The sequence below is a fragment of the Tetrao urogallus genome, assembly GCF_951394365.1.
Source record: "Tetrao urogallus genome assembly, chromosome: 4".
NCBI classification, from domain to species: Eukaryota; Metazoa; Chordata; class Aves; order Galliformes; family Phasianidae; genus Tetrao; species Tetrao urogallus.
This window is the reverse complement of record NC_136817.1, coordinates 49,564,423-49,636,511: the sequence shown is the minus strand read 5'-3', so window position 1 is coordinate 49,636,511 and position 72,089 is coordinate 49,564,423. Positions and strand designations below refer to the sequence as shown.

The window sequence follows — 72,089 nt, the reverse complement described above, 5'->3', positions numbered from 1 at the left end:
CAGGCTGAAATCATCTGCAGGTGCACAGCTGGAACGTGAGGAGCCTTCCACATTTGCTTCCTTGTTGGTGGGGTTTCCAGCTCACCTTGGGTACCCATGAGTGGAGAGAGAGGAGATCTGTTCTTAGAGAAAAATGTTCATAGTGGTTGCTATAAAATGCAAACTATTGCTCAAATTGTGTAGCAAATCTTACATATGTGAATATGAAACTGTCAAGTTTATTTAAGGAACATCTGTGCTCTGCAAAGGGCAGAATGGGGATTACCATGGCTAAGGCAATTCTGCACCTTTTATAAAGAAAATCTTCAGGCTCTTTATGTTGCCATGCATCCTCAGGACCTAGGGCTTGACTGATCCATTCAGAACCGAAAAACTTCGAAAACCAATTGGTCCTTTTCTGTCTGACTACTCCGTTACTAGCACTGATGAACATGCAGGAAAGAGATTGCTGTTAATGAGCAACTGGTTTAAAATTGTGCTTTATCATTGGATTTTTATCTTTTATTTTTGGAGTGAGCAATGTCATAGGGAGTCAGACTTAGCTTCACTTGCAAGACTCCAGGTAGTGATGGTGGTTCATCGACATTGAGCTGTCACTGGCAGAGGGCAATGTGGAACTGCTATAGCATCAAATACAAGCATACAGCTATGTGGTATCCTGGGATAAAAACAATTCTCGGCCTGTTCAAGGGCACAGAAAGAGGTGAGATCCTATTGACCCACAAGTGGATTAAGGACGACGGATCCCATGTTTAGCTTAACAAATTGAAATGCCTGGGATTTAGGATGATAAAGCAGCATTTCTTTCCAATACTCTTCTTTTAAGGTTTTCACATTTATTTTTTAATAGAAATCTAAAATACCATAGAGGCGTCCTTTAATTTGCCTATGTACCTTTTTCCTGAAAATATTTATGGTAATGGTGGAGATGGAGACAGCAGAGATGCAATAGAACTTTTAAGTGTGTTTAGCTATGTGCCTTGTGATTTAGGACACCAGAAATTTAAATATTAAATATAAATATTTCAGACTGTTTCAGGTAAATGCTTTGTAGGATTTTCACTTGGTCTGTGGGTGTCTGTGGAATGTCAAAGAAGCCACATGTGCATAGGCTTTCATCTTTCAGCTGAAAACGCGCGTTTACATCTTCTGTGGCTCCTTGACTTGTAGCAAATTTTGGTTTGAGGGCTGTTGTGAAATTTTTTAAACCACACGACTAAATACTTTTAATAAAACAGTAAATTCCATGTATGGCTTAAAGAGAGGCCTGTTTAGATAATGAGACAGACTAATCCTGCAAAGGTGACTACCTTAAAAAGAAAATCACTAGCAGTGCTGCACTGTGCAGTGAGTAACAAATGATACTGCTCCTGCTTCATCCTTTTGTTATAATGTTTTACTGGGTTCTGTGACAATCCCAAAAAGCTCAGCAGGTGTTATGGTGTGGTTTTATTTAAATATAACTGCCATTCTGCAGCAATATTTCTAATGCCACATCTTGTCCAAATGCATTGTTGTCTCTGCTGAGGTTAGCTATGTGTAGAAGAATATAAATCCATTTTACATATCCGAATAGGGCTACACCAGTTTTCATTACATTTTACAGATACTAGCACCTTTTATGCTATTTATGTACTTCAAATGTTAGAGGGTCAAAATAATCTTTTCGCTTAGCATCTCTCACCTGCAAATATAGCAGGGATGTTATATTTACTTCAATACGTGTATAAACTATGCAGATTTTTTTTTTTTTTAAAGAAAATGTAATATATTTTATAAGCTAATAAGACTGAATGGGTAATTAAAGGTTTCTAGCGTGCGTTACTATAACTTGCAAATATGGAAACATTTTGGTAATCTTTCTTACTAAAGATGTGAATGTTTAATGTACTTTTACTGTTTCTACTTTGGTAGCCAATGGGAATTCAGTAATGACATTTTGTCATGTTGAACTGTGAACAGAAATTTGTACTGTACAGTCCTCATACTATATTTAGTACAAAATACATATCTATGATAACTGTTAATAAAGCCATCAGAATATTATTTGCGGTCGTGTCGTCATCTACAATGAGAACACGCATAATGTTCAGTAAAGATGCTAGGGAAAATTGATACTGAATATAAATAACACAAACCTCACCCTTAAAGAAGAAAAAAACAGTACTGTATAAGTCTGTAAAATGTGTTTAAAAACATTAATCCCTAATCCAATGAGCTTGCAATTAGGAAGTTAAGAGTTCAGCACAAGACAGTGTAATAAAGCACCAGTTAAGAGGGGGCTGTAAAAAAGAAGGGAACAGACTCTTTAGTGTGGTCTGCTGTGATAGGACAAGGGGAAATGGTTTTGGTTTCAAAATGGTTTCAAAATAAAGGGAGATGTGGATTGTAGAGGTGTGAAAGAGGTGGGAAGGAAGGAAGGAAGGAAGGAAGGAAGGAAGGAAGGAAGGAAGGAAGGAAGGAAGGAAGGAAGGAAGGAAGGAAGGAAGGAAGGAAGGAAGGGAGGGGGGGAGGGGGGGAGGGGGGGAGGGGGGGGGATGGAGGGGGGGGGGGAGGAGGGGGGGGGGGAGGAGGGGGGGGGGGAGGAGGGGGGGGGGGAGGAGAGGAGGGAGAGTCGCTTCTCAGCAATACCTCAGATCTCTAAAATGTTCCTTGCCATTCACCATGCATTCTGGTGGTGTTGCTGAAACAAACCACTGCAGGGGACAGCTGAGTATGCTAGTCCATATGGAGACCATGTGCCATTTGTTTTACTGGCTGGAGATGAAGAGATTCTGTCATACAACCGGAGAACCTTTGCCCTTGTTGATGCAATGGCAGTATATACAGCTGTACAGACAGGTCAACAACTATGACTCTGAAGTAAGCTAATGAAGGCTTTCTTCTACACAAATTTCATATTTGTTTGGCAAGTTTCTGCTACTTCTGCCTACAGATGCTTTGGGTTTTGTACCAATAAGCTGAGAAAATCCTAAGCACTAAGTACAAAATATGCCAGAGCTTAAAGGATCTGAAGATGTTCACAAAAGAATAAACTAAACCTGTTAACATTAAGCCACATTTCAGGAAAGGTTAAATATCAACCCAGCCTGAGCCACCATGTAGCCAGCCTTCCCTTGGAGGCTATGAGAGGACAGGCCAGACGATGCCATGAGTGGATTCTAACTCTCTGGCAAGTCTGAAGTTATTTTGGCACCGTGTCTTTTTAGAGACTCCAGTGGATGTTAAACGACAGCTAGAAGTTCTGACTCATCCTTGTGATGATCCAACAAGCCATGAGACACCAAGCTCACACCCTCTAGCAAACATTACTGTAAGCGACCAGATCGAGGCTGATGGATGCTAAACAAATTTATAGCTGTAGCTGTCTCTATAGATAAAGATATTTTCCAAGAAACTGGGGATTTTTAAGAGAACTACTCAGCTTTCTCTGAAGTTATGTAGGTTTCTGTCAAATCAGGTACTTGTCCTTCTCTAACTGTTACCATGTCTGTTACCCTTAACATTCTCGTGTCAGTCCTTTCAATTATTTATATTTTACCATAGAAAGATTTACCATAGAAAGATTTAAAAAAAAAAAAAAACAAAAAAAAAAAAAACAAAAAAAACAAGGGGGGGGGGAAGTTGGCAAGGGGGGAGAGAGAACTCATTATCAGAAGGAATGTTTACCCAAAAGTACAGAAAGGATATTTATCATCCCTGTAAACTGCAGCAATTAGGCAATGCAAAATAAGTTCTTGTCAACAGGATCAGATAATCAAGGGGTATGCTGTCACAGAGAAGTGTGGGGAAATGATGATTTGAGAGCTTTGACACCTTGTCTGAGGTTTGGCCAGAGCCAGGGAGAGTTCATGGTCTGCTCTAAACTCCTAAACCTGGTGAGGGAGATCACAAGATCAGTAATGCCCAAAATAGAACTGTAGAAAATAAATCTTTGGACAACGTTCAGTCAAACCGCATACTTCATGAAGAAGTATATTATGCCTATACTTTTATATTTAAAAGCATTTTATTAGAAACAAAGATTCATTGTACACATTTTAACAATTCCTTTCCACTCTTGCTGAAGTTTTTGGGTTTTTTTCCAGGATATTTTTTTTCCAGGATATTGCAAATGCAGTGTTGGTGAAGTACAGAATTGAAAACAGGGATAGCAGAAATGAGGCAAGAAAATAAAACCTTGAAGAAAACAGTCAGCTTGTGTATCTTCATGCTCCCCTTGAAAATAAAGACAGCTCATTGTAAAGCAGCCTAGTGTTCACACTGTAGACTTACAGAATCACAGAATGGATTGGTTTGAAGGGACTTTAGAGACCATCCAGTTCCAAACCCCTGGAGCCTTCTCTTCGCTAGGTTGACCATTGACAATCTTTCAGCCTTTCTTTGCAGGAGAGGAGCCCCAACCCAACAGATCATGTATGTCAGTGAAGCAGTACACACTGCCTGCAGCCCACTCAGTAGGAGCAAAGCAGAGCAGGGGACTGACCACAGCCACTGAACCAGCACAAGATCAGCAAGCAGGATAGGCACCTCCTGACTCAGAATTTCTGTTACGTGACACACACACCTCAAAGGGCCCCTGAGTCTGCTGAACTAATTCAATTATTTGTTTTAGATTTTTTTTTTTTGGGGGGGGGGGGGTTGGGGGAGGAGGAGAAAGATATATACTCTTAAGACAAAGAGGAAAAATATGTTGTATGTATTTTAGCATGAGTGATCATTTTCAGGAAATGTTTCATGATAACTCAATCGGCCACTGGGTGTCACCCTTTATCTGAGAAAAATTTAAGCTGACAAGACTCGTAGGATCACTTGGGTTGGAAGGGACCCCAAGGATTATCGAGTTTCAGCACCCTTGCTGCATGCAGCGCCACCAACCTCCAGATGTGGTACAAGATCAGGCTCCCAGGGCCCCATCCAACCATGTCTTCAACACCTCCAGGGACAGGGCATCCACAGCCTCTCGGGGCAGCCTGTTCCATCATTCTCATAGTAAAGAACTTTCTCCCGATGTAAAATCTAAACCTTCCCTCCTTGAACTTAAAACCATTCCCCCTTGTCCTATCACTATCTAACCTTGTGAAAAGTTGATTCCCCTTCTGTTTATAATCCCCTTTTAAATACTGGAAGGCTGCAGTGAGGTCTCCCCACATCCTCTTCTCCCAGGGTAGCAGATACGTTAAGTCACTGCTTGAAACAGTGATTGAACACCTGGTAGGAAGGCAGGATGCAGTGCACCTGGTGAATGGAAATGATGGAGCCAGAATCCACCCCTTCCCAGATCTCATTTAAGGTTGGCAGTGAGGTAAAGACCTCTTGCTGGTGAACTGCATACCTGAGGTCTTCTGAAGGTAAGCTGATATTTTTTTTTCCTGACCATAGCTATTTTATTGGAGCAAGTTCTTGTTGCAGCCTAGAACCTTGCTATTCTGCAGTCATTGCTTTATGTTGCTGTGTTGCATCAGGCTAGACAAGCCCAGCTCCCTCAGTCTGTCTGCATAGGAGAAGTGTTCTAGCTCTCTGATCATCTTTGTGGCCTTTCCCTGGACACTCTCCATGTCTTTCCTGTACTGGGGGGTCCCAGACCTGGATGCAGTACTGTAGATGGAGAATCATGAGGGCAAAGTAGAGAGTGACAATTGCCTGCCAGTCTCTGCTGGCCACTTCTCTTATGATGGAGCCTATGTTACAATTGGCCTTCCAAGCTGAAAGAGCATGCTACTGTTTCATGATTAGTTTTTCATCCTCTAGGACTCCCAGGTCCCTCTCTCAAGGAGTTCTTCCAATATACATATCTGGGACTGCTCCAACCCAAGTGCAAAACCTTCCATTTTGTTAAGTTGAACCTCATCAGGTTCACATGAGCCCACTTTTCAAGTTTGTCAAGGGCCTTCTGGAATGCACTTTAAGAAAATATTTCTTCGCTCACAATTAAGAAACAAAGTTCTTACTTCTGTCTTATTTTCTGTCAGAGTCTGATCTCATGACACGCAGAAATATGTGGAAGGTTTCAAGATGGATTTTGTGCTTTTCAGACATGAAAATGCATTCAACACACCCTTTAAAGTTAAAATTCTCGTCTGTCCAAACATTAACAAAATCAGTACAAGACGTTGTTCTCATATATGCTTTCAGTCCTGTGATTTCAGTGAGGGAAGTTCTTGAAAACAGTTTTATAAATACAGACATTACTATGGCTGTTTTTCAACATTTCAACCAACTATTCACATCCTGTATCCTGTATGGTTTGAAAACTCTACAAGAAACATCCCTATGAATGCACATTTAAAAAAAAATAATAATAATAATTAAAAATAAATTAGAAATCTTGTTGAGTAAAATCTATGGACATTGGAAAGTCTGACTTGAGAAATTTTACTTCCTCTTTTCTCATCTAGTGAACAGGAACAGCATGTGTACTTGTTGCAAGATCTGTGCAAAATACAAATGCTCTTTATACCCTTAGACTATAAAGGTTTAGAGAAGGGCATTTTAGGAGGATTTCTGGTAGTGTTCTGGGCTGCAAAGCTCAGATGAGCCCAGGAGAGGTAAAGGCTGCAAAGCCCATGACCAGCTCAATGCATTGGCCTGTATTTCTGAACAAGTCCTTACACATCTGAGAGCTGGGCAGCTTTTCAGACCCTCAGTCATTGACAGACTCTGGCTGTAGCCATCATGAAGCAGCCAGTAAGGCTGAGCCAGGCAGCTGCTTAACAGCAGTGTTACTGAGGAAGTGAACAGTCTGCATGTAGTGAGGCTGTGCAAGTGGAGAAAACCTGCTGAGGAGGACACGCAGCACCTCTAGCTGCAACTCCTGGCTGCAGCCTCACTGGATGTCACTGCTGTGAATCTGGCAGCCCTTGGTTCCTGCTGCCTGGGCTGCTCAGAGGTTTCCATGAGGTGACACGCAGGTCAGGGCAAGGTCTTCCCCTCATGAAATCCTGCAGGCCCCATGGTGCACCTAAACACTTCCCTTCCCCAGACTACCTGCTTGTCAGCCACAGCATCCTCCAGCTCCCACTGCAGGGTTAGCAGCAGGTGAGAGGGATCACATCCTCCATCTGGTTCACCCACTTCACATGCAGCAGCCAAGGGCATCTCACTTCCACCAATTGGGGAAGGCAACTGTGCAACTCCTGGCCACCAGCATACCACAGCAGGAAGGTTAAGAACACACAAAAATGAAACATTTATTAGGTTATCAAATTAAAGTCACACATAGCAAGTGATTAGATGTCTCCTAGAGATAACAAGGGATTTAACCCAAAATATCAGTCTTCTGAGTTTAAACGAGAAACGACCTAATTCAGTGACAGTTCTGGTAATGCAGCTCTTTTTCAGTGGTTGTGCAAGTTCTGCTTCCTATTGTTCATGTGCAGTGTTACCAACTTTCTATAAATAATAGGGGTTTTCCTGCAATATTACCATGTGACATACTCTAAATACCTACAAAACTACTTTATAACAGCTGCAGAGAGAGAGCAAGAAGATATATTTTGTAATTTAACAGAAGAATGACAGTGATGCAACTGAGAGAACTTTTTGTAATCAAATTGTAATAGACTGAGGCATTTTTTTCCTGTTTTCTTGCCCTCAAAGGTGAAAGAGCTCATGATAAGAAAATATGATTGAGATATATATAACTGTAGTTCAGAAAAAATGCAAAATAACACCATACAGCTTCATATGAATACGGTAGAAACAATATTTTAATAGTATTAAAAATCATAAATTCAGAAGTTAACTGTTATTTTGAAGACTACCAGTGGTGAATTCCATGAAATCATTACTTAATGGGTAAATCTAGGCAAATGGCAATTAGGGCATAGTGAAGTATGATGGATATTAAACAGGTATTATGGCTCCAACTTCCAGCTTTTACCCAGGACAGTCTCTGTGTCTGACTAAGGGAAAAGCTTGCCAGAAATGAACATAAACCTGGGGTAATTAAAAGACAGGTCTGAAGGTGTAGAGATACTGTACCCTTGACATCTATTATACTGGCATACAAATGGTTATAAACAACAATTTTCTTCTTGTTTGCACAATTTATTTAGATCGAAAGGAAGTAGATCCCTACCACGGTTACTCCACAACATCTTCGTGAGAGCAAAGATTAAGGCCATGACCTTAATATGCCTGACGGCACTGAATTAATGAGTATCTTTTACTTTCAAATAGAGTTGGAATCAATGGGATACATCCAAAATTAAAGCAATTTGAGTCAAAAAAAAAAAAAAAAAAAGTGCAGTCACTAGCAAATTTTCTCTCTCACTCTTTATGTGATAATAACAAAACTTCTGACTACTTGCACAAGTAAAACAAGTAACAGCAATTTAGGAAGGCTTACCAACGTTTTAGGTGAGAACCTAAAAATACTGTTAAAAAAAAAACAAACCTACAAAACTCTGATTAGGGAAAAATAATGCAAGATAGTCAAGTCACTCAATCAGACGTTGGGTCATACTACTAGTAGATGTGACGTCATTTTGCTCCTCATCTGTTTCAAAGGATGTTGGCAGCTTAATGCTAATAGCTGCCCTCAGGTTGGCCCAGAAAAGGGCACGCTTACTCCTCTCCTTTGGCCACTCCAGGTAGGTTCTCTTTGCCATGAGAGCCTTCAGCTTGCGGTACCTCGCAGGGATAACATATGGAGGGATCGGCTCCAGCAAGATCAGGATTAAACTGTTGGAGTTCTCACTAAACAACTTGTGATGGGCAAAGTACAGCTCGTAGTGACACCACTCGCTCTGCACAAAGTTGGGGGACAGCACAAAGATGGACTTGTAGCTCTTCTCAATGCAGTTGATGATATTCTCCACGATGCTTTTGCCAGGGATGAAGTTCCTCTCGTGCTGACACAGCTGGATGCAGCCCTCCCCCTTCTCCAGGTTGGGGATCAGCTCGTTCTTCACCCACAACGAATCGCGTTCGCTGTACGAAATGAAGGCGTGGAACTGCAGAACGGCTTCCCGCTGCTCGGGGCAGCCGTGCCAAGCTCTCCGCTTCGTCTGCGTCCACTGCCACAGCATCCGCACGTACCACGGCACATCCAGGTAGATGCACAGGAAGGCCACCACAGCCACCAGCACCAGCGTCAGCAGCAGAGCTGTCACGAGCAGCAGAGTGGTGTTGCAGGCCAGCTCGGTCAGGTGGAAGTCCTTCAGCTGCGTGCCGCTCAGGTCTTCTGGGTACTTGCACACGTACGCCTCTGGCCAGCCGGACAGCTTGCCCCCAGACCGCCTTTCCAGGCGCAGGAAGTCCTGCAGCTCACACGAACACTTGAACGGGTTTTGCCCAGCTTGCAGCTCCTTCATGCTCGGGCAGCTCTCAAAGAAGTCGGCACTTGGCGTGAGGATCAAATTCCTCTCTATGTTCAGGATCTCCAGGCCCGCAAAGGCCCTGCACCCTGGCAGGTCGGCCAGCCTGTTGGATGCCAGGTTCAGCTCCTTCAAGGACTGCAGCTCAGCAATCCCCTTGGGGACACTGGCAATCTGGTTGTTTTGTAGGTCCAGTTTGCTGATACGAACGGGCAAGCACTCAAACACGGACTCTGTCAGCTGGTTGGAGGACAGGTCCAGCTCTGACAGAGAATCAGTCCACTGGCAGCGCTTCTCAGCTCCACTGTTACGCAGCAAGTTGCTGCTCATGTCCAGATACCTCAGTGATTTCATACGGCTGGTCATGAAGCTCACCTTGGAAAGGCTCTTAAATTTATTCCTATTCAAAATAAGTAATTTTAAATTTGTCAGAGTGTCACAATTCTGGAACAATTCATCTGTCAGGGCATTGCGGGAAAAATTTATATACTGAAATGAGCTTGTTTTTTGGGGGCAAAGCATGTGTGGCATACATGCATCATGTATTGTCAAATTATCAATATTCAACTCTGAAAACAATCTGTACACAATCTCCTGGTTGAAATAGTACAACTTATTTCGAACACGCTCCAAAGTTAGTGCTTTCATGGAGCCACCCAAAGAGAGAAATTGTTCCAGAGGTCTTAAATAAGATACAAATTTATATTCAGTGAGCTCTACCACTGGTCCCCGAAAAATCAAATTTCTCACAGTTAAGTGCTCCACAGTTGAGTCCCAAACTAGCAGAAAGATTTGCAGAATGACTGTCCATTCTAAGTCCACAGCGTCAAGCATTAGCTCTGTTGCTTTGATGTTCTTCAGAAGCTCTAAAGAAGGGGAGGGAAAATCTTTGTGGCCCAAGGTGTACCTTAAATTAAATATTTTTAACTTGTCTGAAGTGCTCATTCCGTCATATAAGAGGGAAAAGTTGAAGTTTTGGTCTGCTGCAAAAACAATGTGAAGGTTCCTTGTATTTAAAGCTGTTAAACTTAGAGGCTCATACAGAGAAAAGTCTTCTAAGGTTAGGAAGACAGTGTTCAGCTGCAAATGTGTCACATATCTGAAGTCTGACCTTCGTATCATCATGGCACTTAATCCTAGGTATTCCAAATGAAACATGATCTCAAATTCCTGACAGATTGGCAAGACAGTGAACTTGTTGAAAGAAAGATCTAAATGTCTAAGACGTGCGAGCATTTGACAGTAAGCTGTCCCAATGTTATTGTGAGATAAATCTAAGTATTCTAAATCTTGATTAAATATGAAGACACTGAAGTCAAGCTCTGTAATTAGATTATGAGAAAGATTTAATACTTGAAGTTCAGGAAGAGAAATAAATTCCAAGTTAGTAATTTTAGAGATCCTATTATGTGATAAATCTAATACATGAGTATGGACTGGAATGTTTTTTGGAACTTTAGTTAGTAGATGTCCTGAATAGTTTGCAGTGATTTTATTTTCCACAGTTGACTGGATATTATTCCAAAATATGGATAAAAACACACAAGCAAAGACATAGATACTTGTAAGAGATCCCATTATGTGTCTCAGAATTTTCTTGGTTCTTCAGAGAAACGCAAAAGCATGTATGTTTTCTGTTCAATATGCCTCAGTAAGGAGTCCAACCTATGAGAAGAAAATACATAGATTTTCCTGAATTTTTTGAATTGTAATAAACAGTAAATTCAACTAAAATAAAATATAATGCAAAAAAATACATAATTAAAAATATTTTTGCATATTTTCTCTAAGACATTACCAAAAAAATTATCAAAAATTCCAGTTATTGATCTTCTGAGTTAAGTAGAGACAAATTTTTATATAATGGCAGGAGAACTATTGGTGGTATGTCTGAAAAATACAGAGATGTTAAAGAATTTCTCAATTATCTTCAGAAATTATACAAATAGATATCAATATGGAGACCTTTACATGACCTTTAAAGGTCCCCTCCAACTCTAAGGATTCTTTGATTTTGTAATATATTTGGGAGTAAAGGAGAACACAGCAAGCCTCGCACGTGCTTTTTCCCTGTGCTCTGTGTCCAGACACACTTGGGGCAAACCTTCAAAAGTCCCATTGACTCCCACAGGAACCAGTGCAAAAGAAACATCTTCACTCAAAAGAGCAAACGGATATTCTTCACATCCCAGAGAGCTAAGATATGGCCATGCAAACCCTCAAAGAAACACCCCAGTGAAACACAAAGACATGTCTTTTTTTTCAGTAAGCCAAGAAGCTTGAGGAATTTTACCGTAATTTATGTGAATATGATAATGCCAGTGTATCTGAAAGCATACTAACAGGAAAGCTACAGCATACCTGAAGACTCCCTATAAAGATTCCTTCAAAAGATTCCAAGATTTCATAGTGTCCTAAGAAATTTCCTCCATTTTTCAAACTATCCCATAGTTGACAACTAAACAGAGTCTCTTTAGGGGCTCTCATCTAGGATGAGGGACAATGATTCTAATTCTAAAGATCAAACAGACCAGGGAGGAAAATTTTTGTGGCTATGGAAAACGGTCCAGTGGAATGAATAAATGGTCAAGCCTATGAACAATCTACAAAGATGGAAAGGCATCAGTCATATTATGAAAAAATATGCACTGGGCATTACTCTTGTGTCAAGACAGGATGATACAGAAAACACAGATGCAATAGGCAGACACCCAGAAGTACGAATGACTGAAACTCTTTCAGGAGGGAAAGTGTCTGTTTTTTTTTCCTCCAATAGTTTTATTTAGGGAAAAAAAAAGGTTTTTAAATTATTCCCCTAGGCGATTAGGTAATATTTTATTAATAAAAACTAAATGTTCATTCTTTTATTTTTAGTTCTAGGTGTTGGTCGCTAATAACTTGTTTGCCTGATATCAAAAGTCATTCCTTCCCTTTTGAATCTCCTGCAAAGCTTCATCAAACTTTCTTTCAGAAAACTAAAGCAAAAAGATATGTAATTAACTTCACCAGGAGCACTAAAATAATGAATCATTAAAGTGTAAAGCTACCTCTACAAAATCCATGTAAAATTCAATTGAGAAGCTGAATTCAGTCTTCAGAAAGCTGTGCTAGGGTATCCGACCACAGAGATCTTAAATGAAGCTGAACTTGTTGGCCAAAGTACAATATAACTTAGAAGAAGAACCAAGACAAGGACCCAGATTTCTTCAAAGAGTAGCTGATCTTGTTTGTCAGAGTCCAGGCTGGCAAAAAACTTCTCGAATCAAAGAAACTTTGGGGAGCTGCTGAGTAAGGAAAAAAGCAAGATATTTTTCTGAAGAGAGAAAAAAAAAGGAAAACATCCTCTGGTCCATGCTCTGCTAGTACGAGTTTAAATTTACAGTGTATACTTTTTTATACACTGCAAAAAAGGACAGCCCACACAGTATAACCCCAAAGTGTGCCAAACATAAAGAATAAAGCAGATTTGTCTGATGGAAAAATATTAAGATCAGCAGTAACCCATCCAACACTATTAAAGAATGGTATTGAATTAGAATTTGTTGAGAAAGAAAATTGCCATACCAATTCTTTCTTTCTTCTATGTTGAAATTCAAGATAAAATTGAGCAATTTCACAGAAATTTCAAAAGGCAGAAGAAGCACGAGCACCTGAGATCTGGTAGATACCACAAGACATATAACAAAAGAAAAGAAGTAAACAAAGCAGAGAATATCACCCACCTTTTATGGATTGAATTTATTTCTGAGTGAAGAGCCAGCAATTGCCTACTGCATACTCAGTTAACAACCTCAAAACAGGTTTTCAAACATATGTAATCTTCAAGCTGGAGAATCTCACACAAGATGCTTGTCCCTTGACTGCTATGCCAGGAAATAGGAAGAACGGGCTTTTATGTAGAGGCTGCATAATGCTAAGTAATAATAAAATTTCCCTGCAACGCAGGTATTAAGAGCATAATGAAAGGAAATTTTTAACAATCCAAACTCAAAGTACTTTTGCTTCTGCAACATTTAATTATCTGTATGGTTTAGGAGGAAATAAGTCTTTCTGCTGTTCTCCAAAGTAAGGTTATGTAAATATTTCTGCATTTTTAACGTTGTCCATTTCTGTTGGTTACACAGCGTATCAACTGCATCTCCTCTTTTGCATGCACAGAAAAGAGGAAGCAGAACTTTTACAGACAACTGCACTTCATATCAAAACCCTTGCCAGATCTACCCCTCTGAGTCGTTTCCCACAGCAGGCACATTAAGTACTGTTGCACATTAGCAGACTTAGAAGCTTAGATCTCAAAAAATATTGCTGGGTAAACCAACACAATTCAAAACTTTTTCAGGTCAGTCACCTTTACATTCAATATGGCTTAGATGTTTAAACCAGGGAAACCCCACGTTGTACTTTAATTCAAAAGTACTGTAAAAAAAAAAAACAACACACAAAAACCTGCCAATGTGACAGCACAGGGGACTGCTGAATCACGGCCTGAACCTCTGACTGAGCACCTGAGGTGAGCAATGATTCAGCCCTGGGAGCACAGGTGAAGGCAATTCTCCTGTGCTGCTGGAAGGAGTGGAGCCTGGCTGCACCTCTCCTAGACCCTTTAAGGGCTTACTACTGAGGGGAGGGATCTCTTCTGAAGATCCACTGTGCTGGAATTTCATAAGTGAGCCCAGGATATGGGTAAGCATCTTACCTTTTCTGCTTTGGTGTAATAGCTGTGCAGTTAAGCTCTCTGGTGCATCTCATAATTATAGCATCGGTACATTCATTGGTTGTACAAACATGAAAGCTGTAGGACAGTCATGAAGAATAAAGCAATAGAAGGCAATCTAGTGATGGAGAAATCCAATGGAGCGGTCATCCAATTAAAGGTTTGAAAAGGGGTGAGAGCCCAGTGAGCAAATCAACAGAGCAGAATCAGTCCACTTCAGAGTCAGTATAACTGAAAACACACAATTCCCCTGAGCCTCCAAACTAATTCAACATGCTTCAGTAAGATTAATTAGCAAGAAAGAAGCTGAGTAAAATAAATGAAGATTCATTTCATCTTAATGATTTTAAGATTAAATTCATGAAGTATGTAATGATTTCTTCAAGTATAAGCAAACCAGAGCATCATGGCTGATTCTGGACTCAGTTTAGAGCTTATTCCCCACAATAAAACAGCACCTTGAAGAAGATTTAAATGCAAGAAGGCATTCAGCTGAAGAAAGCTGACAAGTATGAAAATTTATTCTAACAACTGGTGCCAGATATACTTGAAGTTTGCAGTAGAATCCTTCTAAACTTCTCTTTTACAATTACCTTTTCAGTTTTATAAAGAAGAATGTAACCTTTTTGCTTTGCTAGAAGAAAATTTGTCTTTTATTTTAAGATTGGTGGGAAGGACTGTTGTGCTGAAACCTGATGGCAGTAAAGCATTCTGCTGTCCCCAGTGCAGTGGATCTGAGTAACGCATTGCACGTAACACCCTGAGCCATCTGTTTCCCCAGACAAGACTGGAGATCATGAGTGCTTCTCAATAAGCAGCAAGAGTTTGACTGTCAGCTGATACTGTCTTTTCTTCATCTTAAAGGAGAAGTTGCCATTGGTGAACATTAAGAAATGAAAATGAATAGGCTAAGGCTCTTGTGGACAGAACATTATAATCCTAATCAAATTAAGAACATCATTCTGCAAACTAATGCCAGTTTTCCTGCCAATGTAATTACTGGCAGAAAAATCTTTGTTGTGTAAACAAAATAAAAAACATTGTCAGCTTTCTTCCAAATTTACTCCAGTATACACAAAGGTGCTAAAGGTACCTACATCCTTATTTGTAATATATTTAATTTCCTTTCCACCCTTCTTTATCAGACCTTAAGATACGTTTAAAACTGTTTTTAAATTAGAGAAATTTGTACCATAAGGAAAATTGTGGAAAGAGTTGTTAAAATAAAAGCAACACTCCTAAATACTTCTGTTAATTCCTTAAGGGCAGTACATGATATTATTTTTCCTAATGCATTCAGGAAAGCTTTGTTTGAGGGTGGTTTCTGTTTACTGATTAAGTCATTTTACATGATATGAAAAGAAAGCAGTGTATTTCTGTCCATGCATTTTGACTGCAGCAGCTAAATACTATCCTTTGTCCTGAACATACCCTTACTCACACAGATATCTCATTGTATTTCTGAAGTTTATGCTGCTGCTATTTTCTGGTGTGTTTTTATTTTGTTTTTGTGACTGATATTACCAATGAGCAATCTTCCAACCAATCTTCCTCACGGTGCATTTCACACTTCTGCCTACGTATTGTATTTACTAAACTAGAGAGGAACAGCAGCTACACTCAGCTGGATTTCAGAGGCTACTTAGGATTGGTGCTGTCCCTGAATGATTGACAAATCTCTCCAATGGGAACAGCTAAAGGTAACTTGCAAAGCACTGAGTTAAAACATAGTCAAAGCAGTTGGACTCATCCAAACATTTACTAAATGTTAATACAATTCTTCGAAGTTGTTAGTAGCTAGGTTAATGTTCCTATCAAGGACCTTAATTTCAGTGGCAGCTCTTTCATTGTCATAACTTACTCCCATGTGCCATTTTGGCAAACTGAATGCTAATGCCACCACAAGTCAAACTGTGATATTGATGCATTTAATGCCCAAGCCTATGTTGTTTGGGCATAGACAGATACAAGGAACAAAGCATGGAAGTCAAACTGTGTTCCCCATAACGAAGATCCACCTTGTAGAAAACAGAGCTTTCTCATTTATTGGTTTGTCAGTACTGCTTTCCCTCAAATAAGCAGTGACTGACTGAACATGATCATTACAGGAACTCTTGGTTAAGGTTGCTGAAAGGGAAAAAAAAATGACCTGAAATACTGAGTAAAAAAATTGGTTTTGGGATGGGCTTTAAACCTTCCGTTCAGCAGAATGCTTCATATCCCATGGAATCCCCCTTTTCCCTCTCAAGCACTTTTCCTTGGTCTAATTTGCTGCAGTTGTGCTTCAGTGATGATGCTTAGTAATGTTTCTAAGACAAAAAATAGCTGAGCTCTCAGCAGGGCAGCCCCCAAGTGCATCCTGATTTCCAATCTGTTGTGGTTTGGTTTGCCCTATACACACAAATTAAACATATGTAAAATCTTATTTGCTTCATTCTGCACACTTCCTGGGTTTTGAAGGGTGAAGTCCTATGTTATCAGTTCTCTCTGTTGATATTAATGTAATAATAGCAACAAATAAAATAGCATTCCCGCTAGTCACTGCGATGACTAGCCAAATGCCAGGAATCTGCTGATATGGTATCTGACATCAGAATATATTTACATACACCCTTTTCTGATATGTGGAGTGCATTAGTTACAGCTTTCTGTGTAAAACCAGCCACAAATACACATAACTTATGTGCATGGAAAAGGGCAGTTAGCTCCCCAAATGCAAAGATATTAGCGCCAGCAGAGAGGGTGATGTGGGGTGTGAGGTCAACACATGGCCCTACGCATGTGAAAATATTCTTCTTGGACTGAAACTGTTTTTATATAAAGTGTTCAGAGCATGGCACAGGCTAAAATAATTGTTAGGAGTATCCTGATGTATCCCTAGAGAAATCTTCTCCCCTGCAGAATCTGAGAAGCTAGATGCAGCAATTCACAGCATGTGCAGCTGTTTTGCCAGTTATCTAACACACAGCATGGACAAGAGCATAACAGTATGAGAATTTCTGATTTCAAAGTACCGGATTTAATATTTCTCCACTCTTATCACAAGTCTCTTTTTCCAACACTATTCACTTGAGGATATAGGACATATATTACAGACGGTAATTACATATTTTGGTTTGATCACATCAGCTGTCTTGCCAGAGGTGTATCTAGTTCACAAGTTCTTTTCAAAATGGTAAGCAAACCCCAGCTAAAGTCTTCCACTCCTAAAAGATATATTTTCCAACATCAGGTGTGTGCTCTCATCTGAGCAGCACGAAGGACTCCAAGCGCATTCTGCATTTTCCGAGGACATTCCCCCCTCCGCCAGCCAACAGAAGAAGCCAACTGAATTCTTGGTTTCAGTGACCGCTGACTAAAACTCTGAAGCTTTTGAAGCTGCAAATGAAATGGGCAAATCATACTAAGGCTGTTCATCTTCAGTTGCCTGAAGATTATATGGGTCATACAGTGAAGCACTAGTTGGAGGGGATGAAGGATGTACAGAAAATATTTTGCTCCACATTCCTGAATGAAATGCTTGCAATTTGGTAGTAGGTTTGTTGTATTAATTTTGAGGCTAAATGGAACAAGACATAAAAGCTTCAAATTTGGTCTTGCCCTACAGATCCTTAGAGAGTTGTTCATAGTACTTGATTTCAAGCCAAGAGATCTCAGCCTGCTCAGACCTCATTAAAAAAGTCACAATTAAAATATTTTGCAAATAATAATTGAAGATGGAAGGTGATGAAAATGCAGACATTCAAAAAGGATTTCATTTCAACATATCTTCTTTTTTCTACGAAAATTTTCTACGAAATTTTTTGGAAACTATAATTTCCTGGTATTTGATCATCTAAGTCTAATATTCAAGATGGCAAACATTTGTCCTTCTAGGGACAAAGAGGAAACATGATGATCTTCACCAGTTGTGAATGTTTGTTGGAATCCAGCTATGTTTTCTTGAAGACAAAACACCAAAAATACAGGTAAAGTGGCCTGCAATACTCCTATACAGGACAGCAACTTTGTTTTTCTGATTCCACATATAGAGGGTCTTATCAGTAATCCCAATACATTGCAAATTTTTTCGGTCTCTGACAGGTTACTGCTTTTCTGATTAGGAAGGCATAGCTGTGCTGCAAAAGATACTGTTTCCACTGTAAACAACAGATTCTTAGAATCACGGAATCATCGATGCTGGAAAAGACCTTCAAGATCAAGTCCAAGTTTCAGCTTGACTTACCAAGTCCTATGCGTAAACCATGTCCCTTAGAGCCTTTGTGGAAAAAAGAAGCAGATCACAGCCTGATCAGGCAAATAGCCCATGAGGAAGAGCTAATGTTAGCTTGAGAATACTAGTAAACTGCCTCTAGCTTCTGTATGCAGAAGAAACTTGTTTGTGAGAAACTGCTCCGTAGCTTTAACTAAGTCTCCTTGCTTCCTGTAAATGGCCTTGACTGTCCTGATATGTGATGCTTTATTGTCTCCAGATGTTAATACATATATGGCCATGGTAATAATGATGACTAGCAGACACCTTGCAAGCCTGCTGCTACCAGTATCTGCTGGGGGTAATCCCAGGGTGGACACTGTCGGTTAGCCACAGCTGGTAATGATAACTTGGTGAAGACAGACTGTCCAGCTGTCCCAGTAATGTCTATTAAACTGATGAATGTTAACTTGCCTCTGTGTACACTGAGTCTTGCTGAATGGCATGAGATTAGACTCAGCTCATTGATCCAGCCTGTCCAGATCTCTCCACAGAGCTTTCCTAGTATGAAGCATTACCACAACTCTGCCTAACTCAGTGTAATCTGTGAATGTACTGAGGGTACACTCAATCCCCTCATCCAGATCACAGACAAAAACATGAAACAAAACTGGCCTCAACACTGAGCCCTGGGAATGCAACTGGTGAGCAGGCATCAAGTGGAATGAGCTCCAGTCACTGTGACCCTTGGAGCCTGGTCATCCAGATCTTCACCCAGCAAACCATGCTTCTGTCCAAGCCATGAGCAGCCAACCTCTCCAGAATTCTCTGGGAAACAGTGTCAAACACTTCACTAAAATCCACGTAAATCACATCCACAGCCTTTCTCTCATCTACTACACAGATCATCTTATCATAGAAGGAGATCACATTATTTTGATAATAAGCTTAAAATGAGATACATGTATGGGAAAAAACAAGAGTATAAAGCTAAAGAAAAGGAGGAGGTAGAGAAGTCAAAAGTTTCTCAAGATGCAGCCATTGATAATGAAGGCAATTCTTGTCATACCTTCTTAGTTTCCTTCATCAAGAGAACTCTTCGGATCAAGATGATACCAGGAGCCTATCACAGCATGGGCATTACAACTCTGTCCAGTCGCTATTACTTTTTGGCAGCAAACATGAAAAGGAAAACTAGCTCATCCATCTCTTTTCTTTTTAAGGAAAAAATCCCTCTTCTTTCCTCATCCAGTCCTCTTTTCTGACCATGCCTGTCCCCTTGTGCTAGATATTCACAGTCCTGGGTCCTGGGTCCCATGCTGTAAATTTCACAGTCTGAGAAAACATCACCCAGGAACAATCTCAAATGCTGAACTTCTAGACATCTTCACAGGATGCATAATTTTTCTCCTTGCAAATTAATTTTGATGTGAAGTCCTATGACCAAGATATCGAAACTTTGTGATTAATGTAGATTTCCTAAGTCACCAGCAATTCAGGCACTCTTCTACATGACTGCTTCAGATTTCATTCTGTTGAGAGAACCAGTATTACAATATTTCAAGCAAGGAATCAAAATCCATACACAAAAGCTATCATTCTGCCCATTTCAAGTGAGTTGCAGTAAACCGGGCTGAATTTTTCATATAGTGACAAAGCATAAGCAACTATGTAGAAACAAAGTTTTATAATACAAAGTGAAACATATTGAAAATCAATGAAAATCATGAAGTATTTATTGGTTAAAAAACAAACAAAAAAAAAATTCAAGAAGAAGATACTGCATTATAAAGACTTTTAATATCTTTCTTCACACTTCTGTTCTGTTCTGTTCAACAGGCACTGACAGATTAATGCTAATAGCTGCCCTCAGGTTGGCCCAGAAAAGGGCACGCTTACTCCTCTCCTTTGGCCACTCCAGGTAGGTTCTCTTTGCCATGAGAGCCTTCAGCTTGTGGTACCTCGCAGGGATAACATATGGAGGGATCGGCTCCAGCAAGATCAGGATTAAACTGTTGGAGTTCTCACTAAACAACTTGTGATGGGCAAAGTACAGCTCGTAGTGACACCACTCGCTCTGCACAAAGTTGGGGGACAGCACAAAGATGGACTTGTAGCTCTTCTCAATGCAGTTGATGATATTCTCCACGATGCTTTTGCCAGGGATGAAGTTCCTCTCGTGCTGACACAGCTGGATGCAGCCCTCCCCCTTCTCCAGGTTGGGGATCAGCTCGTTCTTCACCCACAACGAATCGCGTTCGCTGTACGAAATGAAGGCGTGGAACTGCAGAACGGCTTCCCGCTGCTCGGGGCAGCCGTGCCAAGCTCTCCGCTTCGTCTGCGTCCACTGCCACAGCATCCGCACGTACCACGGCACATCCAGGTAGATGCACAGGAAGGCCACCACAGCCACCAGCACCAGCGTCAGCAGCAGAGCTGTCACGAGCAGCAGAGTGGTGTTGCAGGCCAGCTCGGTCAGGTGGAAGTCCTTCAGCTGCGTGCCGCTCAGGTCTTCTGGGTACTTGCACACGTACGCCTCTGGCCAGCCGGACAGCTTGCCCCCAGACCGCCTTTCCAGGCGCAGGAAGTCCTGCAGCTCACACGAACACTTGAACGGGTTTTGCCCAGCTTGCAGCTCCTTCATGCTCGGGCAGCTCTCAAAGAAGTCGGCACTTGGCGTGAGGATCAAATTCCTCTCTATGTTCAGGATCTCCAGGCCCGCAAAGGCCCTGCACCCTGGCAGGTCGGCCAGCCTGTTGGATGCCAGGTTCAGCTCCTTCAAGGACTGCAGCTCAGCAATCCCCTTGGGGACACTGGCAATCTGGTTGTTTTGTAGGTCCAGTTTGCTGATACGAACGGGCAAGCACTCAAACACGGACTCTGTCAGCTGGTTGGAGGACAGGTCCAGCTCTGACAGAGAATCAGTCCACTGGCAGCGCTTCTCAGCTCCACTGTTACGCAGCAAGTTGCTGCTCATGTCCAGATACCTCAGTGATTTCATACGGCTGGTCATGAAGCTCACCTTGGAAAGGCTCTCAAATTTATTCCTTTTCAAAATAAATGTCTCCAGTTGAATTAGTTTGTCACAGTTCTGAAAAAGCAGATCTGTTAAATCATTCTTTGCGAAATTTACATACCTAAAAGGACTGTCAGATGAAGGACATACCATGTGAATTAACTCAGAATCAGCTATTGTCAAGGCTTCGATGTTCATGTTTGCAAATATGTTATAAATGTCATCCTGTGAAAAGTATAGATCTGTGACTAAAACCTTATTCAGTGCAAGTGCTTTCATGGAAGTATCTGAATAGTCGAAGCGAGAACTTACGACATTCCCCAGTTGTATTAAGTTGTTGATACTGAAGTATTCAATGGATGAGTGCCATACTGTCTGGAGTACTTCAATAAGAGCTTCCCAGTACACTGACATATTTGTCAGTGTCAGATTTTGTAGCCTGGAGCCTTTTCTAAAATTAGATAATAAAGTTATTAAGTTTTGTACATTGTCTTTTGTGATTTCTGACAATGATAGGCTTTCCGTAGTATTTTCTATCACAACCCAACCAAAATTAGCTTCAGACTGATGATTACTTGTATTCGAGGGTAGAAGGCTGAAGTTTTTTTTGTCCAAACCATCTTGTAGAAAACTGTTAGGAACAGATGTAAAGAGTTCATTTTTCATAGCCAGGCCAGTATTGTTCCAAAAAGTGAGTGCAAACAGACAGCTGTAAATAAAAGAGTTCCTGAGATATCTCATGTTCTCTGCCGTACTGCTTTATGGTTCCTTGGAGATGCTCAATACTTATACATTCATCTGTTCTAATCCTGCAACAACAACAACAACAACAGTTATATCATTAAGCAGCTATTCAATAGGTATCATGGAGATTGATTTTTTTAAGGTTACAATTTGCTATCTCTCCCTTGGACTCAGAGAACAATGAAGGGACTTATTGCCTCAGGAAAGACTTTATTAAGTAACTACTGTAATTTCTATTTGGCAAAATCTGCCATGTTTAATAAAAAGTCTGCTTCTTTCAAAATTTATCTGATTTCAGAGGTGTTGATTTTTCCTGCTTACTTATGGAATTACTGCTGTCATTCAATGTACTACATAGGCTCCTCACAACTCCAGGACACTCTGACAGGAAAGTACAACATTTGAGGTCAGTACGGTCATCCTCTATTAAAGGATATGAACTAGACTCAGCAGACTTTTTTTAAACATACACTTGCATCTACAAAACCTACACTGAAACAGAACTCATAATGACTCTACAATGAGACAGTAATAGCTGCCATTCATTGGAGGAATATAACCTCTGTACCATTAACCATTCCACAGGCTTTCTTAGAAGAATTTCTTAGAATTGCACTACTGGGCCTACAGGGCACATTCTCAACATCACACAACCCATACTAAGATATCTCAACACTGAAATAGCTGGCAGTCCGCTAATTTCTACTTCTGTAGAGAATGCATGAAACTAGACTTGAAAACTGTCAAGACATAACAAGGCAGCACAGCATAACTTGTCCAGCCTTTTTCCAAATTTCCTTTTGAAAAATTACATTCAATTTCACCATCTTAGCCCTCAAAACACATTTGGGCAAGTGCAGAGAACAAAAAATAATCACCACTCTCTAGTCCGTTCTTTTGACTGCTTGGGGAACATTACTCCTAATGGAGTAATGGGAGTGGCATGGAAGAAATCATACTTTGTAGTAACGTCTTTTTTTCGTTCAAAGTGTATCTTAAAATCCTTAAACTTGACACACACAGTGCTTGCAAGATACATGCAGATAAGCAATTCAGTAGACTACGGACATCAAATTCACGGGGAGAACCTGTCCTGTTGTTTAAAGAGAGATCAAAACTGAGATTTGAAGAGTTCGTCCTATAAGAACTCAGTATAAAGTGACTAACTTCCACGTAAGAAATAACACAGAATGCATTAAGCTATGATCATCAAGTATAAAGACACGCACTTTGAAAGTTATCAGTATAACACAAAACTCAAGTGCTAAAAGTATCTTTCATAACGATGAAACATACTATCAGTTAGACCTAATTTTAACTGAAAGAAAACTACTTCAGTTATAACACTGTGACCCCCTTCACTATGACCGTGGTACAAATACAAAAAGAATGCTATTTGGCCAGCTTCTTCGGACAAATTTACTGACCAAAAAAACCATTCACTCTCATTTTTTACCCACATGCTTATCACACATCTGCTAATAAACTTTTATGAAAAACGTGGTCTAATTTCAAATAAGATGCAGAATATAAAAATAGGCTGTTTAGCTAACTAGAAAAAGCATAAATCCAATAAAAAACAGAACTTTCTTACCTGAAATCCCTGCTCTCATAAAAAGCAGAAAAGGTGTTCAGGAAAAGACAAAGAGAAAACTTCCTGTAATTCTATCCTTTTCTGTAATAGTACTTTAAAACACCCACACTTTTTATAAAACTTGTTTGTGCCCCCTATTGACAGTTTGAGAAATAACATTTCTGTTTCTCCAGATGTTTTTTCACATACAGCACTAATATAACTTCCCCATTATTTAGTTGTTATTTGACTGGGTGTTTTCATGCTTTGTGGTAAGGTAAGCAGGAAAAAAAAAAAAAAAAAAAAGACAACCACAGTATTTTTACCAATTTTCTTTCTTCATCATATTAATACAAAAGTAGGCACTTCTTTTGAGCAAGTTTGACACCAGAGTTCAAACATCTCCATCTCTTAATAGTGATCAAGGTCTTTGTATTACACTGATCGTTTTTTTTTCACTTAGCTCTACTTATTAATTGACAAGTTATCAAAGCTGGTTTTTAAAAGCATTATTTGCCTTATTTTAATTCCCACTTAAGGGTAAAAGAAGAATCTCTCTCCCATTCCAGCAGTGTTGTAACTGAGTTAAATAGTGGACATGGAACTTTTTGAATTAAAACAGAGGAACAACTTGAGTACTGAATGCCCAAGCACTTGTGTTATTGTCCTGGAAAAAAGACATAAACCAGCCTCTCTGTATTTCCATGTAACATTAGTTAGAAATTCCATCTTAGGAAGGTCTAAATATGGTTTAACCGAGGAACTCATCTTCCTTTTTGGCATAGCATGCTACAGTGTATGCACGATTCAGCATTTTGGTGATTCAGTAAGCAAAGGAAATCATTTTTAATATTACTTTCTCATTTTACAGCAGATTCCATATGCCATTCTTTGTTTCTCACCTTCAAGTGAACAGAAGTAATCCACAAAAGAAAGGGAAAGATAGGACCAACAGCACACAGCAGAGTACAAAAAATTCATACTCTCATTCTCATGCTGATAAGCCTTATGGTGGTACTCCTCAGCTCTTTCTCCATAACTGTTGATTACAGACAAGAGTATTCAAATCCGATTTATAAGTGACACTTCGTGATACTGTTACTTACAAGCCATGCTATTGCCTGCTCCTATCTGAAAAGATATAATCTTACAAGCCTTCAGTCGTACCAAACATGCACCCCTGTTTTGGAATGTAACAGTACAACAAACTGAACATGCAAACATATCACTCTAATGAGTACAGAATCAGACATATTCTCAGCTAACATGTAAGAACTGTTCCATAAATTAGGGCCTGTTACTGCCACTGGCATAGTCTGAGCTCTGCATACATTCTACTAAGATAGGTTTAAGCATACATTAAACAGAAAAATAAGCATTTTACTATGAATTGCATGCCATTAGCTCTCATACTTACCACTCTCGTGCAATCACTAGAAGAAGATGAATACGTTGCCCAAATGTTATGCATACTTCTGTGCCTTGATAAATGTAATCAGATTAAGTCACACAACGAATCTGTGTCCTTCCATCTTTTCTTTAAACTTCTATATTCACTAAAGGGCAAGTATTTTTCAGAGATCCCTTCCAATCTCTATGATTCTGTGATTTTTCTCTGAAACCTATCAAGGGCCTTTTTAGAAGGCAACAGCACTCAACTTAGAGAGATAACAAACTTCAGTGAAATCCAGGGTGGAGGAGAGAGGTTCCATCCTTATTGCTCCTTTCCCATATTAACTTTTTGTTGCAAAAACCATTTGCGACACCACTGCAGAGAAAAAAATACAAGTGAAATTCATTACCGGCAAGTGAAAGAAAAAGAAAACTTACTGTAAAATGCAAGTGCTAAATTCAAACAAGTCAGTCAGCAGTTCAAGAAATTAACACACCCTTCTAGCCCACAGGCATACACACACATTTATAATGTTAATTCATCCTTAACAAACAACTTTCTATGACAAGATTCATTAATACTGTCTTCCATTTCTAAAACGTGCATGGACTTATACAGAATCTGCAAACTGGCACTTTAAGATCTGTTTCATAGTCCAAATTATATTACACGATGGGGAAAAAGCCATCTCCAGCCGCCGAGCTTCATCCATTAGAATTCTTCCTAAGACAATGCTTTACTCTTCCGCAGATACCATTAAAAAGCAGAGGCAAACCCTCAGGATTACTCCAGAGTTCTCAATGAATACATCTACTGCATTAACGTGAAAGGCACCAGAGTGCCCAGCACGCCCCGATAATTGTAGTCTCACTGAAACTCCTCAGAAATCAGTGCGTGCCTTAGCGATACAGGCGTTCGTCCTGCTGTCAGCCACCTTCACGGGAAGCGTCAGAGATCTGCTTGGTAAGGGCGTCGGTCACGCGGCTCTATCCCTAGCTGTGAAGCAACCCTCCGAGAAATCGTGTTTGTTTTGTGGCCTCCCATAGAGGCTCTCCTCAGTGATTCATAGGATGTGTTATGCTTCCTGGGGCAACAGCGAATAACTTTATTCAGAAAAGGAAGTCTGGCGGCAGAAGCGACGCGGCAATGAACCCTGAACTGATCGCAGCGAAAGGGCACGCTTTGCCCTAAGAGGAGGCAGGAAAAAATAAAAAAAGAGGAAAAGCCGTGAGGGGCACTGCTGGAAGTTTGCGGGCACGCCTCCGAGAGGCCGCCGTTGTTTAACTCTGCAGCCACTCACTTCCATCATCTTTGTTTTGAGGAAGGATCAAACTTTCCGTGAACAAGTAAATAAACAGACGGATCGCAGCCCAGTGGCTGCACTCGGTGGTGCTCGCAACACTTCAGCATGCTTTATAGCCCCGGCGCTGCCGCACTCTTCCCCCGTCGGCCCCCTCGGGGTCGTGGCGGCCGCGGCGGGACGGCGCAGCGCACTCGTCCAGCAGCCGGCACCTCGCGGCGGCCCCTCCGCTACAGACGGCCGCTTCGGAGGGACGGACGGAGAGCGGCTGCAGAGCCCGCCCTCGGCTCGGCCCAGCCCGGCCGTCCCGCCGTGCCCGGCCGGCGCTCCCTCCTCCCCCCGCTGCTGCCGACGTGGCGGGGCGGGGACGGAGCCGGGGGTGCGCCGCGACGGACTGCAGAGCGGTAAGCAGAGCGGCGGTGCGTGCTTTTCTTGCTGCCGCTTTTGAAACCGGCTGCGGGCTGCTGACCGATAGCTCAAGCCCGGAGGGTTTAAGCAAGAATAAAAGAAGAAAAGGGGGAAGCTGCGGGTTTGAGGGAGCGGCAGTTCCTCCTGCTTTGCCCCGGGCAGGTGGCAGCGGGGCCGGGTCCCGCGGAGGACGAACGGCGGCGGCTGTCGGGCGGGAGGGCGGAGCTGTGCCGCCGCGCACCGTGCGGGGGTCCGGCGGGTGACGGATTGCTGAAGCGCTGCTCCGTGCTTCGGGAAGTTCGGCGGTTTGCTCTGCTCCCCTCATCTGAGCAGAGAACTGCAGGGCCCTTGGCCACAGCGGCCCCCAAAGATGAGCTACTCCGGCAAGACTGCATGTGATCCCTTACATATCGCACTGCCGTTGGGCGTTTGCTGTCCACATCCATCCCATACAGAACTATGATACAAATATCTAAAAGTTGTATTGGTTTTAGTAGAGGGCCATCCTAGGCGATGCAGATAGAAACATATTCGTTAGGTGTCTCACTCATCATGGAGTGAGTCGTGTTAAACTACAGCCATGGTTGCCTACACTGAAGCATTTTATAGTATTTGCAATATTTTAATGGATATTTTAATGGAAAACTGCAAATGATTGAAAAGCAAAACCGCTGTTGTTTAACTCTGCAGCCACTCAATTCCATCATCTTTGTTTTGAGGAAGGATCAAACTTTCCATGAACAAGTAAATAAACAGACGGATCGCAGCCCAGTGGCTGCACTCGGTGGTGCTCGCAACACTTCAGCAGCACTTCAGCAAGTGTAAAGATACTGATGTGTAACTGCACATTTTCTAAAGATAAAATAAGTTCCAGTGTAAGCCGAAGTAATGTAAGTGGCATCTACTGCTTATTTATTTATGACTCCAGTTCACTGATCCCAAGTGGTTTTATTCTTGGTGCTGTTCAAACAGCTGATCTACATCCAAGTTAGGTAAACAGGATGCTAAGGCCACAGATGTGCATGATTCCACAGATTTTAATAAGTTCCACTGATAGAAATACACGTTTGTCATGCATTATAAATCCCTGTCATATTCCACTTCTCATCTTTTCCTGTTCTTCAGTCCCTTCTAGAACCTCAGTCCTTCAGAGAGGTACTTTGGACTGTGTTAATTTGAATAGGAGTCAGTGAAAAATATAGCATCTCCAGACAGATTGCCTGAGTTTATTTTGTGCCATACAACTCTGTGTGTAGACAAGACCTTGCAATAACAGCACTCTGACAAGATTTGTTTTTCAAGTACACTGCCAGGCATGCTGTTGTTGTCAACAAGTAAATAGTGGTAATCACTTCATAGGGCTTTTGGACTCTGCCTCTCCTTAGTCAGGTGTAAGACTAGCTCAGTGCCTGGATCCTGGATCTACAGATTGCAGCATTGTGGAAAATACTTTAAAATGAAAATTGTGTTGAAAGATGTGGAGTAAACAAGGGAAAATCAGTTTTAAACTTAGAAGAACAAAAAACAACTGTAACTGTACCTCATACAAACTTATGTTGGCTTCAGAGTTGAAGTTTAGTCACACAGCTTAATTCTGTTTAATTAATTCTTATTGAATTCTTACATGACATTTTAGAACAGGTGAGAAGCATTGCATTCCCCAGGCAAGAAATACAGACTGTGTGAGCAGTGGATGCTTCCTGTGTACGAAATGACTGCAGGGACCATGCCTGTCATGTGTTCAAATTATTTCCCTTCTCTACTACGTTAACATTACCACAGCTTTAATCACACTGTGCTTTATTCAGATTCTTGTCATCCTCCTCACCATCAATCAGCAGACTGTAGGAACCTGTACAAGTAGAAGTGATGAAAATGAGAGTAAGAGCTGCTTGGTCATTGTGTTCCAGAGCCATTTCAGATCAGATTATCGCACTAACTATTGGCATTTCCTCTATAAAAATCATTGAAATTAACCATTTGGAAGTTCTCATAGTTGACCTCTCCAGACAAACAAACATCCTTTCTCCATCACCAAGCAATGTTTTGGAACACAAACTAATAGTGCTGCTCTTTGTACTTGAGTGCAGTCCTGCATGGTGAAAGTAGTCAGGGCCTGTGTGACACATGTATCACAGGCTCCATAGGTACACACAATCTACATTGTTTTTCAGCAGTAGCTTTTGGGACGCACTAGGTATTTTATGGTCGTTTGCCTGTTTGTGGAGTCTGAAAACATTGACTTGTTTTCTCTGTTCAGAATTGAAAATGTCTGAAGACTTAAGTGATGGCATCCCATCTGAAGAAAAACCTGAAGTAATGGAAATGCCCAGCACAGATGTATTGCCTCAGGAGTCAGTACTGCACCCTGTGGAAGCTGAGATCCTGCCTGCGTCCTCACAAGATGAGCAGGGACAGGCCACTGAGGGTGCCAGTAATGGACAGAAGGGAGATGTATTTATTAATGAAAATCCTTTGACTGAAGAAATAGCTGAAAGTCTGCCTTCCAATGGGGAGGTGGCTGAAGACATGCCCACTGAGTGCATTGAGACTGTAAGCCTTGATACGGAACCTGAGCCTGAAGAAACAGTGCCTGAACAAAGTAGTTCAGTGAGTAATGCTTTCTTCCATAAAAGCCCTCCCCCTCTTGCTCTGTGAGAACCAAATTTTGTAAAACACTGACACTGTTCTTTATAAGAACCTTCACGAGTTAGACTCCATCACTGGCTTTTGGGAGCTGGGAACAGCTGAATCTCTCTTTGCTGGTATTAATTTGATCTTGCAATCTTGGTGCAATAAAACTATGCCAGAGTCTTAGTAAGAACCTAGTCCATTTTATATAGCTGTAGTACTCCTATGATTTTGTTATCTGGTTTCCTGTACATATCTGCTTTGTTCAGTTCACAGAACAAACCTTGAAGAGGACAGAACTTAAGCTGCGTTTGCAGCATTAAGTCTTGTGCTTTCTTATTTTCACTGACTTCACAAAAATAAAGTGTCTTTCACAAGACTCCAAGAAAGTGAGTGAAACTGACTTTCTTTGTTCCAAGCCAGCGGTTTTTGATTTGTGATCCCCAAACCTCTGGGACTACTGTGAGCAAAGGCAAGAAGTTCATTAAAAAGGGAAAAAAAAAAAAAAAGAGAGAGATTTATTTTTTTTTTTTTGACAGTCTATGCGTTCAATGCACATGATATAGTTCAAGATTTTCCTGTCTCTGGTAGACTTTCAGGCATCCACAAATTGGAAAAGGTTAAAATACATTGGTTCAGTCCTTGCATTAGGGACAGAGACTTGCCTCAAAGAGGTGATGGGATGTACGTACTGCGCAGTGCAGAGTTGAAGTATCCTGGGATACTTCATCTTTTTGGTTCTGAGGAAATGCAGAGGTGATACATTAATTGAGACTCAGACACCAGTTTCTTAGTATGACTTAAACATGGAATACTGATAACTACTCACTCCCACACATTAATGGAAAAAGTGCTCAGTGCCTTCTATGGCTCTGTTTTGATTGAATGCAGTTGTGAGAAATTCCCTATGCACGTTTACCTGTAAGGAGACTCAGACAGAGAAGCCTCTAGCTCTGGCTCCATGTAGAACTGAGAAAGAAGGTGAGTTCCTGCCTATCACAGAGAATAACCATCATAAATTTGTATGGCTTCTTAAGATTAGGTGCCTGAAGAAATATTAGGACATTAGAATTATAGAATCACAAGGTTGGAAAGGACCTACAAGATCATCTAGTCAGGACATATTAAAGAATCGATGGAGTTTTATGTCTTTTAGGAATAGGTGCATTTTGAAATAGCCAAAGGAGCAGTGCCACCGTTGAAAGATGTGTCAGAGTCAGCTTGATGATCTGTTTGCTCCTGTGGGGAAGAATATGTGAGATGAGAACAGCAACAGCCCTGCAGCGTTGTTAAATGATACCTTTACTCTTGGACTACTTTGCACAAAAGCTTAAGCTTCTTTAGAGGAACTAGTGGCAAAGGTTTTTTCAAGCAGTCATTCTGGGCTTTTTCTCTCTATATTCTGACTATAAAGAATCATTCTTCAGAAGACATCACATGATTTTAGTCAGATTTTTAGAGTAATATATCTGTTTTACAGGCCACAGACTCATCTAAAGCAAGTAGATGGGGAGCCTGGGGTTCCTGGGGCAAGTCTCTCCTGTCATCAGCTTCAGCCACAGTGGGTAAGTGTTCCATCAGTAAAGTTTGTGGAAATGAATTAAATAATAATTTTAATGTCATTAGACACATTATTGTGTCTTAAAGACAACATCTAAAGTCAGCGTACTTCCTTTGACTAACAGTATTCCTAGAGTTTTGTCCTGATTGGCTTAGCAAGGTGACAGTGTGCCATGACTTTTTTAATAGGGCAAAGGACTTTCCTAAACCGTGTTACATGCCAGCATAGTAGGCTTGTTTGTATAGAGTGAGTTACCTCATTGTGGCTGCTTCATAGGAAGGATACATAACATGACTGTCAGTTTGTGGGTTTCGAAGCCAATGCCTTCCATCCCAGATTCATTCACGTATGTGTTTTTAGTTTATGCATCATGACTTTTAACTGTACAATGTAAATTATTCTCAAATTATTCTAGCTTTCACTGACCCACAATGAAACTGTTAACCTTCATCATGTCAGACTCCAGACAGTAGAACAGTATGTTGAAACGCAGAGCCTGCATTCTTTCTTCCTATACACTGATTTCCAACAATACGTCAGCCCAAAATGTGCACATGAAGTCTTCAGATAAAACTTAGTTACACATAAAAAACTCACACAGACAAAAAGTAAAACATGCAGTTCTTAGTTCCCAGCAAGTAATGATTTCTCACAAAACTGCTACTGAGATACAACTCTGATCAGTTCTCATCAAGGATCCAAAGAACATCTTCAAAAGATGAACCTAGGTGTATGGGAACTGTTGAGTCATGGCCTGAACTACTGATTGATCACCTGAGGAATCCCAGTCAGCCCTGGGAACACAGGTGAAGGTGATTCATCTGTGTGAGCAGAGGGGGTGGAGCCTTGCTGCACCTCTCCTAGACCCCATTTGAGAGCTGACCCCCCCTGGGGTAGGGTTGCTGTTTGGAGTTTTCTTCCTTGTGGAGTTTTCTCCCTGTGAACCTAGATCTTCAGTGACAGGTGAGCACCTTTCCATTGCGCTGGTCTTTTTGTTATTACATCTCCTGTATCACCATTCCGCTGTGTTGATCTTTCTGATTATTATACTAGGAGTTCAAATTAATTGCTAGTTACTGAAAATTATGGATATGGTGGAGTTACTGGTTTTATGACCACATGCAGGGTTAAGTAGTTCTTCCTATTCTCCTTAGACAGTAAGCTACTTTTGTCTGTTCCTTAGAGAAAGAGGGGACTTCCCTCTCATCCCTATTTTCACCTGTACTCATCAGTTTCTAATTATGTTTTTTTCTTCAGGTAATTCACCAGTTAACATCTCTAATAATCTTAGTATGTGTTTCTAAGAAGTCTTAAACTGATATAAACAGTTTCTGCTGAAAGGCAGTGTATTTCATCCTTCTCTACGCTAACAATCACTTTCACGGAGTGATGTGGGGAGCTGGTTTTTGGGACCGATTTTGGAAAGTAGAAATGAAGTGAGACCTGGATCTTCATCTAGAGTAGTTTCTAAAATCCCTAGTGTGGCTCACCATTTGATCACCCAAATGCTACTGGTAGTAAGAGTGGAATGGCAGGAACACAAGGAATGTATAGATGGGTACAAAGGCATCTTAACTAGCTGTGGAACTGTGTGTGTTCTCAACTTGTATTAAACCATGAAGTTCAGTGCTTCCCTTTCAGACTTGTAGAAGGGCGTGTTGAAACATTAGTAGTAGATGGAATAAAAGATGATGTTTTCACAGATTTCTGTGAACTAACAGCAGTCTGAAACAAATTGGGCTTAGAGTAAATAACAAAAGAGGAAAAGTTATGTGTGTAAAAGGAATTTTGGATTGCACCAGTTGAAATTGTAATGGGGATGAATTACCTCAGTTCACTTTAATAGTTTGCAGCATTGGGTCTCTTAGAACACAACTCTTTTGTGGACTGATTTTTTTCGCCTGTGAGACAGCCATGTTCACATTCTGTTTAGATTTTGTAGTGAAAAACATTGTAACAGATTCTAATGTTCCAACTCCTAATGCTACTTTCTACCAAATGGACACTGTTCCTGTAGAGGTGCAGGGGCAATCCCACTTACAGTATTCTATTGCTAAAAAGTCTCAGCTTTGCAGAGCAATGAGTTTAGTATCACAAAGTACATGTTTTTCCTGTGGGGCAACAGAGCCTTCGATACTTTCTGCGAAACAGACATGAGCTTGTCTGAAAGTGATGAATGCTGTTAGAAGAGGTTTGGAGACAAACAATGTGTGTTGTATTCCTTCTTATTGTCTGGTGAGTAAACAAGACATCCTATTTACAGCTGTTTGGTGCTTTTTCTGTAAAGCTGCCAGCATTGTGTATCTGAATTCCCATGTTGTATTTTACATAATCTTATTTTTTTTGTAGACTGTGTTAAGTATTGGTTCATGTATATATATATATATATATCAAAAATTCTTAATTGACATGAAATAACATGTGACTGTGTCTACATTGTAACTAATTTTCAGTGGGTGTAAGTATGCAAAAAAAGTTGATGCCTAGGCAGTCTGACTCGATATGATTGTGTGATGCTATTTTAAATGGCCATATGAATGCCACCTATATATTTGCAACATTATTATTTTAAAAAGTGTGTAGTTGGAGCAGGTCAAGTTGCCTAGGTGAAGGAGTATCCAAAAGCAGAAAGGAAAATAAGAATTTTAAGATTAATTTTTCATGTGGAAGGTTGCACTATGTCACAGGAAGGGTCTGTCTGCTATTTAGTTTACAGCAACTGGGAGAGAGAATAAAAAACACGTACTGCAACACCCCCCCTATTTTCCTATTTCCTGGAATCTACATCTCAGAGGCACTTTCTGACCCTATGGTCCAGGTAGGGTTGAGTTCCTGTATTAGCATCTAATAACTTTGGATCTAACTATCCTGTAGGATTTATTAAATAAAATATTAACTGAATGAAGCAGAAATCAAATTCATGTTCATGCACTCCATAGTCAGATATATTATTTCCATTTGTTTTTTTTCCTTACAAGATAGTCTAAGTCTGATATTGGATACTAATCTTAATTAACAACGTTTATATTTATTTTCTATGAGATTATAGCTTTGGATGCTATATCAAACATTGTAATATATATAGTTCACTGAGCTTAAAATAACTCGATATGCCACATGCATACTCTCTTATATTTGTTCTAGAAATCAATGCAGCAAGTAATAGTGTACATAGATGGTTTACTTCCTAGGTGTTACAAAAATTCATGCTGGGTCCTGTGAATTATTTGCTGCCTGTCACCATCACAGACATGATGTGAGATTAGGTATACTATCTATCTGATCAGTATGGTAAACATTAGCAAGAAACACAGAGAAGAAGAAAGCTATTGGGAATTTCTATAACCTTTCTTCTTTTTATTAAATATTTATTATTCCACTTTGAAGTTACTCTGTTTAATATCTGAGCAAACAGTTCAACCAATAACAGAGCAGCTTAATCTCCTATTCTACAGCAGAAAATGGATTTGCTGTAATTCAGTTCATTTAAATGATGCTTATTGTTTTAGTGTAGCACATAGTACAAGGGAAGCTGTTTTTCTGGAATTAGGCTTTTTAACAACACCTTCAGTATGTGATTTTTCTTTCTCTCTGTCATAGCCTTTGTATAACCCAGCTTCTTGTCTGGTCAAGTGTGACAAGTATTTCCCATTCCTTGTTTTTTTTTTTTTTGTTTTCAAAATTGTACAGTGTAAAAATAGCAGAAACAATTTGGGGTGGGCTAAGTAATGTACTGAAGCCCTAAATGTATTCAGCTCTTGCCAAATACTTTCTCCTTAAGACTGAACTGAAATTGTTGTTCAAGGATCTCAGTCTCATCCTTCAAACCCTGATTTAGAGCTTCCAAACAAATCAGTGTTTTTACTGTGTGGCTGTATGTTTGGCATTGTTGATTTTAGTTTCCAGCAATAATTTTCCTGTAACTTGCATATTCTCTCCTTAACTAACACTACATATTGCTACTGGTTGTTTTGATGGTGGTTTTGTCTTCAGAAGTCTTTTAGCTTTGAACTGTCTTCAATGTTTTTTTTTTTTTATCAAGGTCCCTTTCCCTGGCATTTCTGCCTGTGGTAGCAGGTGTGACACTCCTGTGTGCTGCAGGTTCCATCATGCCTCCATAATGTCACTGCCTGAGCCATGTATGGTATCTGACACTAGGTGTCACACTAAGAAAGTTATTGGCTGTGCCGTATTTACTGAGACGAAGAGTTTTCTTTTGTCTTTAAAATGCACAGGAAGTTTGTTTTTTCATGTGTGGAACCACAGTGGAGTCAATTCATTATAGTAGTTGCTGGGAGAATGAAGTGGAGAAGTAAGCTCGCTGTGGTCTTGAGACACAATTTAGTAGTTATTGTTGTCATTTTATTCTTTCTCTTAAATTGTACTGCTGAGTAATCAGCAATTACACAATCCAGTTTTTAATTAATGTCTGATAAGACTTTAACACTGGGTTACCAGTGCAAGCTAAACCAGTCTAATGGCTAGCAGTCACTGAAATGACCTGCACCTCTCTTTTCCTTGCATGTTTCTTTCTCTTCCATGTCCCAGTGCCTTTCTGAGAACCTGATATTAACCTCTTACATCAGTAAGAATAACCTTCAGGTTTATTGGCATAAGAATAACACTAGAAGAACAAAAAATGCATTTTCTGCCTCTTCAGTACCTTGAACCGATTTGCTGTGGGATGAGTTAAGAACAAGGGCAGGCAGAATGGACGAATGTGGAAAGCAGGAGCAGGACCTCCCATACCAGCATCATGAAGCCATTAGGTTGGCCTACCTGTGGCATCAAGCCTTAAGCCCAAAGGCTTACATGAGGAAAATACCTTCTCAGTCTGTATATGGAACTTGTGACTTTTTTTAAAAAAAAAACAGCTTGTGTGCTTGAAAACTTGTGAGTTTTCTTCCAACTAAGCTATCTACCAGCTTTAAGAAAGCTACTGCTGCCTTCTACGAGCCTTGCAGTCCCATTTGCTTTCTTTATATTTTATGATGTGGAAGAGGTTGAGATGCAAAAAAAAACCTGTTGCAATAGCATATTACTATTACTATTTCATTAAAAGCTTTTATAAATTCTGTAAGGAGATCTGAAAGTGGTTTCACTTCAGAGCTTAGTTGGAATTATTCATGATTTACAGACTGGATAGCTTAAGTCTTACCAGGATTTTAAATAGAAAGAAGGCAGTTTCCTAGCTGAATAATAATGTTCTACTGAAATTACCAGCAAAGAAAAAAGTCATGCAGGCAAGAAAAACAAAACCAACAACACAAAAGCAAACCACATGCCTACTAATGCTCTTCCACTTCTGCTATTACAGATGATTAAACAGGGTCATCTGAGGTGTTTGCAAGTTTACAGTATCAGTTCAGTTGTGCTATGAAATAAACATAAAACAGTGTGCTGTCACCCCCTAAAATGTAGGCTATTCTCTTATAGCCCCTTGTTTTCTTGTGCATGATGCAGTCACGAATAATCACTTTCATTTCCAACACAGGATGTAGTTCTGTGGCTTTTGTGTGTGTATATCCTACCAGTGCTGCGTTGCTTCAGTTGCAGTATTCTGTTTTCGTCTGTTGTTTTGCTGTAGCTAAAGGTTTTGCTGAACTAAGCTTCATGGCACATTACCACTTGTAGCTGACCTGAAAGACTTTCTTGTCTTTCCAGCACATGTAAACACAGCCTTGAAAATGCTATGTGTTATAAGGCTATGGGGATGTTAGCTTGTATGCAAAATCATAACTTACGCAAATCCATAAATTGACAAAAACTTAAATTTTTGTATAATTACAGATGGTAATGTTTAGTTATCAAGTCAAAGTCTGTAAGCAATTTATATCAATGGAAAGAATGGAATTCTTTTGTTGATTTAAAAACTTGTGAGCAGCAGAAATGGAAAGGAATGTGATATGAAGTATCTTTTGCTTAAATTTATCAGCATGATTAGTAGTTATTTAAGTGAGTTCTGGGAATCTGAGTAAAGAAGTTATTTGAGAATCTATTCATGCTAATGTTTTCATTGAACCAATTAAAGTGCCCAGGAGACTGGGATTAGACGGAGCAGTACTTCACTATTCAGTATCTGCATCAGAGCAGACTTTATGGAAGGCAAGGAGTTATCCGGCAGTGACAGACTTTGCTGTGGCAGATAACCTAGATGTCCTTTGCAGTTGTAAGACATGAGATAAAATAGACAAAAGCCATATTTTCTTTAGGCAGGTAAGAGCATTTACATGCCTTGTCTCTCCGTTTGTGTAAAACGTTAGGACCTGATGTCATTTGTTATATGAGTATAAATTATTTGTTTCTGGCACTCTGTTCCTAAGGGAACATCTGTTTTCTTCTTTGTGTTTTCCTGCAGATACTCCAGTTTTCTTCTATGCCATATTTCAGTACTGCTACTTCCCATATGGTTTCTGTAGCGTATTTATTATTGAACTCGTTGAGCATCTGATGTCCAACCCACATGAAAATCACAGAATCATAAATCTAAGCTTTTCTTCTTATTCCATTCCAAATAGCTTTTCTATGTCTTTCTTTAATGAGGTTTTCAAGAAGAATATTTATATGGCTATATGTACACATGTGTATGTATACATGTATATTTAGAAGGATATAAAATAGAGTATCTGTATTAATGGCTCTATGAAATATTTATGTATTCACAGTTCAATTTGAGATAGAGAGACAAAGAAGTGCTGAACTGTCATTAATACTTTTTCTGGGCAGATAATTAAGGTACTCTGTTGTCTTACTGCTGGAAATGATTAGCTTTGAAAGTGATGCAGTGAGTGTGCACTGTGCAGGAAACATTTTTCATCTAGAGTTTTTTGTATTTTAGCTTTATCATTTCTAGTCAGCTAATGTACTGGATGTAGGAGGACAAGTGAATTATTGACCTAGAAAAAAAGCGAGTGAGGTAGCTGCAATACTTATTCCAATTGCGAGTTATTTTTCGTGATCATTCATGGTACATAAGGACGTTACGCACTGTTAGGAATAAGTTTTCACATCATATCATCTAAAGTGCATTTTTGCTGCAGGTCATGGGATAACAGCAGTAAAGGAAAAAGCAGGAACTACCCTAGGAATTCATCATGCAAGTTCAGCATCTTCAGAAGCAGCAGAGCATCCTGCGGCTGAAACATCACTTACACGTAGGTTTAAGTTCACTGAAATCTCTGTCACTTTTGACACTGCCAAATTAATTCAATTCATGGAATTTTAAGATTTTGATCACAGGATCCCATTTGCTGTAGCTTGTGACTTTTAGAGGTGAAAAGGTGCTCTAGCTTCCTTCTTTAAAAAAAAAAAAAAAATTCTTGTTGTTTGTTAGCAGCAGAAGATTCTCCTGACCAAAGCTCTTCTGAGAATATTCCTCCTTCTCCTTCTTCATCTGGATCTCGTGGGATGTTGTCAGCTATCACTAATGTTGTACAGAACACAGTGAGTCGTTTTAGTGGGCCTCTCTTCTCTAGGGATTTTCCACCATTTTTAGTGCAGGTCACGTTTAACGATTGTTTGTTGGTTTGTAGGTCTCTGTAAAAACAGCTTTCTAATAAGCCTACTTAAAGTTATTTCCACTGAAACTGAAATCATTAGCCAACAGAAATTCATTTTCAATGTAGCTGAGAAATTGGAAGTGTGGTATAATGCTAGTAAAAATACACAGAAAAAAACAAATGTTTCTATAGATGTTTCCAGAGTAATCACACACCAAAATTTTAGAAATCAGCTCAATAAGGCAGTCTCATTCTATTCATGGTGGAGTTTGACTCCATATTTTTCTTCCCTAAAAGGTTCCCAAAGATTAGCTGCTGCGTAAGATGAAATAAAAATGGCATTCTTAAAATTTTCATTGTCAACAAGTTTTATTTCCTTTTGTGTGGGTCTTTTAACTACAAATATTTGTATAGTTTTATTTTTGAGATGTATTCAGAACAGTGTAACATAATTGTATGAGCACAGAAATCCTATTGTTAGTTAGATCAGAGAAAATCTAGGGAGCTGAATGTCCTAAGATGGTGTCAGCAAATGTAATACTCTTTACAGTTCCTATTAGCATAAAGTGGAAAGAAAATAACTACATTTCATTCTTTTATGCAGGGGAAAAGTGTATTATCTGGAGGCTTAGATGCTTTGGAATTTATTGGGAAGACAACCATGAATGTCCTTGCAGAAAGCGATCCTGGATTTAAGAGAACAAAAACACTGATGGCAAGAACAGTTTCTCTGTCTCAGGTTGGATTTATTTTAATACAACACTGTCACTGCAGTTTCACATTCATTTTCCAGAATTTCAGATGCCTCAGGGAGAGGCTTTATTTATTGCAGTAGATATTGGCTAGGCTTATAAAAATAAATATTATGCTTTGTATTTGCTCTAGCATCTTTTTTTCACAGATATTACAGAAGGTGATGTAAAATATCCTTTCTGCATAATTATATTCAGTATAGTTGATGAGGTGATATATGTGGTAATAAATCATTATGCTCCAGAGAGACAATGAAATTGTTTCATTTTTGTAACAGCTGTAGATAGCTGTCTTCCAGCATAAACATCACTGTACTACTTTGCTTAAAAATGAGTAAAAGTGGAATATGATGTGTAGTTCATTAGGAATCAAAGCTGCAAAAAGGGGCATCTTATGTCCGAGTAAACTAAAGGTACCCTTGGAGAGGAGTCATGTTGTGATTTGTGTCTTTAAACGTTCAGAGACATGCTAATAGAACAGCAGTACATGCACTACCAGTACAAAATCGTATTAGCTCTCCTGAGGGGAAGAAAGCTGCAGAATCAATAGACATGGAAAAGAAACTTTGATTTTTACATTTACTCCCTTGTAGAGAGTGGTAAGGGATTCTTCTTTTAATGAGATGTTTCATCTTTAGTATCGGTCATTTCAAGTTGAAACAGACTGCTACTGTCATAGCAGGCCAAAAACAAGTGATTCTTGTAGAGAACATGAATGCAGTTACACATATGACATAAATCTGTTGCAGCAGCACTGTTTTGAAGTTAGCACTGATAAAGGGGGAATACATGTAGGCATAGCTATATCTCAGTATCACAGCTGAAGTCTTTGTTGTGGTGTGGTTCTGGATGTGCATGTCTAATTAAGTACTTGTAGCCATTGTGCTCAAGCTTAAGTTTGAAGAGTGTGTTTTATGGAAGGCATGCCAAAGCACTTCACGCTGTAATGATGCTAGATCTGCAGTAACGAAAGTGGTTCCTATGAAGACTGAAAACTTTGATCTGGGAAAAGCTATCTGGGTTGTAGCCTCACATATTTAAACACAAGGCTGTTTATACAGGTGTATTTGATACCATATAAGAAATGCTGGCTGTTTCTAATGCAATTAGGTTTTCTTGTTGACTTTGTGGAGGAATGGATTTGACTGTTCTTTAATTTCAATGTTCCAAATATTTTTAAACACATGGAAATAAAGGAGACAAGTAGGGTCATAAAGTAACCTCAAAATCAAGTATGAAGAATGATTAAAATAAGCTGGATGCTATCTGTATAGGACAAATCTTTCAGAAGCAAAACAATTTGACATTTTAAATGATTGAGCCTTAACCACACCTGATGCTTTGTAATTTGTCAGTACAGGTAGAGCAGACTAAATTGGCCTTAGCTTTAAACTGGCCTATAAGCAGTTTAAGCCATTCTGCTGACAATATGGGCAGCCTAACGGAGCTAGGCATGTAGGCTTAAAGTGAGCCTTTGAGAATACTTTCCTAAATAATATGCATAAATCTACACATAAAATCTGATATAGGAAGTGGTACATACTGATTGTCATGGTTTTCATAACATGGTGCTTCATTATAGGTGATCTGTACATAAAATGTACAATGTGTGATTAACTTTTTCATGGTGGGGACTGAAAAATCTGTCCTCGGTCTTTTGTCATAGGAATTTTGAATGACACAACAGTAAGTGGTGTGAATTTATCTATGTACAGGCTTATAGGTGATTTAAGATATAGTTGAGATGTACTTAAGGGCTTTACGTGGCAAATTCATACAAGAGACCATGCTTTCTTTGAAAGCCTGCTTGATAAGAAAATCACTCCAAAGTGTCTCCAAGTATATGCAGTATAGTTCTGCCCCATCCTTGGAAAGGACATGTCTAATTAGATCTCTCTTGTCAGTCTTGCTGTCACAAAAAAAAAACATTAGTGTCTATAAAAATGTTTTACGTACATAGGAAATATTTATGTAAATACATTTTTTTTTATGCAGACAGGTAGGTCTTGAAATAATATTCTTTACATTTTGTGGTCTGTGGAATGGATTGCAGGAGTCTTTAAGGTTGCATATGAAATATTTTTTTAGTTTTCTTCCATTGTAATTGGTAGCTACATTTATGAGATGTTATTTATAGCAGACATTGCTTTTGAAAGCATAAAGAAGATTATTTGTTTGCTCATTGTTTAAAAAAAAAAAAAAAAGATGGCTAGCAATTACTATGGGGGAAAAACACACTTAGAATGCTACATAAATATTTTATTAGACTTGTTTATAAAAAAAAAAAGTTGGGTGTTTCAGCTCTGCAGGTGTGATATAGTCCCAAATTTTATTACTACCTTCTAAACAAGCAGAAGCAGAATGTAATAAAATCTGTCATGGCTACAGCACCACCAATAAAAACAACAGGAATGATGTATATTTTTGCAGCTGCTGCGAGAAGCTAAAGAAAAAGAGAAACAGAGACGGGCCCAGCAAGTTACAGTTGAAAGAACAGCACACTATGGACTGCTTTTTGATGAGTTCCAGGGTTTGTCTCATCTTGAAGCTCTAGAAATCTTGTCAAATGAAAGTGAAAACCAGGTACAGTATGCAGACTGGGTAAATCACAATAACTGCTAAAAAACTGTTCTATACTTTAATTTTGCTGTGCAGTTGCATGTGAAATGAACAGTAAGTTTTCCTTCAGCTTCAGAGAAAGCTGGTGTGGTCTCAGGCCAGCCAGAGTTTGTGTCTTCAGGAAATTCATTTGAATACACCTCAATTTAACTCAAAGATTAGCTCAAAAGGAACAGCTTCACAACTGAAAACTATTTCTGTTGAGATTGTGTAGCGGGTATCTTTCATCTTGTGATGCTCTGCAGGCAGACATCTCTCCAGAACTTCAAGGTGGCTCAAGTCTTTTGTTTTTGTATCAGGCATTGGTATTTACATTGAGGAATTTCAGACATACTGCAGCTGGAGGATAGTGAATGAAAATGAATTCCAGATTAGTTATTCAAGTCTTAAGTCATAATTTTGTTTCAGTTTCTAAGCTTGCATGGAACAACCTTAAGACTAATTCAATGACTGGGAGTATACAAATGCTGCACATCTCCCCCCCAAAAATCCTGAAGTTACCAACATCTATCTGATACACGGTTGTTTTTTAATTTCAATTGTCAAGTTATTTATGCTGCTGCTAGATCATTGGATCACTGACTGCAGAGTAATTGAACTGCTGTAGATTCCTATTAGTGGAATTTTTACTGAAACATTTTTCTGAATTTATTTCTTAAAATGTTTTCTTTTGGTTTATTTTTGTAGTCAGCACTCCTTGCTCCCTGGGTGGTTTTTTAATAAAAAAAAAAAAATAACCAACTTCTCATTTTATAGTTCTAATTGCTCTCACAGATAATAGAAGCTCATTTTAACAGAAGCCAGGTACCTACTATCCACACTTTTTTGTTTACAGTTATGTCTGAAAGCAATGTTATAAATTCAAAGCCCCCTATGTAAGGTTCAAGAGCCTTCTTTTAAAAATGAACAAGAACAAAAATCTTACAAAACAGGTAAGTAATATATAGTAAACAAGTTCAGGCCAATGGTATCTGTCAACACTCTTTTACTGTGAGATAGCCCAGGGTAAGACTTGCATAAGTTATAACCATGGGGTTTCTAAGGTGCTGTGTCTTAGATAACTCCTAAATAACTTGTTCACAGTCCTGCTTTTTCCTCGATCTGGAAGAGGATATAAGCACACAAGACTGAATGCAACTGCCTGGGTCAACAAGTCCAATTGCCTGATATATATTCCAGAAGGCTCAGAGAATGTATTCCAAGTACACCACTCTACACATCCCCATACAGTGGTATAGAAAGGGACAAAACACCTCATAGAGTCCTTTACATCTTGAGTTGGATCTCCCAACATTATCCTGTATTTGCTCTGAGCATTTGAAATCAATATAGCAATGTGGAACACAGGAAGCATTTTGTGACTCACCAGTCACAAGTGGAGTAGCAGCACGAGAGTAATACATTACTGCAGTGCATACAGTGATTAAAATGTTTCCATCTCTCCTGGGTGCTCCACTGTATGTGCAGGGAGCTGCATGTATCTGAGATGCCCACAGAGATCAAAAAAATCTCTCAATACATTCTTCAGAACAGGTACATCAGTACACTGTCAATAACTTTTGGTGGGATTCTGAGGGAAGAAAAACAGGTGTGTTTTTCCAGCTCTTCCCATGATTGTTCCAACTAAATATGAATTGTCTGCTCGTCTTGCCAACAGTCTTCACACCAAACAATCTCAAATGTATTACAGCTTGCAACTAAATGACAGTTTTACAATTCAGACTAACTGCTCTGCTTGAAAGTAGAGACCTGATGATCTTGCAAGGCTTGTGTAATTTTTGTGATACTCATCATTTTACGAGAACTAAAAATATATCTACGTATTTTGGAAGGCTAGAGACATTTGGATTTAATGGAAGTTTCCACTAGCCTGTTTTGGCATCAGATTCAAAATTATCAATTTAAGAAAGGCCATGTTTCATTTAGGGATGCTCATCCTTTCTTTTACAGATTCAGTCATATTTGGAAACGCTTGATGGAGAGCAGCTGGAGGTTGTGAAAAATGATTTAATTGCTATAAAGGAGATTTTTCTTCCAATGGAATCGGATGAAGTGGTACAGGCACAGAAAGGTAATTAGAAATGCAGAGAATTAACCATATGAATAATTGTTACTTCTGTATATAGTCATTTTAAAAATTGCAATCCAAACTAATGTCTGTTATCTCAATACTCCTTATGAGAAAGTCACTAAAATGAATACTCTTGATGTTCTGGATGTTGGAAGAACACTTAATATTGGATTTATGTTGTAATTGAAGTGTGAGGTAAAAAAAGTACAAGGTAAGAATGTGTTATACTATTTTGCCATTTCATCATTGAAAACAGAAATAAAAAGGGAAAATAATCTGACTGGGGCTTTCTTACAGAGTCTGTTTCTAAAACTATTTAGTCAGAAAGGTTAGGATTGTTTGGCAGTGCTTTTCCATTTAGCAGTTTTATCCTGACTTTGCGCCCTTGCTTGCTAGGTGGGGAGAAGATTAGAATCTGGTTAAGGAGACTTAGGAAAGCTGAATTTTTTGTAGGAAAAGCACTTTGAAACAGTGTGGCAAAGCTACCTTCTAGATACTGCTTGACAAGATGTGGCATGTAGAGCATTAGAAAAAAGTTAATAAGCAGGAGCACACCTTAAATGTCACAGTGCACGACATTGAACCGTCTGGGACGAACATGGTAATCCACAGATCAGCTCACAAAATTGATGGTAAAATGTGGATCATCTGGCTAGTGGCAATGTAGGTGTTTTAAACAGGTCAGGACTTCTGACATTCCCCAGAATAGGATGAGATCAGGAAAAGTTACCGTAATTTGTGTGAGGTCTGTACCCAATCTATTCTAGCAAATAAAAAGAATCCCCTTGACTCAAGACTAACTCATGCCACTTAACACTGTATTCAGAATCTTACTTTAAAATATATTTCTTCGCATCCTTTTGATCTTCTCACAGATGCTTTGCCCATAAACCTACGTTCTGCAAGATGGGGAGGTGTCGCTTCTCTGCCCTTCAGAAAAGGCGGAGAAACTGTGTTCACATCCACATATTTCAACTGGAAGATCTTTTCCAGGCTGCATTCTTTCTAGCAGCGCTTACGCAGTGTGTGATGTCTCTCACAGGTGGACTACTGCTTCTCAGAGGAGCAGCAGGTGTTCAGTGTGATGTCTTAGTATGGATGAGTTTTGTGCTGTTTTAGAGCATGATGTGTGTTGTGCCTCAACTTATGTGGGAAATAGCTCCTGGTTGTGAAACCAGACCCCGTGTAAAGCTCTGTTTCTTGCACAAAGTGGTATTTACTCTGGTGGTTAGGTGGTTCTGGTGGTTTTTAGTGGTTTCTTTTTTTTGTTTGTTTGTTTTTTGTTTTTTTTGGTGAAACAAATCTGCTTAAAACACTCTGCTTGAAACATTAATTGCCTTCTTAAACATGCTGGCACCAAGGCAATGAGCGCCTTATGGAGAAGAAAGAAAGAAAAAAAAAAAAAAAAAAACAAAAAAAAAACACCAACAAAATCAGAGTGCTTCAGGTTTTCATCTGCACTAACATCTCCTCTCTGGGACAGCAGGAATGCTAACTAACTGCACCCCATACACCACCTTGCAGTGAGATGGGTGTTCAGGCTGCAATTCAAAATGATGCATGTCCTTCTATGTGGCCAGACTTCATATTTATTAGTACTTGAACTACAGATTTCATCTATTACTATAAGTTGAATGAATTTTAGTTCCACTGGAGGACACCAAAAACTAAAGAAGTTAATCACCCTTCAGCATAGCATTCTTCAGTCTCCTGACTGGAGATAGTGACGTTTCTTCAGCCTCATCTCTAACCCTGTGTACATGCAACACTGCAGAGAGAGAGCTCTGAACTCCATGCAGTGCTTTGACATGACCCCTTGAGGCAAAATGTGTTATCTTCATTAAAATCTGTCAGAGGGAGTGAAGGTTTCTTAGGAGCTTCATGAAACTTCTTGAGTCAGGGAAAACAGACCTTTAATTGAGTTGCAAGTGCATAGCATCTGCAGTGTTTTTATTGAGAATAGATACAAAAAAAACTCATAAAAACTTGAGGGTTTCTATGAATAGACCCTTACACCACAGCTGTCTGCCATTTTCAGATAAAAACAATATCTAGAGCTTTTACATATAGTACTGGGTGGAATTTGCATGTCTGTTTCCCCAAAGCACAGTACTGTTCAACAGTATTGTTTCATAATCCACTCAGACTTTGGTTTGCCAATCCTTATATAATTCAAGTTATGTTCCAGCAGCCCTCTCTAGTCATACTTACAATCAAGTTTTGCTCTTAGGAGTGAGACAACGCATATTCCTGTCTGAAAGCACACTTGATCTTTTAATTTATGCTAAGCTAGTGGTCTGTGTTTAATGTTAGGAGAAATTTTAAACATCATTTGGCATCCAGCATAGATAAAAGTACAGTTTAACAACAGGTTGGTTGGTCAGGATTAAAGGCAGCTCACGTTTTCTCTAAAGAGGAGTTTATTCTAGTTTATGCTAAGCAAGGTTCTATTAAGCACATTAATAGGTTTCACGCTTGCAAAATCAAGTCTGCAAGCCATATGCTCACTTAATGGTATATTTTTATTACAAAATTATGTAGTTTCACTTAAACTTGGTCATCTAGTAAGTGGGAGGAGCAGGCTGTGTTAAAACTTAGGAAATAATTTTAAGTTTGGTCCTCCTTGCTAGCTAGCTTATAGCAATGACAAATTTACCTTTCATAGGATTTTCTATGCTTGATGACACTCGTAGGTTTTTTCCTTCATATGGTGAAGCCACCCCCTTACAGAAGCCAGAGATTATCTATTGGTGTTTGAAGATGTTAAAACTTAGCTAGGAACTGAGCAATATTTTAAAAACAGGTTAATTACCACTTACTGACTAATTTTTTACCAGCTGCTTGTAATCAAGGCCATGTTATTTATGTGGTGTCATTTACCAGTGCTACATACATACATATATATATATAATAGGCTGAGAGTGTCTTGTACTTGAGTATCTGAAGAAGAGTTGCCATTTGCTTTATGTTAGCTCTTTGGATTTCATGCAGAGATGTTGGTGCGGCTTTCAGTCTCTAAGTTAAATGCTTTCAGTCCAACACAAGAAGTCACTGCAGTGGTCTATGGAGGGCTGCTTTGGGAAAGGAGTGGGACTGGGCTTTGTTCTTGACAACTTTAAAATTGGGGTTTGATGTTTTTTGTATCATTGCTAAGCTCAGCGAGAGATGGAAAATCAACAGGAAAAGAGAGGAAAAGGATACTTTCTGATACCAATAGAAGAAAGCTGTTGATTTTCTAATGTTTTCCTTGCACTGTGGTTGTGCAGCCCTTTCATGTATTTTTCACTGCAGTGTTTTTTTTACTTTTCAGTTGTTCATGAACTAATGAGAGAAGCAACTTTGCCTACGTTTGAAAGCCATTAACAACAAAGATTTCATGCGCAAGCACATGAGGTTAAGGGAGGAAATTATTGAGATGAATATGCCAGTTATCAACAATTTTGCCAACTCTGCAGTGATCTGGTGAACTGCCTATCTGTTTTCAGTGTGCTGCAGTTTATAGAACAATTTGGCATTGTCTTAAGAACAATGAAGTCAGTGTGTCCAGAACAGAAACAAAGTAAGGATGAAGCAAGATATGAAATTAATTTTTGAAGTAGCTGGACTTTTATCAGGTTCAGTAGGGGGACTTTGATTTTTTTTTTAAAGTTATTAAGTTAAAAAAATGGATTTTGCATATTCCATTAGGAAACGTTAATGAAGATTCCAAACTCAGTCAGTGCAGCTTAACAGAGGAACCTAATTTACCAACTTTTAGGAGCCTGGAGCATGCTAGGCAATGGCTACTGCAGGTAGTCAAAGGGATGTATATAACATAGGCAAAGTTCAAATACTAGTGGTATTTCCCTTACCTTGTGCAATAAAGATGCAGGTGTAAAACTCATTTCTCCAAAAAATTCTTTATTTAAGCAAAGCTCAATCTTAAAGTCTGAAGAAAAACATATTTCTTAGCTGTGGTTTGCAGACAGAATGGTTGAAAACACATTTTCCGGTGTTTCTTCTGAGCCTGACTGTGTTAGTATCTGGCCCAGATGCAGTTCTTATTCTTTGGTTTGAAAGAAGAGGTTGGTATCTCTTCTTTGGTTACTTGATAGGTTGTGCGTTTTCATCAGGTAACTAGGAAGCATGCAACTTCTCTGCTTTCCTATCTTAGAGAAATACAGCAGAATTTAAAATGAAGTGGAAAGTCAGTGTCAAGCTAGGACATCTAATTGTATAGCTACCTTTTGCTTTCTCTCTTCTCTGAGCATCTATCTCCACTTATATCATTATCACCAATCTTCAAGTTCTAGAGTGTTTGCAGAAGCTATTTGCTAGATGTATTAGATTTTGTTATCATTAATATTTGACACAAAATGTCTTTCTCTTGCAGCAGATATGGGAGAAGAGTTTGTCAGCATGCTCACCGAGCTGCTATTTGAATTACATGTGGCTGCAACTCCTGACAAACTGAACAAGGTTGGTGCTTGTCAGTGAGCTTGGGCAAAGAGGGATATCTTTGTTCTGGTCTGATGCAGAGCTGTAGCTAGCTCAGATCAGACAGTTCAGAAGACTGTAGTATGGGAGGGTGAGTCTAAAAGTATAAATACTTTCATAGAAGGGCTGAGATTAGTGAGGAATACAGTTGAAATGCCCAACTAGTGCAGTAGACCATGTTAGAAAATCTTGAAGAGGGATGTCTCAGCAAAACAGAGACCAGCAGACTTGGTCTTAGGCATGAAGAGCAGTGGCAAAGTTCTGGAGCATGTTCCTGGAAGACTTCTCCAGACCTTCTCAGCTAGAGAGGAGCTTTAATCTCATAAAGCTTTAAAGCTCATCAAGCTTTAATCATCTAAAAACTAGATGGCTAGAAGCTAATTACATTAGTAGTCACGTTTTTGCACATTAAAGGTGATTCACCTGCTGATCTTAGGTTCAGATGAATGTTTTTCTCTCTAGCTGCATAGATAGCTTACTGACAAGCAGTTTAGGCTTAGGTTGTTATGTGTTTTAATTCAACTTTACCTTTGAAAAGGGAAATAATAAATTTCCTACTAACTGTAGAAGTCGTCTCGGGAGCTTGGATATGACTTTAAAGTTTTTCCACTTTAATCTACTTTCATGCCTGGGAAGGTAGCAGGAAATACAGTGGTTTTCCTAATTATTTTTCTTTTAAGAATTTGGGATGACTCTCTTAACTCTCCAGGATTTTTGCCTTTCTTTATACCAACCTCTTCTTAATTTGGGAAAGTTATTTCCATGTAAATTCCTTTGAACAATCCCTCCTTAAGCTGAAATATTAATCATTTTGGAATATTCATAGGTATTAACACTAATTCTTTGTGTTGGCTAAGAACTTCATACCTGTACAGAATTTATACCTGGCTGATCCATCTTTACGTAGCCAGGAAAACTTCTCCCTACAATTTCTTGAAAACATATTTGACTAAATGCCATCCAGAGGCTTGATGTGTTTAAAACTTCTGAATGAAAAATAATAATGATAATGCGCTGTTAGTTAATATTTAGGAACATTATTGGATATTGCCTATTTTAACTGTACTTTGGGTTGGGTTCTTTGTTTGGCAGGCTAGGCAGAAAGCTCATGAGTGGCTGGAAGAAACCAGTTTATCCACCTCAGCAGACATAGAAGAGAAACTGAAAGAAAAACCTGGAGAACCTGATGAAGAAAAGACTGAAAAAGGAAAAGACAAAATTGACAATGATCAATCAGAAGCAAATAAAAGCAAAACTGTGGAGGTAAAATACCTTTGGAGAATAAGCTTAATTAAGCAAATGAGATTACTTCTTTATCTTATGTATTGGTACTATATGTTATTCTTATTTGTTAAACTCATTGAATTGTTGAGAAAAATTAACACATAACTGCTCAGTGTAGACCCAACAGGAAATTAACTTAGAGAAATATTTTTCCTGGTGGTCTTTTCCCATCAGTAAATATCAAATCCTCTGCTCATCATATTTTCTTCCTGTCTACATTTCTGTTTGTTTGCATGGATATAAACAACATGCAGTGAGCTGAGAGATTCTGTGGTGTAAATCTGAAGAACAGGGAAGGTCAAATATCTGCAGTCATTAGGATCTCTTTCTCCCAGTCACAGTACACAGCAAAAATTCTTCAGCTTTATTTAAACTCATGAATAGCTCAAATCACAAACAGACCAAACAAATAATATTAATTAACAAGTGCTAATTCTCTTTATGAAAGATAACACTGAGGGCTAAATGTGTTTTGTTCATTTAGACAGCACTTCTTGTTGAGGTGGTTAATTGTGACTGAATATTTTATGCAAAGTTACAACAATTTTAAATGTGGTTAGGATCTTTGTCAAGATTTTTTAATTGTAATAAAGCAATCATCTGCCATGGTTTCCTTACAGGGAAAGAAGAATCCAAAGAAAGAAATGGAGTTACATCTGCATATATTACAGATTTTTATGCGATTGCAAATTTCCAAATGGCACCAGCTTGTGAAAAGTTGTGATGCCAGAGTGCTAGGCAGACTTTTTTTTTTTATCATTGCTGACAAGGCATGCTGTTTTACTGGGAGTTTTATCAACTCCTAATCTGGAAATTCATCTGATGAATGACTCAGTACTTTAGGCTCAATAAAAAAGACATTGTGACTTATTCTACGGCAAAGGGATCTTTGTATTTGTTAGGAAAGACTTTTAAACGAGAGATTTGTTCTGACTAGTTTTTCTTGATCACCATACGGTCTGTATTTTTTAATCTGTGGGTATTTCATTTTTCAGCACCATTTCTGAGGATGGCTTTGTGGTGTGTGTGTGGTGGGATCTCTATCTGGGGAGGAGGAGAAGTATTCTGTGTTTCAAATTATCGCACATATATGTGTGTATATTTATCAGTGCTGCTATTATTGATTATATTGTTCTCTATTCTTAATTTAAGGAAATCTACATGCTGTCCATTGAAAGTCTGGCTGAGGTAACTGCTCGTTGTATAGAACAGCTTCATAAAGTAGCAGAATTAATTCTACATGGGCAGGAAGTAGAAAAGACAGCTCAAGATCAAGCAAAAGTACTGACAAAGTAAGTGTTATGTATTTCACATGTGATCTTTGACATTTGCTTGAAAATCATTAAGCTCTTTTGAGCTTTTGACACTTGAAGTCCAGTAAGTTCATGAATCAATAAATAACACTTGGCTTTAGGAGATGTTGGTGCTGTTTTTCCTCATAGTCAAGTCATGTAGGCTATCTATCAGTAACTTTGTAGTAATACACAACAGAAAATACATAAATTTAAGAAGTCAGTTTATGCAGAACTCAGAATTTGGATTTAAAGCTCTCTGTAGTGATAGATTTTGCTGATTTCAGTGAGTTTTGCTTGCCTCATAAGGATTTCACCCAAGATGTAAGCACTTGAGTCCTAAGTAAAATATGTCAGCAAGCATTTGTCTTTAGGGCTAATAGCCTCAGCAAAGTCCATTGAAATGCTTATGTCCAAAACTAAGTACTCAAATAAGTGCTTTGCAGAATTAGAGCAGAAGTATGTTGCACTTCACAGGATGAGGTTTGATATTATATACTTGTGAATACTTAACAAAACAGTTAAAGATCTAGAATTAGAACTAGGTCTCCTTTTTCTCTTGTACTTTAACCACAAGTATACTTCCTCTTCTACAGAGTAGATGATTTCTGTGGTTAGATAAGAATTTTCTCACTGTTCTCATTAAAGTTTGATTTATTTCTAACAGTATTTCTGGGAGTTGTGTTGCTGCAACCATCAGAAAAACAACAGTAGAACTAAAAGCTTAGAATTTTAAAAGTCAAAACGTTTCTTTATCAAAAAAAAAGCAGTGTTTAAGCCAACATGACAATATTTTGCTGCTGTAGTCAGCATTGAAATTTTCAGTGGAGGAATATGAAATTTATATCATGAGCAAAATGTACCCCGAGATATTTTAAAAATTACTAGAGGCAAAATTGCCATAGGAACAGTCCTGGCTTCCAAGGTGATGTTGGTGCCTGCATTAGTTACAGGCTTTTTATCTACTACCAGGAAAAGGTTGTAATTTTCTATTTGTCTCTCCCTTTTAAAAACAGTTTAACAAGTGCTATGTGCAATGAAGTTTCATCTTTATCAAAGAAGTTTTCTGATTCTTTAACAGCAGCTGGGGTAAGAAAACATTTTCTTTACCATTTGAGCTTTCGTTAACACAGTTCACTTCTTAACATAGAAAGTATTACCAGTAAAAAGAGGGCACTAATTTCCTCAGATCAAGAACATAATGTGTTTTCCTAGCAGATTTCTAGAAATTTATAAGCCTTGATAGACTGCAGCATGTCCTCTGCCTTCTAAAATCTCTTTCTAGACACTATTCTCCATTTTCCCTAAGACAAAATAATCTCAATCTCATTAGAAAAATCTCTTTGGACTTCCATCTTAAACAAACCCACTCTGTCTTATATCCCAAGAGAGGCCATTTGGGAGCACCCAGTTATCTGTGGCCATCTCTGTAGAAATGTCTTTTCTTTCCCTTTCCCAACCCCGTTGCCTTTGCTTTGCTTTCACTGACAAAAGGAATGCTGTTGTGAAGACACATGGGCAGACACTGCAGGGGAGCAATGGTGGTCTTTTCAGGGCCCGTAGTGCAGGCTCTGACTTACAAGATAAGGTATTTTAGAAAGGACTGACTTCTGAGTGTTCTAACAGGATCCAGAGGCAAACATTTTGCTGATGCTGAAATTGTTCATAAAGATCAGAGAAGAATCCTGGCTCTCCTGATTACTCCAGGATAGGGTTAATATGCATCAAAGGAAATTTCCACAGCAGTTCTATGAGCTCTTCCAGCACAGCAGTGAAGTTTTTTTTCAGTTATTTGTTGAGAAGGTGATATCTTGGATTGCTTTTGTGCTGAATAATTTACATTCCTTCCCATTACCCTTGAAGAATCTGCTCATTCTGCAATTTGGGATTGTGTTTTATCATTTTTTTGACACACTTGCAATAAATACATGCACGAACGAAAATAAATTTCACATGAATTATTAAGCTGGGACAACTTAGAAAATTGGAAACTGAAGCTGTCGTAAGAGTTACACTGGGTTTTGTGCTCATCAGCTCTCTACCCAGATTTTAGAACCTAATTGATCTTGTGCATATTTGTATGGACACAGGAAGAAATCAAGCACAAATATACTTCCTGCTGCCAATGTACTCTCTAGAAGAAAGCTTTGTTTGGGCTGTCTGTTGATGTTTAAGAACTGTCACATCCCTGCAAGCTTCTAGAGCATGATGTTTTTATATGATTTGATAGTGAAGCACTGGAACAGGTTACTGAGACTGGTGGTGGATGCTTCATCCCTGGAGGCATCCAAAGTCAGGCTGGATGGGGCTCTGAGCACCCTGACTGAGCTGAAAGTGTCTCTGTTTATTACAGGGGAATTGGACTAGATGACCTTTAATGGTCCTTTCCAATTCGAACAATTCTGTGTGGGCCTTCTGCTCCCCATGATCAGTCATGGAAGCAAGGAGCACCCATCACACAGGAATGTTCAACAAAATCTGCATCTTCCTGCATGTCCCAAGTGGTTTAGTTGTCTCCTTAAGCTGCCAGCAGCACTTGGTTTAACACATTCCAGTATATTGCAAAGTACATTGACTTGTGAGAGACAGAAATAGTTAGAAGAGAAAACTTGTTGGTTTTTCTTCCAAACGTAGTGCTGTCATAATTAGCTATGTCTTTATAATTCAGATTTTAGTTGTAGTGCTGGCTGTGCCCATACTCCATGATGTTGCAGTATTTCTAACGATGCAGTAATGCAGAATTAAGAAATAGCACCTTCTCTTGCTATGTAATGTCTTTCAAACTTAAAGTTATTGATGAATGCAGTCAATAGTATTTGATACTGCTCTCTATCTGAAACGAAGTTTATTGACAGTGTACTACACAGTACCTTCTGTAATGGATTTCCTAATAACTGACAGTAAAATTGCTTTTCTTTTACCTAACCATCTTCCCTTTGTTCTGCAATGTCTGAGCTAAAATGAAGATTCGTCATGTTTCTGTAAGTCTGTAATATGAAAGCCAGGAGGTTGTAAGGGGTCACCCTTCAGTTAAAATAGTGGATATTGTATTCTGTGTTCCAAGTAAGTCTGCTGTTTGGCATTAGAAGAAAGCTAATCTTCCTGGAGTTTAATGTCATTCTAATAAATACAGTGCGATACATAGAATGGTGAGAAGGAAAAAAGGAAAAAACTTTTGTCTTTATGAAAAGCAGAAGAGATGATGACTCTTGGTTTTCTAGGGCTTTGATTCTGTAGCCTCTAGTAACGTCTCTGCTTCGTGTACCCATCCTCATTCCTGGTTGGTAATTGAGAAGAATGCTGTGTGTGCTGAGCCAGTCACACATGTTCACTGGCCAGCCTGTGTTATCACAGAATCGCTCAGGTTGGAAAAGACCTTAAAGATCATCGTGTCCAACCACAACCTAACCACGCTACTCTAACTTTAACAACCCTCTGCTAAATCGTGTCCTTGAGCACCACATCCAAATGGTTTTTAAACACATCCAGGGATGGTGACTCAACCACCTCGCTGGGGAGCCACTGCACCATCTCCAGGCTGAGGGTCTGCTTCACCTGTTTCTCCTTCTGAAGGGGAGCTACTCTGGGCCTTTCACTTCCACCCAACCACAGATTTTCGGGAACCATCTCAGAACAACCTTATCCTTCCAAACTTTACTTATCCTTCCAAACTTTACTTACCCTTGAAATCAGCCAGTGTCTAGAAAACATAGAGGGGGGAAATGAAAAGGGCACTGGCAATCAGATGGGAAGACAATGTAATCACATAAATCTCATATCCATAGGAAACCAAGCAATGTGAAACTCTGCATTACATGAAAAAGTAAAATCCTCTGTCTGTCTCAGTTCATTGTACTCAGTGATAGAAATGCGTGGGGGCTACTGAGGTGTGTATGAAATGTAGGCACAGTAAAAGGGAATAATGTGATAAACAATCTGAATAAGAATCAAGGTGAAACAAGACCTTTCAAGAATCCATAAAAGCACCGTGCAAGTACCAATATATTTATGTTAAATGTCTTCCTTGTCCTGACATTTCATTATATTTTTTGTTTTACAGAGCAATATGAAGGCAGAGATTCTTACCCCCATCATTGACAGTGTATTATTGGAGGTAAGTTGTCACCTTTCTCACACTAAGAATGCTCTAGTAAGATTATTTCAAAATGAAACAGTCACATTTATGTCTGAAGGCAGAACTCTGTATAAAGTAATGATGATACCATTCTGGCTACTGAGTGCCAGCTCAGAAACCTCTTGTTTTTGTGTTCAACCTCTCCCACAAATACTGTAAGTAGTAATGCTGCATTTGTGAAGGTTCTTAAAAGTGTGTGACCTTAAAGTGCGACTGACAGGCTGACAGCTTAAGTTCTGCAGCTTATTGGTCAGAGCACAACAGAAAGCTTGCAATGTGCTACTGAGCCTTCTTTAATTTATGCACAAGTTGCTAAGTCTGCCTCTAATTGCTCTTAACAATTGCTGTTAACAATTTCAAATCTTACAAAGTGTTTCTTGCTTACGGACAGTTTCAGTGTGTGCTTTTCTTTAAAGTTTGGGTTGCAGAAATGCGGCAGTTTCCTATCCACAGGCATTTAGATTTCTTCTCAGATTCACAGTCCAGCTGCATTGGTCAGCTCATGGATAACCACGTGTCAGGCATCAAAATGTTAATGAGTGATTTCTTCTATGATTCAATGTGATCTATTTTTCACCAGAAAAGCACAGTGAGTAAAATGGGCCTCAATTTACCATGGAGAAAAGAGGTCAAGTGGGAGTAATATGCTCATAAAGTACTGAAACACGTACTGTCTACAGCATGAACTCTTTTCTATCAGCTAATCAGATCATATCTCTTTAAACAAACATACAAACAGTAGTGACTGCAGTTTGCTGTTCTGTATCTAAAGTCACATTCTTTTTAAAAATAACGAAAAGGCTGTTTTAAAATAAGCAATTTTGCATAATTCAGTATCTTTAAGGAAAAAATGAATAAAACTATTAAAGATTACTAGAGATTCCTTATGTTATAGGGTAAATTTGCTGTTGCAGCTGACACATCTTTATATGCTCCAGGACTTGCAATGTCTGGGATCTACCAGAATAGCGGAACAAGCTGTTTTGTACTTCTATAACCTCATTATTTATATAGAAACACCTATTAGTCCTGCCTGAGTTCATTAAGTATTACAAGCTGCTGTGCTGTTCAGCGTTTAGAAATTCTGTAAATACTAAGTGGTGTATTTAATAATATAATTTAATCATTATAATAATTAAAACTTTTAATTTCAGTGACACTCTTCCACCTATACCAATTTTAAAATTAGTTCATTTGATGGAAGGAATAGTTGATTTGTATTTAAAAAGTCAGATCCACTTCTGAATAAAATGCCATGTTATTCTACTCACATTACAAACAAAACTCTCCAGGAGTTCAAACTGAGGGGAAATCATATTTTTATGTAGCAATACAGGCCATGCTTATTTACTGTAATCCATTGCAATGCATCATTTTTGTTATCTACAGATTCTAAAATCCTGTGGGAATATATATGCTAATAATGCATGATGCAGATCTAACAAAGACACTTTATTCTAAAACCACCGTGTAATTCCTGATATACATGACGAGTAAACTGATGAACCTCACTTTCTTTCCCCGTTAGGGCTGCAACAGTACTACTTATATTCAGGATGCTTTCCAGCTATTGCTTCCAGTGCTGCAAATTTCACATATCCAGACCAGTTTGAAAGCACGAGAGTGATGATCTCCCAGCAGTTGTCACTTCTGGGCTTAACAGAGACCACAGACCTAATCCCTTTCATGTGTGCGGATGGAAGAGGTGGTATGGAAGATGTCTGGCCTCCAAGAGTCTTCTGAAGGCACACAATGTGATTTTGCACATGCAATATCAAGCAACATCTTAAAACTCTTTCAGACTTTTAGACTTCAGAAACAGTTAGGAAAGTGAGTTATTTCTATTCCATCAAAGTATATACCCTTTGAATTAATTTAAATTGGATTAATGATTTATTGGTATTGGCATAAAAACAGATTCTAAATGTTGACCCTTGTGTTTGTACACAACATACAAAGCAAATTAGAATGCAAAGTTCTTTAAAACAATTCAGCCCAAATAATAATTTCCTTTGCTTGCTTCCTGTCAGTTAAAAATGTGTATTTCAAAAGGTGCTTTCAGTATTTAAGTTTAGTCAACATGAACAAATTACCATAGTGTTGCACTTGTTAAATATTATTTACAGTAGTAAAGGAACCTCATATAATCTCACCACTTACATAACACTTTGTGTTCAAGGAGTTGCACAGTAATAGGCAGTAACTTTGCTGAGTTAAAATTCTGGAGGATGCTTGCAGAATTATACTAATAAGAAATGGGGGTGAGGCAGAAATTTTACCTTTTAATTAATTGACAGCGGTTTATGAAACACCCTCCAAAATAATCTCCTGTCAGATGTGTTACCAGGTTACCATTTGGGGTTCTAATTTGGTGCTTAAATATTATGAACCTTTTTACCAAAAGGAGTTGCAAACACTGATGAGTCAGAAGTATCGTTTTGGGGCACAACAGTGAAGTTATGAAGAGAGGTGGTGAGGCAATTGCTGTGGGTATGTTGGAACAGTCACTCTTTTTTTGAGGCAGTGACTTGACAGTGCAGCTGAGCAGCAGGAATGCTGCAGAATAACACTAACAGCTGTGATAACTTCACATGCTCTTAGCTTAAAATTCTGAGCTGTGAACCTCAGTGTCTCTTTAGCCCATAGAATCATAGAATCACCAAGGTTGGAAAAGACCTGAAAGATCATCCAGTCCAACCGTTCACCTATTCCCAGTAGCTCCCACTAAACCATGTCCCTCAACACAACATCCAGCCTTTCCTTGAACACCCCCAGGCTCGGTGACTCCACCACCTCCCTGGGCAGTCCATTCCAGTGCCTGACCACCCTTTCTGAAAAGTAATACTTCCTAATGTCCAGCCTGAATCTCCCCTGCCGTAGCTTGAAGTTTACCTCCAAGGACAGGAAGACCCTTCCAATATTTTATGTAGCCTGTTCTCCTGGATTTTTATTACATTTCTCACAGCTGTTTTTTTTTTTTTTCCTCCCAATACACTCATGAATTGTACTGAAATATTTTTTAATTGTAGCTGACATCTGAATATGTTTAATCATAGCTGCATAGTTCATACGTTGTAAAAATAATGGAACAGAAGTAGTAATTTCCTGTTTGTTAGAAAGAAGAAACCATGTATCTGCTTTGCATATGGTGAGTCCACAGAAGAGATGACAGGAAGGTTTGTTTGTCTTACGCTGTTGGCCCTGATCTGCATTGTGACTGTAGGGAAGGATGAAGTTTTCACCATCCCCACAGTCAGTTTGTTATGCAAAATGTATTTTCTGCCACTCTGTAATTTTAAAACAGCTTTCTGGGAAAGTAGAAAATGTACAGCCTTCAAATCCACTTGCATAGAATGTGCTTTAAAAAGTTCCAGGAGCAAAAGCAAGCAAACCCATTGGCATCCGGAAAGGGAAAGAAAGTTTGACATTTATTGGTACTTATGCCATACTGAACAGCTGACTTCACTACAATGTGTTTTTTTTTTTTTTTTTTTTTTTAAAAAAAAAAAAAAAAGGACACTGGAAAATGTAACTGGTGAGCAGACTCAGCAGCCTGAGGTAGGATACAGCTCCCTCCAACCACGGTATCTGTGCTGCTTCCATCTGACTTTGCTTTATTTCTGGATATGTGTTTTCAAATGAGATTTTTTTTAACTCGATGTTTCTCTGGCCTCTGCACTTTGAGAGGAATAAACATTCTCCTCTATGGTAGTACTGTCTGGTTGCTGGAAGAAACACATGCACGTATGTGATCAGGAGTGACTCCTGTATACACATGGGCCCAGATAACTCCTCAATGTGGATTACTGAAGACCACATGCTTTCTCCATGTACTTGACCATGAGCAGTTTTCAGTTCTAAATATCTGGACACCAATTAAAACAGCAAGAATCTTGTAAAAAGTTCTTTTGTGTAAAGCATTTTTTCCCGTTCTGTGCTGGTAAGCAGAATGTGAGATCTGGTTAAAAACTTGTTTATTTTTCAAAGACTGTCAGGAAAGCCTGGTGTTTTCAGCTCTCAATCATTACAACTTGGACTTACTCTTACTTTAACTCGATCATAATCTTTTGTCAGGAAGCCTTGCTGCTTCTCTTGGAATAGAGCTCCTTGGCAGGTACCTGTAAGCACGGTATTACTGCCCAGGGAATCGTCCAAGGGATATACCAATAGCTCTTTTATACAGCTCCTGTACTGAGTTAACGTTTTCTGATAGAAATGATTTTAGTTACTTTTCCTTATGGAGCTTTTGTTTTCCTCTGAAATACAGTGCAGAATATATAGCGTTAAGCCTGCCAGAAAAATGTGATAACTAATAGTGGTGCTTTTTAGCGGGGGCTGAACAATCCTGTATTAGAACCCTCAGGGGATAATGTTTAAATGGTTGAGGGACATTCTTAAGACAAAGATTGCTTGTCTGAGCTATTCCTTGTGAGAGGTTTTGCTGTCTTGCTTAAATTATGTATGTACTGAATAAAGTTCTTTGCCCTGAAGTAAAAGGAGTTATAAAAATAACGTGTAGCATTGAGTGCTCACATCCAAAAAGGATAGGAACAGGAACAGGGCACAGTACAAACTTAGGGATACTCCATGTGATCTCAGATTTATCCCAAGAGAACTGTAATGCTGAATCTTTAAATCAATTTTAGGCAAATACTATTTTATTAGAAAGCACTACATATATGTAACCAGAATATTTTATTTACATTGGTTTGTATATTTCTGTCAGTCAAATCATTTGAGATACAGAACTGGGACAGCGTACCAAAAAGTGTTATAAAGAATAACGTGATGAGAAGTGTACTGAGTGAAGTATTTCTGATTTTGTGATGTACCTTTGGATTGACTGAAGGGATTTTATTGAGAGCCTGACAAAGACAGACGTTGCCATAAACTTTCATGGGAAATTCTTCCTTCTTTCACCTTTTTCCTAGTCGGAACAGTGAGTGTGTTCTGGCATTTGTTGAACTACTGGTTGTAGTCTGTTCATGTGTAAACATCTCTTCCCCATGATTTGCTCCAACACTCCAGCATCCATTGCTTCAGACAGCCACACCAAAGAACTGTCTCTTCTACTTCTTTCGTGTTGCTTAGATCACCCACTGAAGCCCTTAATATCATTCTCTAAAATATGCCTTTATATATGAAATTACACTTATTACAACTTGACGTCTTTTTAATGTCTCCAGTGTCGCCCACTGGTCAGAATTCACAGTGATCTGAATGAGTCTGAAACCCCACAATATTTTGAGTGACAAATACAGATTTTCATCCCTCCCCCCCTTTTTTTTTCGGAATCAGAGAAGTGGTTTTTAGCACACAAGCAGTCACCCTGCTCATAGGATTATCTTTGAGACATTCTGCTTCTATCCCAAATGACAGCCCTGTCCTTTCTGTTAGTCTCAAAAGAATGTAAAGAGTGGAAAACTACTTTCCTGAGTTCTTTTAAAAACCATCTGAGAGCAAGGCTTAAAGTGACACCCTCAGCCAGTCTGACCTACTTTGAGATTCATAGTCTGGAAAGCCCTCTGGACTTGATGCATTTTTTTCTGTTTCAGGTCAACTTTTGTTGCTGAGAATATGAAAATATGAACAGCTGCTTTATTGTGCAGCCTGTACGTTTTCTATGCTCAGATACCAACCTCAGCACTCACAGTGCTGTGCTTATAGAATTGTATTGCTGATGGTGTGCTGTTTTGCATTAAAAAAAAAAAAAGACGACAAAATCTCAAAAATTGACCTGTATTAAACAGATGGAAGAGGAAAGATATTTTTCAAAGGCAAAAAAGGGCATACTGTCTGAAAACAGAGATAATTTTCAAGGTTGTACTAGCGAAAAGAGTCTTTCAAAGAATTCTTCAGCATTGTTCAAAATAAACAGGAGATGACATCTGATTAGTTCCAGCAGAACTGGAATAACAGCACTTCTGAAGTAAAGGAAAAATCTGTGTGGAGTTGAAGGAAGTAAGGCAAAGACAAGAACATTAAAGGCAGTGAAGCTGAAAGGAAAGAAGACAGTTAATTTGATTGTGCTAGATCTGCAGTGCTCATTCTCCCTTTATCACCTGTACCCCAAAAGTCTCTGAGCACAGATCTGCTAAGAACTTATTAGCCTACCCACTTTGATCTCCTTTTCACAGCTTCTCTTTACCTTCTTTTGGATAGATGCTCTAATAGACTCAAGAAAGAGCACCAGCTATTCATTTTGCCTTTCAAATGAGTGAAAGAATATTTCTTCTTTAATAGTACAACAATGGGCAAAAGAGTCTAAAAAGTCCATAGCAAGGCCTCATTGTAATTCTTAGTGAACTGAATTTGCTGCTGCTGCAAAGAGGAAGGGGTGAAGGCATTACTCAAACAAATGTAAGCTATCCGTCTTCTGTGCTAAAGGGGTGAAGCTGAAAGGCATTCAAGAAAAGGTGCCAGATCTGGAGTCAGACAGTGTCACATAAATGAAAGCCAGAATGCTGGGTAAATCAAACAACTTTTACACACCTTTAAATGACTCTCAAGCCATTCACTAGACTTGTAAAACTGTTATTCTTACTGCCCTGGCTTACCTCACTGTATCAGCAGCCTTTACTATTCTTATTCTTAAGGTGACAGAGCATCTTTCCTTCAGTCCCCTCATCAGTTCTCCCTCTCACCCCATGACTATTTCACACATTCCTGTATGCCATCAGCTCTGCCTTTCTGTCATTTTTGTTCATTCAGCTCCACCTCACCTCCACACCTACTTCCCCCACCAGCTTCTGAGGTTCTTCCTCCTATCCCTCACCTTGTGCCTGAGAGGCTGCACCAAGACATCCTTCTTCTCTTCACATGTTCAGTTTCCAAAAAACTCAGGATGAAGACAGGGGGTTAAGATGACTGAGCAAATCAGTTGCTTTTTAGCCCCCTCCTTCTTCCTTCAGTGGAATTGAACAGGTTCAGGAAACAGTCAAAGGAGTGATTCCTTCAGGGGGACACCTTAACCCTGCCCCTACCCAGCAGCCTGCCCTATGCCTGTGCCAGCTCCATCACCAGCAGGAACCAGGTTGCCCTGAATAAATGAGACGCTTCCTCAAGGTTCAGGAATGAGTCTGGCTACAGAGCTGCTCCTGGTTGTTTTCATGCCATACATAGATGGCCTCCATGGCAAAAACATTCATTCTCACAACACTCTCAAAACCTAGAAAAGCTTTTTCTTTTCAAATGCAGAAGTGAAAAAGAGTAATGAGCAGGAAGACCCTCATGAAAAGGCAACTTTTAACAGCATGACCTTCCTATCCAGGAGAGGAAATCAAGGGAGCTTGTATACACGCACCCTTGAATCATGCTTCTTTGTGGGTGACATGGAAGAACTGTCTCCACTCCAGCAGACAGACTGACTGGGAAGCAGCTCTCCAAGAGGGACCAAGAAGCCTTGGAAGAGAGCAAGTTGGGTTGGCCAACGGTCTCCTCAGCTGTATTAGAGAGAGCACTGCCAGCAGCTCAAGTGAGCTGATAATCCACCTTGGCACTCATGAGCCCGCTCCCACATGATTGCTTCTGGTTTGGAAGTGAAGCATCAGTAAACTGGGGTGAGCTCAAGAGAGAGCCAATATGCCTGGGGCATGTGTCCTGTGAGAGACTGAGAGAAGAGCCTCTGCTTTCCTACAGTTTGGATCCTACCTGCAAAACAAGGTAAGCTCTACTCAAGAGAGAGATTAAAAGCTTTTTCTTGTTCTTGGTGTCTCGCAGTGGTAACTCAGGAGATGCAAACTTTCAAAGTAGTGAAACACTTAGAAAGCTGTTGGATAACTGTGGGTAATAAAGTCACAATTCCTCCCTCCAAGGAGAAAAAAAGGAGGAGGCTATAGGCAACAACAACAACAAGAAGAGAGAGAAGAAATAAATTACAGGAGAAAGGAAATTAAATTGAGGTCACAAGGAGCAGGGCTATCTCTACCACCAAAATCCCAGGATTACTGAAGGGAAAGAGTGATAGATAGTGCCATCATCTGAAGCATTCAAAAACTGACTCAAATGGCCTTAGCAATTCTACAGTGACTTTCGATAGGTATTTCCCTTCCATCTGGAAGTAGCGGTTCTACAGAAAGGGGGGGGAAAAAAGAGATTTATTTTATAGACCGCATTAAAAAATCAATTTCTGAAAAGCTTTAAGTTATTACCATAGATCAGCAATGAAACTGAAAAGCCCCTACATCAACAAAGTCAGTATTTTTCTTCGACTTTTTTTTACAAGATGGTAACAAACAACAGAAACAAATGCTACGGTTTTGCACAACTAAACTTAAAAAAACCCATATGGACTCAAATTATTCTGAAGCTAATGTTCACAACTATTTCTATTAAATCTGAACTGCATCATGCAGTGCAGTGGCTGGAGAAGCAATTTCAGAAAGCTTCAGGAGGGAAAAGCTATATAAATGTAAGGGATGGAGGTTATGAAGTATTAACGTGACGCTAAATTGCTGCATATCATATTTGCAGCGGGCAGTTTACAATCTGTTCATCCTGATGGATTTAGCACAAGGGAGTCTGAAGCCCTAGCTCTGCAATTTCTGTCTCTGCCTACTAATTTATGGTTAGATTATACGCACAAATAACGTGTTAGAGCCGAATGACTTTGGGACCCTGCTCAGCCCAAACAGCTCCATTATGCTCAGAGGAGCAGTAATAAATGGAAAGTAAGGAAAAGTTCCAGGAGATAATGAGTTTGAATGCTAATGACCTAAGCTAATCCAAAAAATAGAAATGCAATTTTTCAAAAAGTACAAAACCCATTTGGCATCTTAATGGCTTATAAAATAAAACAGTAATAATGATTTAGTGGATTTAAGCCAAACGTACGAATTTTCCACGCTTTTTTTCTTTATCCCCTGAGATGTTGCAGAATTTATGAAAGTCTTCCTAGTTTGCTGCAGAAATTAAAATGTACTGCAGAACTCTCTTCTTCTATATGCTGTTGGCCATCTTCCTCAACAGCCAGAAATGATTTTTCTTATGCATCTCAGTCACCTAGAGATTTAAAAAAGCTGAAAACTATACTCATTTCATGAAAACATAGGTTGATTTCTATCTTTTATCAGTATTTCATTCTATGGAGAATATGAATTTCCTCCCAGTTAGAAAAACAAATTATTGCGTGGATTATTTCAGGACCTTATGATTAAGCATAAATCTTGAACAAACAGAAAATAGATGGGAATCCATAATTTACTGCTGAAGTTGATTCTAAAGCAAAGTGTGTTCGTCCATTATTCATATTTTCTTAATACCAAGTAGTTCTGTTAGATAAAATGAAGTTTCTCAACTAAACTGCACAGCTGGCATTCTCCTAAAAAGATGGATAACAGAGTTCCCAAACTGGAAATAGAGATGCTGTCTTCTGTGGTGTATTGTTTCTTTCTTTCATGCAATAGAAATTGTATTTCATATGGTACCACCTGAAATGAAAAAAAACATTAATATCAGAAATAAGAGGAGGTTAAAAAGCAGTATTTTCTTAAATGTCAATGCAGTGCCCTTCACAATGCTACATTTCTTTCACATTTACAGTAATTAATTTTCCTCTATTACAAAAGGCAAAGAAAGGCAAAAAAGAAAAAAAATATATATATAACTAAGCAGTTATTTACACAGAGGATATACACCAGATTGGAGGTAAAGAGCTACAAAAGTCACCTATCAATAGAATGATGGTTCAGGTACATGGTCCTTGGGTAGAGGAACTCCAGAAAGAACCACAGGCCCTCATTTTCAGGGAACATTGGCAGCATGGGGCTGTCTAAAAGCATCCAGTAGGCAGAGACAAGCTGCATGGGAGAGCACTGGCCACATACACCCAGCTCAGTGAGCCTCAGTGAGTACTTTATTCAGTGAGTAAAGTACTTCAAACTGGGCTTCTGCTGTCTCCATACAGTTCACTGTGGAACTCTCTTTTAAAGGTAGGTGATGATCATCTCCTTGAGAGTGGAACTTGTTCAGTTATTTCATCTCCTCTCCTGGCAGCAAGATGAGGAGTGTTCTGTGTAATACCTGCCTAAATCCCACAGACTCTCAGTGTCAACTCCTGGATGTCTCTTTGTGAACTGATCCACCTGCTGCAGAGTGTTCAAAAGTTAATTAAGTAATTCTTACTTAGTGCTGCTCAACCAGAAGTTAAATTATCCTTATGAAAACTTGCAGACCTGTGCCCAATTTCATTTCACGTAGTATATTTGTATATGTATAGTAATCATCAGTGAGTCTTTTGAAAGCTGGACTGCAGCTCCTGAAGACGCATGCGATGCAGAGACAAGATGTGAAAATGCCCAGATCCAAATCAAGCTCAGTTTTAGTTTTCAGGAAACTAAAAAGTGCTTGGGAAAAAATGTGCTGCATTTCTTTAGTACTTACTCTCCACTGAGTGAAAAAGCAAATGCAGCTTGTCACCCATTCTGGTAGTTCATGTAGCTGAAGGCTGAATAACATCTGTCTCTCTTTTCCTTTACGCTGTGAAAACTAAGAAGTGTTTCTTTGGCTGTGAAATCATACTGGAGGCAGCAGCTGCAGAAGCAATCTAGCAAATGTGTAGGCAGGATACAATGCATCAAAAATTGATGCCATCTAATGGAACAGAGGTTTCAAACAGACTGTACAGTGCCTGTTACAGTCCAGTTCTGCAAGCATGCAGGACTGCTTCCCTTCAAAAACTTCCAAATGTCTGTCTTGGAGACAGTGTGCACTTTAAGCTGAGACCAATAATCATGCCAAGTACCCTGGAATGCGCTCAGCAGTCTGATTCTGTGAGCTTTTTCTTTCTAAAAGGAGTTTTAATTTAAATGAGTAATAAAGATTTGAATCTATTAAAAGAGCAGAAACAGTAGGAGAATTATCTTTTGTGATACTTAAAAAAATAATAATTTAATTTCAGGTCGAGTAACTTTATGTAGTCCTCAAATGAATTTAGAACTGCATATGGGCATAATTCTTTTTTCATTGCTATCTATGGGAATTCATGAAAGCATAATACATAAATAAAATTTCATGCTCCAAGAATGGCCAACTGGAAAATCCAGATGTGGCTGAACTCAGCATCATCACATCCAATTTTATTATGGCTCTCATCACCAGACACTTAGCAGTTCTGAGCACTCAAATGATGCTTTTCAAAAAATCTAGAAGGATCTCATCAATTTGAAATCACACCTATTGTTCTTTACAAATACAGTTTTCAAAAAGAGCCTAACTAATCTCACTCTTGCTTCCAAGCACACTTGCTCTGTGCTTCCTCTACTAGAATGTTTTGAACAGTTTCACTGTTTCCACTGCATAATTAGTGTCTTCTGTTGTTTGTGTGGGTGTCTTGCTTGAAAACATACAACAAGGGGCTCTTTTAGATATGAGAACATTTATGTGAAGTCACAATCACATAAGGAAAATCAAGGAATCATAGAATGGTTTGGACTGGAAGGGATAGTTAAAAACTATCCACTTCCAAATCTCTGCCATGGGCAGGGCTGCCACCCACTAGATCAGGCTGCCCAGGGCCCTGAAAAGCAAAACTATTTTTAGTTATCCTATCTATGCTACTAAATTCTGCAATGAAGATATTTGAATACCTCTTTGGGAAGGCAGAAGGGACCTGGGTCCAAATGCAGGTAATGTCCTAAATAGGCCAGCACATTAGATGTTAGTGTGGTATTAGACTGGACTCTGTACAGCTGAATTTCTACATTGCTAGGAAAGGAGTTATCCTTAGGAAATGACGGCAGTGATGCCAATCTGAATGTAGCTGGGTAGGAATCAAATTGTCTCATGGGAGCTTACTTGCTGATCTCTTGCGCTGCATGGGAGGTGACATGTCCACATGCTTTCGGACTGCTGAGATGAAAAGGATACATCAACTTCTTTTATTTTCTGTAAATGTGCTTTTCATCTTTCTAGCCATATATGTTCCTCCCCTGTGCATCCTCCCTGTCAGTTACCTGTCATCTACCTCATGTTCCAATTTTATAATTCATTTCACCTGAAGATAAGATTGTGTCTTAAATTATACATTCACTGGGAGACCAACTTCTCTTGCTTAACTACACAGCTATCTGTCACTCAGAAATACAGAGATGTGAAGCACTTTACGTATTCAAGGATCTGAAAGCTTTCTATAAAGAGAGATGAAAGTGCTGATGGCAAAAGGAAGCACACTAAAATTGTTGGCAATTGCTGATGCGGAACTTTCATTAGCTATTATGCAGCCTTTGACACATCAACCACTTTTACTAAGAGAATTAATGGGAGGCAGGACAGTAAGATTATTTCATCTTGTCCTTTGGGGCACTGACTGTCAAAGAGACGGATGCAGTAAATAAAGTGCTTAGGGTAACAATGACCAAATTGTGTGAACTTGATCTAAAGACAGCCCAGAGCATGACACTGGACACTTAAAAAATAGTAATAAATGTCCACGACAGTTGACTGACAGTTTTCTCTTTTTCCCTTCTTCCCTCCATTTTCTTCCTGTTTTTCCCGTTCTTTCTTTCTTTCCTTTTCCTCCTTTATTCCTCTCTACTTTCCTCTCTTCCTTCTCTCCCTCCCTCACTCCTTTCTTCTTTCCTTCTCCCCACTCCTTCCTTCCCTCTTTCTCTCTGTCCCTCCTTCCTTTTCTCTTCCCCTTCCCTCATAAAATGACAGCACTTCAAACAAGAACTGTCAGTTCAGCATCTCCCTCTAATTTCCCCTAATAAGGCAGAACACTGTTCTGCCCTTAGTCAGCTGTGAAATCCTTTAATGCTCATTTTGAGACAGAGAATACAACACTGCTTCCCTTTAAAAAGGCAGAGGACAAAAATTGTGAGTGGGCTCACAATACTTTTCAAACCATACACATGAGGTTGTTGCTCTGCTCTCATCAGTGCAAGGTGGAAGTGTGACTGTGGCACTGGAGAGGCCAGCGAGCCCTGAAGCAGTCTGCTTTGGGGAGGACAGACCACTACCAAGGGATGGACACAGACATAGCTGGAGAAAAATCCCTCCTTGGGACATGCTTGCTTCAGCCTCAAAGAACAAGTGTAGCTAAAGCCTTCCCTGCATAACAGTGATTCCAGGCCAACCATCAACAAAACCACCTTGCTGAATGTTCTAATACCTTTAGGTAGGCTGGTCACCATATATAGGACTGTTTTAATGAGCACAGTGAATTGATTCTTATTTGTTCACTTTCAGTTCTTACTGCAGTAATTCTTTTCCCTACATTGTTTTAGGGAACTGTCATTGAATCAGGTGCATTCAGAAATGTTACTTTCCTTATGGTTTGTCATGCTGAATTTTTTAAGTAAAGGAAGTCTAGCTTTAATATATCAATTTAGTCTTGTCTTCTTCTGATCTGCTCTCCTGGATTGCACCTTCTTGTTTCTATCTTTTCATTTATCACAGAAAAGAATATTCATTGCTGACACCTCAGATGTAAAAAAAAAAAAGCAACAGACCCAGATAAACATCTCATAGCATTTTAGAGCTACTAAAAATAATAGTTGATGCCAGTAGGGTTCATTAAGAGTACAAGTTGATGCAAGTAGTGCTTCATAAGTTAAAAGCACAACACAATCTCTTAGTTTTAGCTGGGAGCAAACATTTCTTGTCACAGTGCAATTAGTAATGAAGACTCACCAGAAGAGACTGAAAAAGAAGTTGGGTCTCCAGGGCTTTATTCTAGCATCCTGTCCCTGAAAAGCCTCCTAATGCAAATGTTTGCCCTGAATAAAATGCTCGTGCTTTCTAACCAAATAAACAACAGCCTTGAACTCTGCAGTAATTCTTATGTCACCATTTGACAGCAGTTAGGAAATACATCTACAACTGTCACATATAAACAGAGAACTGTCTTACAGCACCTGAGAAACTTCACTCATTCATTTTTTTCAGGACAGTTGCTATTGGTGGTTTAACGAAAGACGGCAGAAATAGAGAAGGATTCTTAACTTCAGAACTCAAATGTAATAATAATAGTTTTCTTGAAAACATACAGAGATATTCAAGTTACCTAGACTGAAAAGATTCTCCTTTGTTAAAGGTATATGGATGCAGAAGTTGTTGAGATTCTATCAGCTGAATATTTTCTTGTGTGCCTGTTGGTATGTGTATGCTTAGAGATATGCATAGTCCCAATTACTTCCTGTCCATTGGTAACCACCACACTGCCAGACTTCATTTTGTTAAGCATACAGAAAGAAATCACCCATATTTTACTTACTTTGATTTAGTACGTTGTCATGAGGAATAGAGCATGTTGGGGACAAAGTTTAGCATAGCTAACAGAGAGATCTTCTCCTGTCCCCACAACATTTTAAATCATGTCCTTCCCAGGAAGATTTAAAAGCAGTAAAATAGATGGATTAAAAAATGAATCTTATCAAACCTTCATTTCAGAGCTCTCAAGGGTACTAAGACATAGGATGCTATGAAAAGTCCTCTCATATTTCATACCTTAAAAATGATGGATACAGAATGCAATGTTGTTTGTTAAAAATGAGATTTATTTCTTTCTGAAATCTTAACGAACAAAATGAAGACTACTTATTTCCTGCTCCTTACAGCTTCTGTTGCGCTTACTGTGTAGCTAATGTCATTACAGAAAAAACAGATAAACACTATGCTGTGGTTGATGTTTGCTACAAGCAGATTCAGCTATGTGGAATCCAGAAAAAGCATCACTCAAAGAAAAGTGGTTTGCTTGAAAAACATCTCAGCAGCTAAGTTATTTTCAAATGTGTTCCTCTACGAAGTGTGCAACCTCAGAGAAGGTGCCTTGGCCAAACTGAGAGCTCACCCAACAGCCTGGGCTGCCAAGATTTAGAAGTGTAAAACACAAGTGATTTAAAAGCTTATGTGCATGCAGGGGAATGGGCACACGTTAGCTTTAGGAACACAACTCATGGCTCTTGAGTTACCAACTGGTCTCAGAGATCCAGGGCATTTTTATAATAGGACTGAAGTCAGATCTGGAGAAGGACAGCTGTGAGCACTACCACCAGTGGAGCTCTGGCAGATTTTTATCTCAGGTTAGAATCCTTCCTCACTACAGGCTTGACTCCAAGTTCCTGTATTTGTGATTTGCAATCCATGTGTTTTGGGGAAGCAACTGAGAATGTGATAGAAAGCTGATGTTCTTTGATCAAGAGGCTTCTGATACTCCACCCTACCCTTCTTGTCAAACAAACAAACCAATCAGATTTTATCAAGTTGATCACATATGTGAAAAGCTTTGTCAGTTCTTTGAATTTAATAATCATATTGTTTTTCAATCTCAGTACTTAGGTGTTCATGTGCAGTACTTTAATGCAGCCAGCTCTTTCTTGTTGAGCAAACTAGTCTTTGCCACCAAAGACCAAAGCGCTACAGACTTAATGAAGATGACCCTAGCACTCATGAGAGAAGTAGATCACAGCCTCCTTTCACATCAAAAGAAACCAGATGCACTTCCAGCCAGCAAAATTTCCTGCAAGCTGTAACTCCAATGTTGTTAGCTACTGAGCCACCCACAAACATAAGTAGTAATGAGCTGCATTTCTGGTTGAAGGAGGAAGTGTTTCTTTGCAGGAATTGAAGCAAGACTAAAACAGATAGTGCTTTTCTTAAGCTTTGAGACTATTCATGTGAGAAACATTATTCAAAATCCAGTTGCAATGGAAGACAAGATGCAGATCTAATTCTTGTTTCTTCAGGCACAAGCAAGTCCTTCTCCAGCCACACTCTTAAATAATCTTTCCATCCAATATCACGTAACATTAAATAATCATGTTCTGAGTATTTATCCCACATACTGCATTCACTTCACCCGGATGCCAGCAGTCCTTCTGAGGGAAGACTGTGTTATGACCACGAAAACAAGACTGTTTTGATACAGCACAGCACTGAAACAAGCTTTTTTGGTGTTTCTCAAGACACCTAATCTTTTTCTTTCAGTGACAGGCTCAGAGATTAATCAAAGACATTACTTCAATCAAAACTGTCCTGAATCTCATATACTATCTCACAGAGTTCTGATTAGAACATCTACAAAGCTGTTCCATTCCTGCTTTCTATTCTACAATACAGAATATATAAGATAATAAAAGCAAAAGGGTACCAGCAGATCAATCTGAAAGATTACTTCACCTCCAGGAACACAGACATTAAATTTTCATGGGAAGGGACCACAACATTTTGTTTCTAGAATATGAAGTTTTGTGAACCCAATAGAAAGTCTAATGCTGAAGCGGTTGGATCTCCTGCAGAAAGGAAGAAGGGGCCCTACATACAAGCTGATGAGAGCCTAAGAAAACTCATGACATCCAAGTGGCAAACAGATGAACTTGAGTGATCTGAGAAATCTCTCACCTGTTATAAAAGCATAAAATCATTTGAGTTGGAAAGGACTCTTATATGTCATCTAGTCCAACTCCCCTGCAATGAACAGCTCAAAAAAGTTGTTCAGAGCCCCATCCAGCCTGACCTTGAATGTTTCCAAGGATGGGACATCCACCACCTCTCTGACTTTTCAAGTCATGTTATCTTTCTCTGTCTCTTGGCAGCTTCATTTTAGAACAGTAACAATGTCAACTTTCCATCCTTGTAAGTTCTCATAAGATCTATGGATGGGAACAACTTAAAAATTGCCTGCAGTTTTGTGATAATATGCTGCCCCATAACACAGCTAATCTCTTTCAGAAGAAAAACAAAGAATCTTGCTCAGTTATTATTTGCCAGCATTGCTGTTCCAAATTGCTTTTTAAAATCTGCTATTAGTGCACAGCTTTGCTGCTTATGATTCCATATGAAGCACAAAAAAACAAAGCATACATCAATTTTTTTAATAGATGAAAAAGATAGTATGATTCGTTTTTGAAAATACATCATGCAATTTAAATACGCGTAAAGAAGAACTTCTTACACTTTTAACCTAAAAAAGTCACCATGAAAAGTAATATAAATCTATGTAAATAGCCATAACCCTATTTATAAAATTGTTAGTCTGTAGATGGTGTGGGAGGCAGAATGGCAAGGCTGGACTCTTTTCAGTGGTGAGTGGAGACAGGACAAGGGGAAACGGCCGGAAACTGCAGCATAGGAAGTTCCGCACAAACATGCGCAAGAACTTCTTTACAGTGA

The 72,089-nt window shown here is 39.2% G+C and overlaps 2 protein-coding genes and 1 pseudogene across 4 annotated transcripts; 1 reads left to right on the top strand and 2 right to left on the bottom strand.

Annotated features, from left to right (window-relative positions):
* Positions 1-8,441: 8,441 nt before the first annotated feature.
* Positions 8,442-10,898, bottom strand: LOC306945418 (toll-like receptor 1 pseudogene; annotated as a pseudogene). Its single transcript has one exon. The product of its transcript is annotated as a toll-like receptor 1 pseudogene (transcript).
* A 9,138-nt stretch (positions 10,899-20,036) lies between these two features.
* Positions 20,037-21,983, bottom strand: LOC306945929 (toll-like receptor 1; the record flags this gene model as incomplete). Its single annotated transcript, XM_079534822.1, has 1 exon — positions 20,037-21,983. One exon carries the CDS (start codon positions 21,981-21,983, stop codon positions 20,037-20,039), a length of 1,947 nt encoding a protein of 648 aa, XP_079390948.1.
* Positions 21,984-28,928: 6,945 nt separating this feature from the next.
* Positions 28,929-56,607, top strand: FAM114A1 (family with sequence similarity 114 member A1; the record flags this gene model as incomplete). 2 transcript variants are annotated; one of them, XM_079534554.1, is made up of 13 exons in its annotated part: positions 28,929-29,270; positions 30,772-30,856; positions 37,893-38,006; positions 38,186-38,295; positions 38,956-39,090; positions 41,534-41,686; positions 43,673-43,793; positions 48,169-48,251; positions 49,362-49,532; positions 50,706-50,845; positions 51,862-51,934; positions 54,906-54,959; positions 56,509-56,607. In XM_079534554.1, 13 exons carry the CDS (start codon positions 28,929-28,931, stop codon positions 56,605-56,607), a joined length of 1,680 nt encoding a protein of 559 aa, XP_079390680.1. The 2 variants fall into 2 exon arrangements, with proteins under 2 accessions (XP_079390680.1, XP_079390679.1); XM_079534553.1 differs by having other exon boundaries at positions 48,166-48,251.
* Positions 56,608-72,089: the final 15,482 nt, after the last annotated feature.